Genomic DNA, 72,089 nt, shown 5'->3' on the forward strand with positions numbered 1-72,089 from the left:
GTGGAATATTATCAAAACTAATAGAAGGGTATGAAAGAGTGTATTGTAAGAACCTTCACAAACATGGCCACTGAAGCTTGGAACATTGTTTGTAAGAAGAGAAAATTATGTTTCCTTTTCCAAACATGTATGTTAGTATATTAAAGTTTAATGAATATGTTTTCTTATTATCATATATGGTTTCATACTTTAACAAAACATTCACCAAGACATCACAATGTTTTATTATTCAGTAAAAGATTTGCCAAGATCTTACAAGATTTTATAATTCAGTGAAAGATTCTCCATCACTGTATAAGATAATATAATCTGGTGAGAGATTCACCAAAAAAATTATATGTACATATTATATTATTGATAAAATCACCTCCCATTTTTCCTATGTATCATGGGGATTAGCCCATTTATTATACATATAAATTTAGGGTGGTTCTTAAAATCTTTCCTGATCTACTTGGCACTATCATTATGCATTGCTGTTTACAAAAAAGATAAATTCGAATTGAATTGCAACTCTTAGTTGATGAGGTGGCCTAACTGCCTTTGAGCATTTTCCTCCCGAAATCCTGCAAACTAGGGTCCAATCATGCCTTTGTATATCTGAATTCGAGATATTTCTGTAAAAATTGAGAGAAGTTATTGTAGATGAATATGTGAAGGAGACATCCCCCTACAATTCTTCTTCCCTATTTTCCTCGAGTTTGGCTACCATTTTCTCATAAATTCCTTGTCTTTGTCCAAAATTGTCCAAAAAATCTGCATAAAACACTCATTCGACTACATGGCAAAGTGACTAACCCAATTCACTCTATTAGCATAAATATATTCAAAAACATGCATTAAACTAATGAGAATGGTGGATTAAGTCGAAATAAGAGGCATAATGAGCCCATATAATTAGAGTAGTTGTTTCATTTCAATTCTGCAATTTCGATTCTGCAGTTTCAATTCTGCAATTTCATTTCAGCAAGTGTATATCAGGCATTTTCTGCTTTCATTTCAATTCTGCAATTTCATTTCAGCAAGCATAGATTAGGAATTTCCAGCTTTCATATCAATTCTGCAATTTCATTTCAGCAAGCATAGATTAGGAATTTCCAGCTTTCATTTCAATTCTGCAATTTCATTTCAGCAAAATAGATTAGTCATTTCTTGCTTTCATTTCAATTCTACAATTTCATTTCAACAAGCGTAGATTAGGCATTTCCTGCTTTCATTTCAATTCTGCAATTCCATTTCAGCAAAATAGATCAGTCATTTCTTGCTTTCATTTCAATTCTGCAATTTCCATTTCAACAAAATAGATTAGTCATTTCTATGCTTTCATTTCAATTCTGCAATTTCATTTCAGCAAGTTCATTTCAGTTAGTTGTAGTTTGTTGTTTAATCCATTTTAGTTTTGTAGGTACAAGTAGAAAGAAACAAAAACCACCCAAAAAGTGATTTCCTTTGATGCCTCGTAGGAACAGAGACAATTCAGGAAAATTCCTACCCAACACCCCCACCACATCACTACATCATCCCTCTTTGTTCTTTGGTGGCAGTGATCTAGAAGAACCTATAGGTGAACCTCCATAGATATACGAAGATCCTATAACAAAAGAAGAGCAAGAAGCCATTCCTCCTAAGACTATGGCTAAAAACATAAGCGTTAGAGGAAATAGAGAAAGAATAGAGGGCTCCTTTCCTATCCGAGAGACCAATGGGGAAACAAAAATGAAAAACACAAGTCCTTCAGACCTCACTTCCATGGATTGGCTATCGAAGATCCTAATACCTTCTTGTTTGAATTTTTTGTTCTCTGTCAAACCTATGACTATGCAGAAGACAAGCAGAAGTTGAAACTGTTTCCATCTACCCTCAAGGCTGCAACATTGCGCTGGTTCATGGGGTTACCTGGAAACAGTATCACAACTTGGGCTCAGATGTAGCAAGCCTTTAACAACAAATACCGGGACTACTATAAGTCAAAAGATACCAAGGAAGAAATCTTCTGAATGACCATGGGAAGTGATGAATCTTTAGAAGACTATGAAGAGAGGTTTCAGCTCAGTTATAAAAGGGCAAGGTGCACACTTGACCCAGAATCTCTGAAGTTGGTCTTGCTCAGAGGAGTCCCTGAAGACCTTCTAGATACCCTCCATTTACTGGCTAGGGGAGACATCTACCAACTACCTTATGATGACATAAAGATTGTGTTTGGAAACCATTCTAGGGCAGCTGGCAAGAGAGGTAGGGGAAGTCAACCTTTAGCCAGTACAACCTTATCCAGTTCATCCCTTAGAAACAAACTTGAGAATCGGTTGGAAGATTTCAAGAGTGAGATGAGGCAGACTCTTGCCATGCAAATGGATACCTTGCATATCAAAAGGAAACAAGAGGAATCTGAGAGGGAATTAGCCATCTTTTGTCTCAGGTGCACTAGAAAACATCCTAGGAACGAATGTCCATTGCACTCTATAGAAGTGTGTTCAATCTATGAAGAAGACCATCCTATGAATCAATGCCCTTCCTTGCCCGGAATTAAAGCTGCATATCATGGGGCTAAAGGCACCATTGAACCACTCTATTTCATGAACCAAAGGAGGCCACATGGACCCAGACCTTACCAGGAGGGAATGTAAGGGACATCCCAAACCTATTATAGCCCCAATCAATCTACTTCCATGCCTTCTTAGGGTCCCCCTGCTCATCCTTCTTGGTCCACACCCCCTCCTTGGTCATATCCATCTCAATACCATGCTCAACCAGTTGCTCCTCCGTTTCACTCTTATGCTCAGCCACAGCCTCACTAGAATGCACCTCATCAGGGGTGGAGGTCCCAGTACAATTATCCTCCCACTCTTTTGCCTCCACCACCTGCTCAACCATAACCATTGCCTCCTACTCCACCAAGGCAACCCCAAATACCAGCTCAACCAAACCCAAACCCCAATAACAGACAGGCCCAGTAGGTATATACTAGAGAAACATCATGCCCGACCTATGCTGTGGAGATTTAGGAGATTAATCTACGATCTGGGAAGGTCCTCCCAGATAGCCAACCTCCTCCTAAGGAGGATGAGGAGGAAAAATAGGAATGTGAACCGAAAGGCTTTCCACCCTTTCCTGAGAAACTAACTGGAACCACACAGTCGACCCCAGAAGAAACTGAACTTCTGGGAGAATTGAAACAGTTATCTGTAAAGATACCACTTCTCCAAGCCATAAAAGATGTGCCTATATACAACAAGATGATCAAGGAGAAGTGCTTCAAGCACCCAGGCAAGCGCAGGAGAGATGCTCCAACTATCAATGTCATAGGACAACTGTCCGACCTAATGTTTGGGCAGGTAATCTGTCCAAAATCTCTAGACCCTGGGAGTCCTGTAGTTGATGTCCATATCAATGGCACCGTAATCCCCCATACCATGATGAATCTAGGGGCTGCCATTAATGTGATGACCAAGGACACTATGCTTAAGCTCAACCTTCAGGGCTCCCTAAGAAAGACCACAACAGTACTGCAGCTAGCAGACCGCTCCACCATGACCCCTGAGGGGATTGTGGAATATGTAATGGTCTGTATTGATTCTTGGCAGTACTGTGTTGATTTCTTGGTTCTCCAGCCAAAGGCAAAGCTCACTGGGTATCCCCTCATCCTAGGAAGACCCCGGTTGGCTACTACGGATGCCTACATCAATTGTCGAGCTGGGAACGTGACAATCAAGAATGGGCATATGTCCAAATAGCTAGTCCTATATCCTCCTACCCAACCTCTGTTAGAAAATGATTTACCTCTCTGGTTGGAGGAGGAAGATGAGGATGAAGTCTATTTTGCACCATTTTGTATAGTAGAAGCTACCATGGCGGGCCCACAAACTGAGGATGATCTTATTGAAAACTTGATTGAGAATCCACCCCCCAGTGTGTTGCCATTAGAAGAGCTAGTGGAAGAAACCCAAGCCAATGCTTTAGTTGATATTTGTGTGGATGATTTGACCTCTATCCAAGTTAAGAATGTGGAATTTTGCCCAGATAGAACCTTAAAGATCAACTCATCGGAGAAAGAACTATGTAGCTTATTGAAAAACCACTTGGATGCTTTTTCTTGGAGCTATAAGGAGATGAAGGGAGCCCAGCCTTCAGTCTGCACTCATCACATTTACATTAAAGAAGATTGTAAACCATTCAGATAGCCTCAAAGAAGGATGAATCTAGCCCTTAAGGACATTGTCAAAGAAGAACTGCAAAAGTTGCTAGATGCAGGATTCATCTACCTCATCTCTGACAGCGAATGGGTCTCTCCTTTGGTGCTAGTGCCAAAGGAAAATGGGAAGTGGAAAATCTATGTTGATTATCGATAACTAAACAAGGCCACCAAGAAGGACCATTTTCCTTTACCTTTCATAGATCAGGTGTTAGATGGCCTGGCAGGGAAGAAGTTCTTCTCCTTCCTAGATGGGTTTAGCGGCTACAACCAGATCCAAATTAGCCCACAAGACCAAGATAAGACCATTTTCACTTGTCCTTGGGGTAATTTTGCATACCAGGTCCTTCCTTTCGGGTTGTGCAATGTTCCCACCGCTTTCCAGAGGGTAGTACTGAGCATATTTGCTGAATTGGTTCATGATTTAGTGGAAATCTATATGGATGACTTCACCCCTTATGGTTCTGACTTCCAAGAAGCTTTGACTAACTTGGGAAAAGTTTTAGCCAATTGCATTGAAATGAACCTGTCCCTTAGTCCTAAAAAATGCAAATTCCTAATGATTGAAGGGACCGTGCTAGGTCATACAATTTATCAGAAAGGATTACAGGTGGATCCCAATAAGATTGCCATTATCCAAAGGGTCCCACCTCCTCAAAAGCTAAGAGATGTTAGGAGTTTCCTAGGCTTAGCAGGGTATTATAGAAGATTCATTAAGGATTTTAGTAAGCTAACCTCTCCATTGTTTGGTCTTTTGGGAAAATATGCTGAGTTCATATGGACTGACAACTGTCAAGAGGCTTTGGACACCTTGAAAGGTAAACTGGTAATTGCCCCAATTTTGAGATGTCCAAACTGGGCCCTACCTTTCCACATTCATACAGATGCCTCGAACAAAGGGATAGGAGTAGCCTTAGGGCAAGTTGATGAGAAATTGCCTTATGCCATATATTTTGTAAGTAAAAACTTGTCCAAGGCAAAATTAAACTGCATTGAAACCGAAAAGGAGCTCCTAGCTGTAGTCCATTCCCTAAATAAGTTTAGACACTACATCACTGGCTACCAAACATTCATGCACATTGATCATGTTGCAATTAGGTATTTGATAAACAAACCATATGTGAATGCTTGTATTATTAGATTGTTACTTTTGTTGCAGCAATTTGATTTAACCATTGTTGATAAGCCGGGTAAGGAAAATGTTGTTCCTAATTTTCTGTCTAGACTAGATCTGCCTGCGGGTGAAAAAGGAATGGTGGATGATTAAGTGCCAGATGAGCACCTATTTTCTATCTTAGTACTCTCTCCATGGTTTGCTGATATAGAAAATTACCTGGTTTCAGCACAGTTTCCACCACACCTGTCCTCAAAAGAGAAGAGCAAGATCATGAGGAAAAGTGCCCCATTCACCTGGATTGGGGGCAATCTTTTTAAACTTGGCCCAAATAAGATTTTGAGGCGATGTGTCAGGAAGGAGGAAGTTTTTGACATTCTCCTAACATGTCATGATGGACCCTGCGGGGGCCATTTTGCAGCAAAAAGGACTACCTTCAAAATTCTACAAGCAAGTTATTGGCCCACTCTTCATCAAGATGTCAGGAGATATATCAGCCAATGTGGCCGATGTCAAAGGGTGGAGAAATCTAATCCAAGGGATGAGATGCCCCTGCAACCCCAAGTGACTTTCGAGCCATTTGAGAAGTGGGGCATGGACTTTGTAGGTCCTATCTACCCTCCTTAAAAACAAAAATCTTACATCATCATGTGTATTGATTATCTGACAACATGGGTAGAAACAAAGGCGATCAAGGTTGTAACAGAAAAAAAAGTAGCAGAGTTTTTGAGAGAGAATATCTTCTACAAGTTTGGCTATCCAAGAGAATTAGTCACAGATCAAGGGATTCAGTTTACATCCAGTCTGATTGAAGACCTGCTCACACATCACCAAATTAAGCACAAAAATTCCACCCCTTATCATCCACAAGCAAATGGACAGGTGGAAGTCACTAACAAAGCTTTGTAAGGGATTTTGACTAAGGTAGTGAGCAGAATAAGGAAAGATTGTTCATACTGACTGGTTGAGGCCACCTAGGCCTATAACACCACCTATAAAACCACCACAGGGTTCACACCCTATGAGCTGGTCTATGGGAAGAAGGCTTTGCTGTCAATAGAATTTGAATATAATACATTGACGACGACAGCTCAACTGGACCTAGATCTCAGCTATGCACAAAAGGAAAGGTTACTTCAGGTAAATGGATTGGATTAAGAGAGATTGCAGGCCCTTCTCCACTCAGAGGTAGTCCATCTTCAAAGAAAAATATGGCATGACAGACACCTCAAAGAAAAACAATTTTAGGAAGGAGATTGGGTGCTGCTGTATGATTCAAGATATAAGAATTTCAAGGGAAAAGTGAGGACAAGATGGCTAGGACGTACATAGTAGAAAAATGCAATGACAGTGGTTTAGTCCTGATCTGGACCATCGATGAAGAAGCCATCCCCATGTTCATCAATGGGCATAGGCTTAAGATCTATAGGAAGCCCCTCTCCAAGAAGGAATTCATTGAAAATATGAGTAAAACAGTGTTGGTAGTGGAGCAGGTCTCTGCCTCCACTCCACCCACACCCTCAATGAAAAGAAAAGAAAAGAAAAGAAAAGAAAAACAGAGAAAGAGAATAAAATATCCCTTGGTGAAAACCTCCTGGAGGTGCCCACGATAGGCAGTGAGGGTGAAAACCTCTTGGAGGTGCCCCAATTGTCTCATAAAAAAAAAAGAGAGAGAGGAAAAAAACAAAGTAAAAAAGCATAAAAACTAACTTCTTTTGAATGGATTGCAGATTGCAGGAGGGTCACAGAAGGAGAAAGGACATGGCCAGGCTGCATACAACCTTGATATCTCATTTCTCTATCACCATTTCCTTTTCCCAGGCCTTGGTCTCACTTGTCCTGGAAATTTTGCATCCTACAGGAAACTCTGTGCATTCTACAGGAGGCTCCTGTAGAAACCACAGAGAGCTCCAAATCAAGTTCAGAAAAGAATCTAAGGGCTAGAGAATTGTCCAGAAGGCCTGTGGACCTCCCTACCACCATTCATCCTCCTAACTCTCCATTCCATCCCTGCACCACTACATTTCCACTCGCTTTTCCTTCCCTGCACAGAAAACACAGAAATTCTATTTTTGTTGTTTTTTTAAATAATAAAAATGATGAATAAAATAGAAACATTCTTCACTTGGTTCTTACCTGATGCATTCCAGCTATTTTTCCTCTACTTCAAAACCTTGCTCAGCTATCACTTCAGTCCCTGCTCAAGCATCAACTAGAAATTTTAGAGGGAGAACCAGCTACAGGAAATCCTGCAGTATTCCTGTAACAGCTGATCCCCTTAAAAAACAAGCTCCAGAGGCAGGGACAGTGCAGTCAAGATATATGCAATGTGCAAGGAGTGGTTCTTGATCGAAAATCACCAGCATAAGGTAGTCGAGCCACCAGTTCAAAGTCCACAAGCATCAACAACAGCAACAATAAAAAAAAAATGTTCCAAAGTCTGAGCATGCAAAGCACAGTAGCGACTAAGAGGTAAGTGGCTAAACATGTTCCTCTGTTGCGTGAATATTATTTAGAGACTGCATGAACCTTTGAGATGGTCACGACTAAACGAAATTGGCAGCCAGCTAACTGGCCACCCTTGTCCAGTTCAAACAAGCCTCGTCCAATTCAAATGGCAGACAGAAGGTGCAGTCAGCATGTGTGGTTCGTCAACTTGGAAAGAAGAACTCAAGACAGGTAGTGGTGGTAGCGTATAATGCGAATGATGGAAGTGATGATGGGCAGGTGACATGAAACACCATAATGGCATTGGAGTAGGGACCAACAGTCTGGACGGGGATAACGTACCCATCCTTCCACCTCACCTCGTCGCCGCAGATCATGCCATCAGCTTAAGCACACTGCGCTAGAAGCCTCCACCACCATTTGTTTTCATTGGCATCGACGAGCTCTCGGCTGCAACAAATCACCTACCACCTTTAGAACATTGAAACAGTCACTTTCTGCTAGTTTTCAAAACCCTCCCGCTTATCGGGCTCTACAGGAGAATTATCACATTATACAGGAGCAGAAACACAGTCTACAGGAGCCTTTTCTACAGGAAGCCCAAAGAACAGCTCTGTAGAGGGAAAATTTGAAATTTTTGCCAAATTTGAGCTTGAAACAAGGTAGGCTCAGAAACCCATTCTGCATGTGATATATCTACAAAAGGTGGTGAGATTTGAAGCAAAGTATTGGGTTGAAAAAGGAAGGGAAAGTGAAAACAAAAGTCTGCCTCTGTTTTTCTGAATTACATACAGTCTCTCCATTTTACTCTGTGCAGTAAAATTCTATCTTTTTCTTCCCCGTATTCTGCTGTAAAGAAGGGATGCAACCATAGAAAATGAAGCCTGTAAAAAAAAAAGTGAATTTGCATTTGGGAAGTCTGTTAATCTTGTGAGGAAGAAAAGGAACAGGTTTATATACTCTCTATTTTTTCAAAATTTTGATTTCCTTGAAAAAGCCCGAGAAGTAAATTCAGGTTGAGAACATGGTTTGAAAGGAGGGAAATTGCAAATTGTTGCTGACAAAAAAACACGAAAAAATTCCCTCTCTGGTTTCACAAAGACAAACCTTAGTTGTTCCTCTACTTTTGGTCTTGAAAATTTGTTGCCTCCCTCCTCACCTGAGAATTTCCAGCAGTCACTAAACATCATGACAGGGGGTTTTATGAGAAAAGAGCCTATGAATTCCACCAAATTGCATGAACACCCAGAAGTGGTATCCCTCTTTACAAGGGCAAATTGGATGCCTTCCTGTGATAGAATTCATGGCTATGATGAAGAAGTGACAGAGGAATTTTTAATGTCTTTAATACCCCATTCAAAAACCCATGCTACAGTCAGTTTCAGGGGTCTAACCATAGAGCTTACACCAGAATTCATAAGAAAAATCACAAGTCTTCTGTTAGGCCCCTATACTACTAGTGTAACCCCTTATGGTTATTAGTACAACCCACTTATTATGTTGATGTACCCATGTAGTGCCCATATTGTTACTATTATGCCCCATAGTAGCCCACTATTGTTATTATTGTGCCCTTACATTATTATTGTTATGTCGGCTATGATTATGTTATGACCCCTTAGACTCCTATATATAGAAAGGAGGTCTTTTCATTTGTATCATCCAAGAATTGTTCATTTATGTAATGTAAAGGAGGTTTCCCCCTCGAAGAGGCTGAATTCTAAGGCGTTGATCTATCTTTTCTATCTTTTCTTGAGCTGGTTTCATAACATTTGGTATCAGAGCTTTGGATTCTAGGGTTTCGCTACTCCAAACATGTCGTTGTGGAATTTTTACTATAACGTTTTTTGTGCGACGTTTCAGAAGTTGGAAAAAAAACCCATTTGAGAATAAATCGCGCTGAACCTTGGGTCTGAATTTCAGAGCATTTCACGCTATATTTGCGGAGATATGATCTGAGGAAGTGGTCTTTTTGCAGACTCCTGAATTACATTCCAAACAGGTGACCTGGGGAAAATAGTCATAACTTTCTCTCTGGGGATCGGATTGAAATTTTGTAAGAAGGTACAGAAAGAGGACGGACTGTAGTTTCTTGTATGCATTTTTCAGATCCAAAGGTTGAAACAATGACTCGTGGCACGTCGTACAAGTTCGCTCTACTGAACTAGTCTATAATCAAGTCACTGTGGGAGATTTCACATAACTCTTTCTTGGAGAATCCAATTTGGATCAGACTGGTGGCATTGGAAAGAGGACATAGAGGGCTACTATAAGTCACAATTTCAGAACTTAAAGATCTGAAAGTACAAAGTTACAGTCGTTTCAAGATCGAGCTCCTAAAATCAAGAAAAAGCAAGATGAGGAAGTTTGATGGCAAGGATCCGGTAAATTGGATACTTCAAATGGAGCAATATTTTGATCTACATGGTGTACCACTGTTACAAAAGGTATGTATTGCATCTTCATATTTAGAACCTGATCAATTTTTATGGTATGAAGGGCTTTGTTCTCGTAAACGACTTGTTACGTGGTCAATTTTCACGGAGGAAATGATAGCACATTATGAGGATACAAAGAGCAACACCTTCTTTAGAGCAACACCACAACAATTGGAAAGAGTAAAAGGGATTTGTGACATAGTGGAAAGAAAAATTATGGAAACCAAGAAGCATACCCCTCACAAATATAAATGTGGAAGTGTTGTTTCTCCTAGCCTTCCACAACCTACAAGGGTTACACCACAACAATTGGAAGAAAAAAGAGAAAAAGGGCTTTGTTACAATTGTGATAGAAAATGCACTAAAGGTCATAAGTGTGCTGAGAAGAAATTATTTTACATAGAATATGAAGAGGAGGAAGAAAAGGATCAAAAAACATCAAAAGAAGAGGATCTACGCCAGGACCCCACCCCAGGGAAAGAAGAAATGAATCAGACCATATCTTGTAAAGCATTGGCAAGAATTACCACTCCTCAAACTCTCAAGATAGAAGGACATATCAAGAAGAAAAAGGTGCAAGAAGTGAAAGATCACATTGAGAAAGAAGAAATGAATCCAACCATATCTTGTAATTCATTGGTCGAAATTACCACTCCCCAAACTATCAAGATAAAAGGACATATCAAGAAGAAAAATGTTCAAAAAGGGAAAGATCACATCGAGCATCAAGAAATGAATCCGACCATATCTTGTAAAGGATTGGAAGAAATTTCCAGTCCTCAAACTCTAGAGATAGAAGGACATATCAAGAAGAAAAAGGTTCAAGCAGTGAAAGATCACATCGGGTATCAACAAGAAGTTCTCCAACTTTTAAAGGATAACACCACTTCAGTGCAAAATCAAATGAAGCAACAGCTAGATCAACATCGTAGTGAAAAATGTTTTGATGTAGGTGATTCGGTATTTTTATTGCTACATCTCAAGCAAGCTATTTATGAGAAGGAAATGTTGGAAATACTACATGCACTTAAAAAATGGCGACCTTACCGAATGGGAGGACTCTTCAAGGATGAGGATGTGGAAGCGTTGTTTTGTGATATTTCTATTATCCAACCAGATTGGATAAACGAAGCAAGGGATGAATGGAAGAAGGACGAAGAAGTATGGCCACTTATTCAAAAGTTGCAAAAGATCCCAATTCAAACAATATTGCCAGAAATTGAAGAGGAAGGAAAAAACATATTGGAACCTGGAGCAGTCACAGAAACAAAAACCCGACAGCTACGAAATCGATCAATTTCATAGTTTCTCATCAAGTGGAGGAACTTACCCGCTGAAGATTCCACAAGGGAGAACAAGAATTTTATACAGAAGCATCAAGAACTACTCAAGCGTTGAGGACAACGCTTTTTGAAGGAGAGGAGCATGTTAGGCCCCTATACTACTAGTGTAACCTCTTATGCTTATTAGTACAACCCACTTATTATATTGATGTACCCATGTAGTGCCCATATTGTTACTATTGTGCCCCATAGAAGCCCACTATTGTTATTATTGTGCCCTTACATTATTATTGTTATGTCGGCTATGATTATGTTATGACCCCTTAGACTCCTATATATAGAAAGGAGGTCCTTTCATTTGTATCATCCAAGAATTGTTCATTTATGTAATGTAAAGGAGGTTGCCCCCTCGAAGAGGCTGAATTCTAAGGCGTTGATCTATCTTTTCTATCTTTTCTTGAGCTGGTTTCATAACATCTTCCACTTGGGCTACCCTGGAGCAAAGAAGAAAAACCATTAGGACAGGTTGCTAAAAAGACATTTTTCCAACCTTATGAACAACTTGTAGAGGATAAGAATGGGCTCAGAAGGACAAGTATACCTCATCCATTGGGTGAGGTCAGCTACCAGATCATGAAATATATCTCCTGTGAAGGGAGATACAGTATAGTCTATGGTTATCATTTCAGATTATTGCATGGACTAAGATATGCGATGGACCTACCTACATATAGAAAACTCAGACTCCCATATTTCCTCCTCCAATATTTGATAGAGCGTGGCACCAAGTTGAATGCAGGGGTTCGAGACCAACTGTCCCACCTTGGGATCATTAAATTACTGGTAGAGGATGCCCTCCACACATACACCATCCCTATAGCTTGGGAAATTTTTAGGAACATGTCTAAGGAAGATGACATAAAAACTCTCACTGATGACCTTAGCCCATCTGGGAGTGAAGAGGAGGAGTAGAAAGAGCAACCTGAGCAGGAAATCCATGAGGAAACATAGAATATTGAATTGGGAGAAGACAAAGAAGAGAAATAGAGAGGAGAAGAGAAATAAGACACCACCACAGTTGAACCTAAAGTAGAGAAGAAAACAACATCAAAAATAGAGAAGAGGAAGAGGAAAAAAGCTGAGAAGAAGAAGCCCAAGATAGCTCAGAAAAAGACTACCATAGAAGAGCCTAGAACTCAGTATGAAAAGGAGAAAACAACACCAGAGATAGCAGAAACAAAATTAGGAACAACAGACACAGGAAAAACTGCAAAGGATGAAGAAGAAAAACAGCAAGAAGAAGTGTCTTTTGAGACACTAGCAAGAGAAGCAATAGTTGTTCTTGCTGCACTTAGCACCCAAGCTAAGCAATATGGGAAGAGAAAAACACAGACTTCCATGTACTTCAAGGCTCGAAAGAGCACCAGGATCAAGATAGGGAAGCCTCAACCACCCTTAAAGGACCCCATCATAATTTAGGATGCACCTACTGTGACAAAGGAGGAATCTCCCTCCAAAATCTCTATCACCTATGAGAGAGGGAGTCCTAAGACCTCCACCTGGAAGGAAAGGATCGAATTAATGGACTCTAAATCAGTCCTACAGGAGGCACAAACCTCACTACAGGAGACATTGGCTAAGCTCAAAGAAATTGAAAAACTGGAAAAGAAGGTAAAAGAACAGTCCCAAGATGAAGGTATGGAAAAAGAGATACCAGATCCTGGACCGCAACCTAACTTAGGCTCCTACTACAACCTTCTAGAAGGTGGGAAGATCATCCCATAAAAAATTGCAGTGCCTCTTTTCTTTGAACTGGAGAAGGAAAGAGTCAGGACCCACACTTGGATGCAGATTGCAAAATCCAAGGGGGTCGAAGATATAGGGCACATGGAAAACAAGTTGAGGGATATGAGCAGAGAATTGAGCATGGTAAGGCACATAGAGAACATCGAAAGAGCTCAAGTACAGGAAGAAAATGAAATGTTGAAAAAGCAGCTACAAGAAAGGGAACCTTAAGGAGGAAATAAGCTGTCAATCTTGGAAGGACAACAACAAAAATAGGGACCCCAGATAGATGGTGAGATAGTAGAGAAACAACAAGAAGAAGAAGAACCACAAACAGATAGTGAGACACTGATGAAACAACAGAAAGAAAAAGAATCCCAGGCGGAAATTGAAGTGCTGATTTTGAAAAGGCAGCTACAGGAAAAGGAAGCCTAGTTAGCTTGCATGGCCAGTTGGGCAATGGAGGCATTGCAGCGCAGCTAGCCAGCTAAATCATATGCACTATACCTCAAAGATCAGTGGTTCCAATTCCAAATTAAGACACTGGCCCAGAGGGGCACAATACCATTTCAAGATTATGGCCAATTTATGCATTTATGTGATCATAGCTCAGTTGAGGATAAAGAAAAACTAGCAGAATTTTACCTACACAACATGGCACTTCCTGACATGAATTTATGGGATCCAAATGCTGCATTGGGAGACTTGCAGCTAATGGCTATGGCTTCGTGGATGAGCCATGAAGAAAAGAGAGCAGTGGAAATTCAGAAAATGATGACAAAAGGGTTGAGTGAGCCCCTGATGATTAGAGCCAAACTAGTAGACCCATTAGCTCTCATATATTCCCACCAACACCTTCCAACTAATCCTCGAGTTCTCCCTAACTATGTGGACAGGCAAGCACAGGCTATTGGTCATTTCGAGGATATGGAGAGATTTCTTGGCGACGACTACCTTCATGCCTACATGAGACAATGGAATACATTGCCACATAGCCTAAGGATCAGGGAGTGTCACTCCCCAAACAGGATGAGAGAGGCCATGAGGAGAGTGCCTCTGTATAAGAACTCAATGCAAAAGTTGAAAGCCAATTGGATTGGTCTTAAGTTCAGTCCTCCATTGCTGCTAGGACTGTTGGAAGGAGTTAAGGAGGAAGAAGAACAAAAATAATGGGAGGAAGTGGATAGGAAAGAAAATTTCCATGATAAGGAGGAAGACATCACATCAGAGGCTTGGGATGTAAGGTAATATGTCAGAGCCCTTAAGGATGAAGATTTAGATTAGTTTCTCGGAGGATGAGCAACCCATTTAGCAAGGGGTGATGATGAACCCCAGAAATGGGTAATTATATGGGCTCATTCTGCCTCTTAGTTCGACTCAATCCACCACTCTCATTAGTTTAATGCATGTTCTTGATTATATTTATGTTAATAAAGTGAATTGGGTTAGTCACTTTGCCATATAGTCTAATGAGTGTTTTATGCAGATTTTTTGGACAATTTTGGACAAAGACAAGGAATTTATGAGCAAATGGCAGCCAAACTCGAGGAAAACAAGGAGGAGGACTTATAGGGGGGTGTACCCTTTATTAATGACCCCTCTCCTTGAATCCTCCATCAGCAACTCGGAGCACAAAGGCTTACATTGATGATTCCAAGGGGCAGCCGAGCAAGTCAAGTAAGACTGTTGTTTATCTTCATTTCTAGGAAGATGAGTTCCTTGATTTTAGGAGGACTGTTGGAAGTCCCCATTTATATAAATAATAAGGCTTCGAGCCTCAGTAGGTTAGCCAGTTCTTAGTATATTTTTTCACTTCTGTGCAGCACATTCGTCAGCTTATTTTTGAGTTCTCTTTTAGAACAATTTATGTGATGTAACTGTTATTTTTTGATAAATGAATATGAAACAATTTTTGAGCCAGCACTAATCTCTTTCAGATGACTAAAGCTCTCAGGTTAGGGCCCAACCCAATTTTCCCAGCACCTCCTTTGTGTATTTATATGTTCTCTTTCTTCCATTCATGAATTAATTTCTATTGCATAGATTCATTTTGCTTTCTTAGAATAGGTTGCTTTTGATGGTTAGCATAGTTTTTTTTGTTTCAATTGCTCAGGTAGGTTGCTACAGTAAAAAAATAAGATTCAAAAAGGCCACAACAAACCTTGATCTCCTTTCTCCCTTCTTTGGACTATGATTTGAGGTCAAGGCACTACTGCTGCCACCAAAAACACAGTTTTGCTCTTCCATGCAACTGCCAGTGTGATAACTTGATTTGGAAAAGTTGATATTGGTTCAGATTCACTTACTCAGATCATTTCCTATTCATTTACCATAGTTCTCTCACATGCTTTTCTGTTTATCATTTTCTGTTTATAGATCAGAAATTAGGTCAAGATAAAAAAGCTTTGTTTTCATGGTATAGTAGTTCTTCCTTTGATCAGTTTTTGTGCAGATCTATTGTAGGACCTTCCAGATCACCATCCATCCATGCAACAGCTAGCACTAGCTCACTCCCCATATATTTCCCAGCTCATTCACAACATTTCGCCAATCTGCCCTAATTTCTGGGTTTTTCCATAAAGTTGTTTCCTTGCCATTTGAACAAATCCAACCATCACGTTCATCCCTGATCTTCTTTGACAATTTCTAGACACCTCAACACCTTCATCCAGTCATCAGTTCCATTTTCCCATCATTTTCTCACTTTCAAAACTCCAAAAATAGTTTTGGTCTCCTCCTGTAGATCCTCTTGTAGATCCCCTGCAGCCTCCTGTAGAATTTCCTGTGAGTGATTTTTCAAAGTCTAATCGCAATGGAAGTCTTCAGAAGGGTAATAGGGGCTTCTTAGGACCTCTCCACACCTTTTTCCACCTCTACAACAACCAACATCATCTTCCTTTGCCACCAAAACTCTGCACAGTCATAACCAAATAAATCACAAGTGTAATAATTGCACATAAAAACACTCAAAAGTACAAAAAGATGATTTCTTCTCATTTCTTTCCAAAAGTAGCCTGAATAAATACAATTTACTTTTTCCATAGTCAATGGCACTCATTTCATTAGTTTCCATCTCTTTCTCTGCAACAATAGGGTTAGTTGGGAAAATTAGGGTTTGGTAGGGTTTGCTTTATAATCCAGTCTTCTTTCTCTTTCTGCAAGTAGAATCGCCTCTTTAGAGTTAGCTTTCTTTCATCACAGTTAAAAGCTTCTTCTGGAAACTCATAGAAGTTGGCTTGAGCTCCTAGAAATGAAAGCAGGAAATGCCTAATCTACACTTGCTGAAATGAAATTGCAACAGGAAATGCCTAATCTACGCCTGCTGAAATGAAATTGCAAGAATTGAAATGAAACAACTACTCTACTTTTACTGAAATAAACTACTTAGCAGAATGTTGCAGTAGAAAATAGAAGAAAAGCAGTAATCACAAAATACTTTGACACTTCCCCAACAACGACGCCAAAAATATGGTTAGCTCCAGTATTGCAGCAATAATGCTACAACTCCTGAGGCTTCCTACTTTACTTTTATCAACCCGATAGTTCGTAACAAACTTGGAAGCAACAATGCTGTATGCACAAGTACTAGTTCTTACTACAGGCTGTCACTTGGTCAGCTGGTGCAAGATCACTAGGAGCTCAAGCTAACTTCTATGAGTTTCTAGAAGAAGATTTTAGTTGTGATTAAAGAAAGCTAACTCTAAAGAGGCGATTCTACTTGCAGAAAGAGAAAGAAGACTAAATTATAAAGCAAACCCTAGAAAACCCTAACTTTTCTAGCTAACTCTACTGTTGTAGAAAAAGATATGGAAACTAATGAAATGAGTGCCATTGACTATGGAAATGGTAAATTGCATTTATTCTGGCTACTTTTGAAAAGAAATGAGAAGAAATCATCTTTTTGTACTTTTGAGTGTTTTTATGTGAAATTATTATGCTTGTGATTTATTTGGTTATGACTGTGCAGAGGCTTGGTGGCAAAGGAAAATGGAGTTGGTCGTAGCAGAGGTGGAGGAAGGTGTGGAGAGGTCCTAAGAAGCCCCTAGTACCCTTCTGAAGACTTCCTTTGCGATCAGACTTTGAAAAATCACTCACATGAAATTCTATAGGAGGTTCTACAGGAGGATCTACAAGAGGAGGCCGAAAGATGTTTTTGGAATTTTGAAAGAGGAAAATAATGGGAAAAGGGAACTGAAGGCTAGATGAAGGTGTTGAGGTTTCTAGAACTTGTCAAATAAGATCAGGGATGAACATGATGGTTGGATTTGTTCAAATGGCAAGGAAACAACTTTATGGGAAAACGCAGAAATTAGGGCAGATTGGAAAAATGTTGCGAATGAGTTGGGAAATCTATGAGGAGTGAGCTGGTGCTAGCTTTTGCATTGATAGATGGTGAGTTGGAAGGTCCTGCAATAGATCTGCACAAAAACTGATGAAAGGAAGAACTACTATACCATGAAAACAGAGATTTTTCTATCTTGACCTAATTTCTGATCTATAAATAGAAAATGCTAAACAGTACCTTGTGAATAGAAAAGCATGCGAGAGAACTATGGTAAATGAATAGGAAATGATCTAAGCAAGTGAATTTGAACCAATATCAACTTTTCCAAATCAAGTTATCACACTAGCAGTTGCATGGAAGAGCAAAAACTGTGTTTTTGGTGGCAGCAATAGTGCCTTGACCTCAAATCATAGTCCCAAGAAGGGAGAAAGGAGATCAGGGTTTGTTGTGGCCTTTTTAAATCTTATTTTGTCACTGCAGCAACCTACTTGAGCAACTGAAACAAAAACAACTATGCTAACCATCAAAAGCAACCTATTCTAACAAAGCAAAATGAATCTATGCAACATAAATTAACTCATGAATGGAAGCAAGAAAACATATAAATACACAAAGGAGGTGCTAGGCAACTTGGGTTGGTCCCTAACCCAAGAGCTTCAGCCCTCTAAAAGAGAGCAGTGCTAGCTCAAAAACTGTTTCATCTTCACTTATCAAAAAATAGCAGTTACCTCACATAAATTGTTGTAAAAAAGAACTTGAAAATAAGTTGACCAATGTGCTGCATAAAAGTGTGAAAATCTACTAAAAAATAGCTAACCTACTGAGGCTTGAAGCCTTCTTATTTATACAAATGGGGATTTCCGACAGTCCTCCTAAAATCAAGGAACTCGGCTTTATATAACTCAAGATAAACAGCAGTCCTACTTGACTTGCTTGGCTACCCCTTGGAATCATCAATGTGGGCCTTTGTGCTTTGTTAGCTACCTATACCAATAGGTTTCATATTTCATGATTGACAAAGAAAGGTCCAAATATGCTCTGCTTTGGTGATACAAAGATCCCATATTTCCAAGAGAAGACAATATGTGTGTATAGCATGATGTTCACAAAATTTTGGTGGCTGGTCCAACAGCCTAATCTGGATCATGCCATGTTTCAATTTTCTGTTATAGAATAGAGAAAGAAGTCTAGCCAAACTGTTTAATCTTGGCAGACCAGTAGCTTAGGTAGAGAAGTAAGGTTCCCAACTGTTTAATCTGGGACCTTGGAAGCAATAAGGGTAGTTCTAGATAGGAAATCAAAAGAAAAAAGCCAAACAAAAGAAAAGGCACAGAAGGGTTTGCTAGTCTAAGTGCACCCTCCATGAAGAAACAAAAAATGTTAGGCAAGTAGATGGGTAGGTAGATGGGGTTGCAGAAATGTCATTCCTTTTAATTGAGTGTTTGATAACCTAGTCACAATGGAATATCAGTGGATTGAGAAGGTTCTCTTCTCCATCATGTGCAGCAAAGCAAAGGAGCATGTCTAACCCCCCTTCTTTCCCCTTTTCACATTCATTACTAACATCCCTTCATCAGTTAAGATTCATGGAAGAATTTGAGGTTTTATGCTGCTTCTTATGCCTTTAAAAGCCACATTTCCTGTGTAAAATTCTTTTCATTTGGATCTACTCCCTAAACCAAGTGGTTTTCAAATAAACTTAGTGATATCGCTCCCCATTCATCTTTTCCATCCATATTAATTCCTAACTTCTATTATCTAAATCCCCTATGTTACCCTTTCCCTACTATTATAACACCATGGTGTATAAATCCCAACCATTGTATAAATATCCTCCCTTTTAGGCACTATAGCTAAATAAGTTTGTCTAAGGGAGACATTAGTCCACCAGGGACTATGGTCAACCCTGTCATGGGATTGCTCTAACCTCTGGTTGGAGTGATAACCTCCCCCTAAGCCCTCACCTCACCTCTGCTCAAGAATTCCACAAAAACCCCTTCCCTCTGCTTAAAACCCACTTTTTATCCCTTCTTCCCCCCTCAGATTAACCCTTGCCCCGAAAAACCCACAAAAGTCCTTAAACCTAAAGTTCTCCGCCCAAAATATTAATTCAAATATTTTAATATGCCGGCGGGCCCCCCCCCAACATGCATGATCTGTCGGGAGGCCCGCCAACCGTCCATCGTCTGCCACCCCCGATCCAACGGTGGGCGGGTATTTCCAGATTTGGATCTGCCGTCCTTTAGCATCCGGGGAACGGTGGTTTTCCGCCCCGTACATGGGACGCGTGGCAGGTGGCGGGGTTGTTCGGAGCCCCCTCCCCGATACCGCCTTTGCCCAAAGGTTGTGTGGGGAAACCGCTTACCACCCTCCCCATTACCACCTTCCCTCCTACGTCACCTACACGTCACCATGACGTCGGACCATCTCCCGCCCCGCGCCGCGTGGCCCTCCACGTAGCCCTGCCACCTTATCCGCCCGCCACCATGTCCGGCCACGCTGGCCTCCACCTCAGCGCCCACGTCACCCTCCGTACCCGGGCCCGCCATGACGTCATGCTGACGTCATCGGCAGAAAAGTGCCAATAACCCGTTTTTGCCAAAATTGTCGTTATAAACGCCCAAAATAGCCGTTTTGTGTCATTTTCGAGCGAAATACACAGAGCTCTTGTCGCTGCTTCGGCGCCAGATTGTTCCCGAACCTCCAAATTCGAATTTGCGACCACCCGAGCTTATCAACTCAGCTACATTGAGCCTTCACAGTTCGGCCCGCAGGCTTTTCAAGCGATTTTATCCAGGTATTCACCATAATTCTCCCATTTGGCCCATACATACCATTTCTCTGCAAATATACCATTAAAGCCCTTGTCAAATTCCAAATTAAACTCTGTCTGCTACCTAAAAGTGAGCTAAGGTAACCTGCATTGCCCCAACACCATAATTTAACATTAAAACAGTCAATTCGCGGACCAAAATTGTAAATTTGTCCTCGAGGTGCCCGGCATTGTTCCCTTTTGCCGGGTGTAGACCAGCTGCAGCTTTTTACCAAAGTAAATCTCACATACCCTCTGCAAACATCCTGACTAATTCACAATCCCTGTGAATTCACCAGCAAACAAAAAAAAACAAGCCTGCCTTTTCAACTTTGAGGAGAATTTCAAGTATTGTCTGTTAAGCCTGTCACTCAAATCTTTGAGGAACCTTGCAAGCCATTGTAATCACCTCAATTAAATTCAAACTACATAATGGCTGCTCCTGCACCCTCAGCCCTCAGTGTTGCTCCATTAAATCCACCAAATAAAGACCTGGAGTCCTTGCCTCTTGCTGACAAGGACTACCTCATTGAAGAATTTGTGGGTAACAGGGACTTTCTGCAGACCTTCAGGCAATTAAGAGAGGACTACCTGAATGGTCATGATACATATGGGATATGGGAGTCAAACCTGCCATACTACTGTCTCCCCTCTGTAAATTTTTTTCCTGAGATCATTTGCCTATGTGCTGAAAACTATGATGTGCAGCAAAGAGCCATTAAGTCTCCATCTGGGAGCATCCTCTTTCACATCAACCCTGAAACTATCAATAAGATGCTCCACTTTGATCAAACTGAGCTGCTGTTCCCCTTTTCCATGAATTATCTGCTGGACACTGGTGCCAAGATGACCAGTGAGGATATTCAGAAGGTCACCAGGACATTTGTGAAACCTGAATGTTAGCCTGCAGGGCCTCCTCCCTACCTGGATGTCTATTTTACTGAGGTAGGCAGAATGTTGCTAGACATGATTGCTTATGTGTTGGGATACAGAACCAGTGAGCATGTGGATGAAACAATGCTGGTATTGCTAGCTGCTTACAGCCCAGGCCAACCCCCTGCCCGCAAATATAACTTTGCCAAGTTCATAGCTAACAAGATTCATGATCAGCTGTGCAAAGTAGACAGACAGGGTGTCTTCAAGTACTCATCCTATATCTACCACCTTTTTATGTACTATCAGTCTGAGGCTTTTCCATGCTACATCAAAAAGCTGGACTATAAAGGGGAAAGAAGATCTGTTATCTTCTGGACATCTGTCTATCACAAAGTCTCAAATTCACCCTATTCATATTGTGAATTTGTTGACCAATTTGTATACCCTGTCTCTTGCCTATTGATGAGGTCCCCTCCTCCCAGAATATCAACTGAGATATAGAAAGCTCTGCAGCTTTCCAAAAAATACAAAATAGGTGATTGGTACCTATATGAGAATCATACAGTCATCAGAGTCTATGGCTGTGAGCTCTGTCCATACAGGCTCCCAAAATATGCGCCTATGAGGATATTTGCCTTGGAGTATTACAGGCAATTGATTCAGTCTGACCTCACTCACTTCCACAACTCCAAAAAGAAAGCCCACCTCAAGTTCAAACACCAGGTGGGCCCCTTCATCATGAATAAGAAAGAAGGATGGGAAGATGCCGACCTAATCCTCAAAGACAAATACAAGCTGTCATATAGTTTTCGGTGGGTCCCTTATGACCCTGAAGGCTTCATCACTGCTAGAAGAATCAAGTACAGGCTTCTAGGTTATAGGCATTGTAAATATCCACATATTGAAAGATATGCCAACCAGCAAGAATGGTAGCAGGATACTGTAATTGAAAAACTAACTGAAGAAGAGACAATGTTAAAGAATGTCAAGGAACTAGAAAAAACTCTTGACCTAGACTCTGTGCAGCAGGTACCCTTCAAACGGCCTTATTCAGCAGGAGAAGGGACCTCGGCCTCAAGGACTGCACCAGCCACACAGGCACCTTCCACAACAGCACCAGCTACAGACAAAGGGAAAGGCATAATGGGTGCTGAAGAAGAAACCGTGAAAGAAAAGTCTGCCCCTTCAAGTGAACAGCAACAAGGGCAGCAACAAGAGCAGCCACAAGGGCAGCAACCGGAGCAGCAGCAAGAGCAGACTCCCCCTCCACAAACTGAGCCACCAACAGCTCCAATTTTGCAGACCCTAGCACAAGAGGACAGGGGTACGAAAAGAGCCAGAGAAGAGTCCACTCCTGCTAGTGGATCCTCCCAGCAACCCCAGATCAAGAGGCCAAGAGCTGGTTGCCCGGAGGTAGAAGACATCACTGAAGAATTCCTTGACAGTTCAAGGAAAAACAGGGAGGGCAGCCAGCACACAGGGACAAGCTCCTTTCAGCAGGAGCAAGGATTACAACTTGGTTTGGAGGTGTCCTCCCCCTCTCAGCAGAGCAAGAAGCCCAAAGGCACTAAGGACTTCTTCAAGCAAATAAAAGCACAGAATGACCTGCTGAGGGTGGAGGTTTATAAGCAATTCCTCAATGCCACACCAGCCCAAAAGGAAAGGCTAATGTCTGTGTATGACATTCAAGAGGAGAAAATGATCCTCAGCCATTTCAAGCCTACAGTGCCCCATCCAAAATCCGCAGCAGATTATGTGAAGACAAGGGTGGAGGTCCTAGCCAAAGACATCCATCCAATGGACCAGATTGAACTCCACAAACAGACTGGAGAAATGGTCTATGCAACCTTGGTGGAGAGGGCAACCTTGGCCCATGAACTAAAAGAGTCACTCAAAAATACCAACACTCAGTTGGATTTTGAGAGAATGTCCTCCCTAGCCAAAGATAACAGAATAAAGTCACTTGAGGACATTATTGTTGACCTAGGGCATGATCCTAAGGATCCAAAGGGTGTAAGGGCCCTTATGAAGAAAAAGGAGGATGACCTCAATGCATTAAAGAAGAGGTTAAAACTGCTGCCCACAGAGCATCCTCAGACAGCAGAACTACAGAAGGAAAAGCAGGTCGATGAGCAGCTAGACCTCATAATGCAGTTAAATCAGAAAATCCTTGAGTTGGAGAAAGAGCTTGAGGGGGCATTACAAGACAAACAGGGAGAATCCACATCCCAAGCCCCCCCAACTACTTCAACCACTGCAACAACTACAGAGCCAGCAGTGGCTCCCACAACAGAAGCAGCAGCAACAGCTCCAAGTTCCAGTGCAAGTGTGGAAGAATTAACCAAGGCCATTAAGGAAATGGAGCTCCAGGAAGATGAAATAAAGAAGGCCAAAGAAAAATTGGCAGAATTAGATGCCAAGTATGACAAATCAAAGATGACAGTGGCAGAACAAGGCAGAGAAATAAAGGCCCTAAAAGAAAAGATAAAGGCCTTGGAAAAGGAGCTGAATCTGGAAAGTGCCATGGCCGAAATAAGGAGAATTCTGTGGGCCAAAATTGGCCAATCCATCACTCAAGAATGGAGGTCAATTAAGACTATACATGAGCAGATGGATTTAATTGGCCAAGCACAAACAGAAATTCAGAGGGCCAAAGCATTACTGGGAGACAAACCTAAACAAGCAAACAGAATGATAGATTTCTTGAACATGCAAGAAAAGGAGGAACTGGCAGCCATCGGCATTGTCAACAGAACAGAGGCTGTCCTCATAGCTAAAAAGGTGCTAACTCTCAGAAATTATGTACAAACTGTGGAGAGGAAGTGCCACGAGATACAAGCTGATGTGGAGGAGTATAAAGTCAAGATGGCAGTGCTGCAAGCAAAGGGACTGCCCAGCCTACTAAGCGGTGCAGGAAGACTGATCTCTCGAGATCAATTTACTAACAGGATGGCAACTTATATTGAAAATCAAATCACTGCATCTGGCAGTACATCTGAGGTAACAGGGCCTCCAACAGGACAGAGCCTATATGATAAACTTAAAGGCCTGTTTTTTATTGAAAATGAGGTAAATCACCTTTTTGAAACTCCTCCAAACTTCTACAGATATACAGAGGCCGACGAAACTTTGATAAAGATTCGAAGACATCAAATGCCTAAGGAAGATTGGTGGCAGGCAATGCTTCAAATTTTGCCACGATAGCCTCAATTGCTCGGTCACTGCCAGCTCCAACTCACTAGAAGACAAACAGTAGAATTAAGTCAGTATTAAAGGCAGCTGAAAGGTGACTAAGCACATGAACAACGACAGCTAGCCTAAAGGATAAGAAAATACGCAAATTTTGGATAGCGTACCCTCAACCGACTCCAACAGCCACCAAGTCAACAGTTTCTGACTATTTTGGACAGCTAAAGCACTGAAGAGTTATTACAGCATTAAATTTCTCAGCTACAACGCTCTAGGAGTTGGCATAACATCAATGAGCCATTAACTCATTTCCTTGATATTTTACATGTAAATTTTGTATATATACTCCCCTTAGTAACGCATGAGGGGTTGGGAATTTTCACTCTGAGGCAAATCTATTGTACACTTTCAGATTATCTAATACAAAGGGCTGGACCAGCTCAGTGATTTCCTGGAACTTTGATGTCTTGCTGATGACATACGTGCTGTTGCAGAATTCTTGTGCTGTCTGATGAAATAATAAGTTTTCCTTAATCTCTGTTCTGTCTTCTTATGTTATTAACTCATGCTCATGTTTCACTAAATCTAGCAATAGGGAAAAGGAATAGTGCAAGATATGTTTTATTACACCTTGTGCTCAATCTTTTATTGTTGTTAATGTTTTCTTCTTCAGAATTAACTATGAACATGAATTCTTAGTTGCTCATGTTGTTCCATTAATTCTGCAAATATGAATGTTATCTAGAAATTCTTCACTGCTTCTAGGCAATATTCTCACTTCTTCGCATATCAGTTTATTGGAAGATTCTTAACTGCCTTTCATGAACTGGACACATCACACTTAATCACAATTTCAAAGCATTACTTCTCAGACACTTATCCAGCTCTGCAGCATCACTACTGCATCAACACAGTACACCAAACTACTAAAGGACCACTGACTCCATGCCCAATGGCCTAGAACATACTAGTGAACACATATATATCTTGATTGAAATCATTACCCAACCAAATCCAAAAACAAACCTTAAGCATCATAGCTAGCCTAAAATTCTTCTCAAAACAGAGACACACCTTAAAGAGAGAGCCCTCTCTGATTACAGTTGGGCTAGAATCTGTAATCCAAAGATTGGTTAGTGGTTACCCCGGCCGTATTCCCTTGGGAGTCAAAGGGAACAACCTGGGTGTTAACATGCTTCAAGTTGCTAATGGAGGATTCGAGGAAATCGGTCATTAATGAAGGAGACAGCCCCCCTACAAGTCCTCTTCCGTGTTTTCCTCAAGTTTGGCTGCCATTTTCTCATAAATTCCTTGTCTTTGTCCAAAATTGTCCAAAAAATCTACATAAAACACTCATTAGACTACATGGAAAAGTGACTAACCCAATTCACTCTATTAGCGTAAATATATTCAAAAATATGCATTAAACTAATGAGAATGGTGGATTAAGTCAAAGTAAGAGGTAGAATGAGCCCATATAATTACCCATTTCTGGGTCTCATCAATATGTTATTAAGATAAACCTTTCTCAGTTTGCCAAACTTTGGCTCCCGCTGTTCAGAATACTTTCTGCAAAAAGATGTCTAAAAAGGAATTTACACAGTCTGAAAAATAGGTTGTGAAGATGTACTTGTATCTATGATTATGTAATAGCTGAGTCAAATCTGAAGTGGGTTGTTTTACTTGAGCATCTTAGTAACACAAACCTCCTTCCATTTCTCAAGGATCATCTCTGATTATCCACAATAGTTTCCGCAAAACGTTGGCTTAAACAGGACATTGCACAGTCAGAAAAATAGGCTAAACATGATGAGAGTGTATATACAAACCCCTGAAACCTGTGTGAAAAGTGAGATATGGTTTTGTATTTTGGAATCTTATGAACCAAAACCTCTTCCAGTTTTGAAATATTCATCTTTTTTTAGTCACACTATTCTCTGCAAAAAGGTGACTAAAACAGGAAATTTCTGGAAAACGTCCCTTCAAAGATGCATTTGCATCTCCCAATCCATAATAGTTGTTACAACACTGAGAGAGGTTTCTATACATGATGATGTTATAAACAAAAATCGCTTTAATTTTTTTGAAAATTCGCTCTTAGAGTTTTGTAAACCATGCTTGAATTTACTTTATTACACCATTTTAATCATGTTTAAATTCATGATTAACTAGATCAACTAGCTAATAAAACTTAAATTTACATTTTGAGGGCACATTTACTCTTGTAGACCCATTTATTATTTCTAAACTACTAAAACCTATTATATTAGCAAATTTAAATTATCAAAACTAATCATGTTACAACATCGGCTCCAATGGGGACTCCTTCCCCCTATGGGATGTAGAGAACTAGTAGACTAGTTGCCTTTAATGTTGGGCATGGAGTCATACCATAAAACCACCAACCACTGGTTTGCCATATTATGTAGAAATATAACCAATCCCCATGGATCAATGTTGTCATTTCAATACTCTGCTACTGCACACTGCAACCTACAACTGTAAAATGCAACCATATGCCTACACTGATTCAGATACTCTTTCACACTAAAATATGAAATTTGAAAACTGTTGAAGTGAAACAACTGACAATGTAAGTGGAAATAAGTACAAGAGTGCCTAATTCACAGGCTATTGATTTAATCAGTTAATCCCTTGGAAGTCATTGCACTCAACCAAACCAAACTTAATATTGCAATCTTGAAATATAACTGAAACAATTGTAGATCTACTGCACCCTAAATCTGAAAGTAGCTAATCAATCCCACACCTCTATCTAACTGAAATGAAAAACTTTACATTGTTAAGTGTAATATGCTTTCCAATGTAACCAAGTGTGGAGTGGATTTATTAACAAACGAAGTTGCCAACAGCTAATAATTTGAAGAATATATACAATATGAACATGAAATCCCATGGAAAACTTATACTCACAAGTGTACTTTAAAAGTTGCATCCTCTGTAGACATTTTAGATTCTGACCATGGTTGAGAGGGAAAGACATATACTGTTGATTGCAAGTACCAATGAACCTTGCATAGTATTAAAGGCAGCTGAAATTTCAAAATAAGAGTGGGATCAGTAATCCAGTGGAAATCACCATTCGACAAAGTGGAGTCGCCAGGTGAAAATAATGAAACCAATACAAATGCTTATTCCTTGTTCACCAACAAGAAATAGATCTAAACTTTATGGTTCCTTGGAGAAAGATTTTTGTTACTTTGCTGCCATGGAACCAGCGCCAAATGTTGTACCTATCTGCAAAAACTACACCAGGAAACCAACTCAACCAGCCTTTAGGTTCAATATGGACCTTGAACCATAGGGGGCTACCTCAGTTGTTACGAGGCTTTGTTTAACACTATTCACTTGTCACTGAAAAACAATTTTTCAAGCACAATGGTCAGATTTATGGTTTTAATTGCGGGTGGTTGGCAATCAATGACAATCCCTAATCATGATTAAAGGCCTCTCAAATAGGATTCCTTATGAAAGTGTCAGCTTCCAGCCTGACAGAATGACTTAGCTTTTTCAAGAATTATGGTAGAAGAATGTAAGGCGATTCCTAATAATTGAGCATTCAAACTAACTACTTAACAAATAGGGAAATTTGGATGCATGTAGAAGATTTCTACAGCCCAACAAAACATATTCCGAGTATTCAAGAAGGCCAAACTAAAACCAATTCTAAGAGGACTTATTTCAGACAAATAGTCCAATAAGCTAATCCCTTTTGATGGCTATCAGAACACATAAAGAAAAAACCAATCAAAGATGAGTTAGCTTGAACAAATAGTCCAGTAAGCTAATCTCTTTTTAAAGGTTATGATTTTACAGACCTTCCTAAATACACTTTTATCATGTGTAGAAATAAGATATGTAAAACTGGAAAAACATACTTGAAGCACAAAATTCTGTCAAAACTAGAGCCGTAAGGCTTTCATTAGAAAAACTACAACATAAGCCTTATTATAGAGTGAAGATTCTTGGCATCAAAAGCCAACTCTAATTACTTCAATTGATGAAGTATTTATACAAATTCTAAACTAAAATATCTTGCAAAAATATCAAGATTTGTTTAGAAATATCTTAAACTGTTTTACACAAATAGAACTGAAATATAGGACATTAAGAACTAATGTACCTACTTGGCACTATCATTATGCATTGTTGTTTACAAAAAAGAGAAATTTGAATTGAATTGCAACTCTTAGGTGATGAGGTGGCCTAACTCTGTTTGAGCATTTTCATCTCGAAATCCTACAAAATAAGGTCCAGTCATTCCTTTGTATATCTTTATCTGAGATAGTTCTGTAAAAATTGAGAGAGGTTATTGTAGATGAATATGTTCTTAATATAAACCTCTCTCAGTTTCCCAAAATTTGGCTCCAGCTGTTCACAATGCTTTCTAAAAAAAGATGTCTAAAAAGGAATTTACAAAGTCCAAATAATAGGCTGTGAAGATGTACTTGTATCTCTGATTATGTAATATCTGAGTAAAATATGAATGTTGTACTTGAATATCTTAGGAACGCAAACCTCCTTCAGTTTCTCAAGAATATCTCTGATTATCTACAATAGCTTCTGCAAAAGGGTGGCTTAAACAGGACATTCCACAGTCGGAAAAATAGGCTAAACATGATGAGAGTGTATATACCAACGCTTGAAACCTATGTGAAAAGTGAGATAGGTTTTTGTATTCTGGAATATTACAAACTAAAACCTCCTCCAGTTTCCAAATATTCATCTTTGTTTAGCCACACTATCCTCTGCAAAAAGGTGACTAAGACAGGAAATTTCTGGAAAACATCCCTTCAAAGATGTATTTGCATATCCCAATCCAGAATAGATGTTACAAAACTGAGAGAGGTTTTTGTACATGAGGATGTTATAAACAAATCTTTCACTTTTTTAAAATTCACTCTCAGAGGTTTGTAAACCATGTTTGAATTTACCTTATTGCATCATTTTAGTCATGTTTAAATGCATGATTAACTAAAGCAACTAACTAATGAAACTTAAATTTACATTTTGAGGGCGCATTTACTCTTGTAGACCCATTTATTATTTCTAAACTACTAAAACCTATTATATCAGAAAATTTAAATTATCAAAACTAATCATGTTACAACAAATAGATCAATTTCTCTATATTCGTCAATCTCTTCGCTCACAACAAGAGTGATAAGCGTCTTGTAGTTGGAATTTTCCTCTCTAATGGAGTGATGAATATCATAGATGTCATTGAGTTATGAGTTTTTTATTCTTCTTTTGAGCCTTTTATATTTTTTCTCCATGTTATACAATTATGTCTCTCTTGAATTAGTTACAAACCCCCATTCATCATTATATCTAATCATTTGGAGTACATTAGGGTTTGTTTTTTTCTTTCTTCTATAGGCTTGTTTACCTTTGATGCTTGAGTGAAGTTTTCATGATAGGCGATCCAAATAGGATCTTAGGTATCTGAAACTTGATCTTGTTGTTTGATTAGTATATTTTTCTTTTTTTTTAAGAAAGCTTAAGAAAATTTAAATTTGTTTCATAGGTTTTTTTTCTTTATAAGTTTGGGTCTTTTTTCTTTATGGAAGCATTAAGGAATTTGGATTATTTGGATACCGTCACTATATTATGAATTCCAACTTCCTTTGCCTCTTATTCTTTTACCCTTTTTTCCACATTTCTTCTCTTATTAAATCTCTAATTTTGTATTTTTGAGTGCTTATGGATGAAATTTATATTTAGTGATGCTAGATTCAAAAGAAGGAAATAGTGATTAGCCTCTTATGAATATTTGTATTCATTGAATAATTATTGAGAAAGTTTGAGATGTATTTTTCCTCTTAGAGAATAAAAATGATTTCTATTCATTTCCCTTAACTATTTTGATCGAATCAAAGAGAAAGTGCATAACTCATATAGTGTTCATTTTAGGGATTGTGTGGAGTATTAAATAGGCCATTAAAATAATACTATGTTCCCTTTCAGTATTAACAAACATCTAAAATGTAAGTGGTAATAAAAATTATTTAGACATTTTTGGTTATACCAAACCAAAACAGGGTGTAGCCTTGGAGTATGATTGAAGAGTAAATTCTTCAAGGCCACAAAATTGAAATTAGAAGATCACTAGAGAGTGAAAAAATCCACTATCATATATACTATTATTGGGAATCTTCTCTTAAGCAGAAGGTCGGATTCGGGGCAAGATTGAGAAATATACCCCATTTATTTTCATTTCTATGCTTAATGGATTATGTAGGATCCTTTGAGGGTATCATGTTCATTGACTAAAATCCCTCATAGACGTTTCAGGACTAGTTTCTCTAAATGCAAATATGGTCCCTAATATTGGAGCCCTAGTGTGATTTTGGGCACATAAGGGTGAATTCGGGTTAATTAGAAGATTAAATGTAAAATGTACATTTAATTGTAAATAAAACGATATAAAATTCAAATAGCATCAAATATGAATTTATAATGGAGGGAAAAATAGTTAAAGATAATTTCATTAAAGTATTCCCCTCTCATAATTACAAAAGATTCTAGGGTGAGGGGTTCTCAAGAGGATGTGATGAGATTTCGAGTTTGTCTCTTTGCTAGAGTACTGCTTAGGGATTTGAGGTTGTGTGAGAAAAGCTTGGAAGGTAGTTCAACCTCCATAATGTCACGGCAGGGAGGGCTACTTGGTATGTAAATTCTTGCTTCATTTAATGAAATGAGGAATCTGGATTCCAGTTATCTCTTTTATTTCCAACAATTTCTCTATGTTTACAACAACTTCTTTTGTAGTTCAATGTCCTATATGGGGGTAGTTTTTTGGTTTAATTTGTTGTGTAGTTTAGCTTATTGTTCGTAGATGATTTTATACATATATTTTTGTAGTTTTGTTCTTTTATTGGCTATCATGGCCAGAGGGTTGCTAACAATTTGTGTCAACCGGGAAAATCTTGGTTCCCCTCTTTAGCAAGGGGTCAACCGTGGTGGAGGGAAGCTCAGGTGGTTGAACTTATGGTCAGATGAAGGCTATAGGCCTAACCAACTTGTGGCTTCAGGAAGAACCCAAAACCATTGGCTTCTTGGCTAGAATTTTACTGGGTTCTTTGTGTTCGGGGTTGAAACCACACACAAGTCTAGATTTATTTTTGAAAGTGGCTCAAATGTATTCATGCGACAATGATCATCAAGGATTTATGTTATTAGAAAGAAGTCAAGCTCTTCCAAGTCTTCCATCAATAAATTCTTTACGGGACTTCGAGGTCGAGATTTCCTACGAAGATGGGATTGGTAAGTGAATCTCAGAGGAGGAAGTCGTTTTGTTCCTCCATTCCCACTCGATGAACAAATAAGACGCATGCATGCTTTGTATAACCTATTCCTCTACTCACAAATCTTACATTCACAGTCATCTGCAGAAAGTGGATTACGACCTCACATGTTTCTACATCTTGATGGTAAGAATACTTCAACCGGGTCTGAAGTTGGAATGTTATTACGTTTAAAATTAAAATCATGAACCTTCACGTTTACTTGGACTTCGATGGAGCAAAAGAGCCAGGTGTTGATATCACTGATACAAAGCACTTTATTACTGGGAATGAGGTGGAATGGATATGAGGAGCGGGGAGACAAGCATTGTGCATGGAAGAGAAGTGATTTGGTTTACGCTCGTGTCTGCTCAAGAAGATGCTGTGTAGCTGCATGGACACTCGTCCCATGAGGCTGCCCAGTGACAAGGAGTGTGACGTGCTAGCCATTCCCTCGAGTGTGACGTGTTAGCCATTCCCTCCACAGGACCGCGCAAAGGCCGGGCAGCTGGAAGGTGGAGCCAAGCATGCATGGTTTGGAGGAAATAAAAACCGCGCTAATAAGTCGACATTTCGTAAGGATTCTTCAGATCTGCGGTGGCTGTAATAATGGCGGAAAGGATGACAGGGGGTTATGTTATTAACAAAGCATGCAGAGTCTATCAAGACAGTCTTTCTAGTATTTAATCACCGTTTTAAGAGGCGGACCATATTACTAGAACATTTGTGGAATAAAGGCATTCAAAGCGTATCTAACGGGCTCACTTTTGGTTTTTCTTCTAAGCTAAATGCGAGCGTGAAGCGAGTAATTTATGGCGGAACTAATTTCTCGATTTAGCAAAGGTTTGTAAAGATAAATTTATGTGACTAAAGTTTGGGGAATACCCCATATTAGTTTTAGCTATATTTCCTTGAAAGAAAGAATGAAATGTTTGTTTGACAATTATTTTCAATTAACAACAAATTTTACAGCGAAGCATTAGGCATTTTAGATAATTTCTGCTATAATTGAGAGAGCAGTGGAGGCGGCCTTGGGTGAACAAAAGTAGTTATCTTCAGCTTGCGGTAACAATCGAATTGTGCTAGGGTAGCCACAACCAAGAACACAGAATCTAAAATTTTAGATTTGGGTAGCAACGACCTATTTTATTTCATTTCATGTAAGTTTTTTCTATTTTTCTATTGTGCCATCTTAAGGAGAACATGCAGACCCAAGGCTATAAATAAAATTGGGGCAGAGTACATGGGCAGTTTTCATTAAGGCCTCCATAGGTGTTGTTGGCTATTCTTGTGCAAATCAATTGGCACACTATAGTTTAGATGTCCTAGTAGAAGATCCAAAGAGAGACAATTTTGTAGCCAAACAATTTAACCCAACATAAACAGAGGAATCCAATACATTGATAAGTAACGAACGATAATGCAATTGAGCAGGTACGATGGACATGGATAGTGGTAAAAGGGAGAGCAATATAGAGACAAATGCAGCTTGCAGTACTTTGTGGTGAGGTCTTATGAGCAAAGTCTCAGACACCCATTGAAATAAGAATAAGTGCGCAAAGAGGCAGTGCAAAGTAGAGAAGAAGATTAGGGAACAAGCTGCAGTTCAACATTCGAAGGTGGATTGGGATCGTACAATGACAACACAAACAAGCAAAGATGTCTAACTACACCTGGCTAGGGATGAGCTAATGATTTGTGCTAAGGGCATGTTGGAGGTGAAGCATGATTTAGGGTACACAAAGGTGAATTTGGGTTAATTAGAATATTAAATGTAAAATCTACATGTAAATGTAAATGAAATTGTAACACCCTCCTCCCACATTTACCCGAGCTAACTGGTCCACCGAAGTAAACATGTTACGAAGAGTTACTATGATATGATATAACTACCCAAGTATAGTTAAGGAAGTGGAACGAATAAGACAAGACCAACCTGACCCGCCTCAGGGCCTACATAACCTTGAAGAGACAACCAACCCTTCCACGTGCCCAACCCTTAAGACAACTTGATGTTTTGTCGATCTGAACCCCTGATCGCTCCTATGACAAGCCATGCAGGCGACTGAGACCCTCCAATTGCTCCCATAGCAAGACATGAATGCAACTGCGACCTTTTTTAGGTAGTTTTGTGCCAACGACCCTAGATTATGTGCCACTTTTTTAGGGCCAAAACTCAAGCCACTACCTAGAACCTCACGAAACTTCCAGAAAAGATAATTAGCATTGAGATAAGGTCATTAATGCAAACACCTAACCAAATACATGATTTAATACCTACTAGCGATGACAAGCATTTTGTCAAACATATTGTTAACATGAAATCGATAGGTCATAACAACATATCCAAACAAAGGGATCACTTACTTATCTGAGAATCGTCAATGAGGATTGATATCTCCTCTGAATAGCTACATTGTTATCTATTAGGTCATTCATTAATTATTATTTCATATACAAACCAAAACATGATGGGAGCCGTACATCAAGATTATAGTAAAACATGCTCATAACTAGCAAATAACTAGAGATATATCAATGATGAAACAATTATTAAACCCACATAATGACAAGCACATTTTCTCATGAAAATACCAAAGGAAAAGTTCTTATTAACATATCCAAATCCAACCAAGTCAGGGACTTCCATGTACCACCTGACCATAGATTGGGCTAAACCAAATCTCTCTTTCAGCCAGTCAACCCTAGGCCATATTCCAAGCATGAATGTGGGATCTCATGGAATAAATCAAGAACACTAAGTGAGGGCTTCTAGAGGTCAAACCACCTCAACTCAGAACTAGAAATTCCACCTCACAGTCGGACATCACTAACCATCACCAGATCGGTCTATAGCCAAGATTTCCAAGGCTCCCAAGAGTTTGTTCCAACTAAGGCTTCCAGGACTAGTAACTCAATTCACAACCACTGTTAGGATCTAGAGAATTTTTGCAACTAGGGCTTCTAGGACTAGTAAATCAACCCACCAAGGAATTGAGAGCGCTTGTGCAACCAAGGCTTCTAGGAATAGTAACCCAAGTTGTTACAGGGCCTCCAGAGCATTCATCCAACCAAGGCTACAGGAACTAGTAACTCAACCCACATCCATAAGGAACATGAGCACCAACTAGCAAAAAAAGATAAAACCCACAACACAATGGTTATCCAAGAAATGACAAAGCTATGCAAAACCACTGTCAATCTAGGAATCCCTTCATGCCAATGACATATGATAGCCAAGAAACCACATGCATATGTCATGCATGCCAAAACTAGCAAGGAAATCATATATGCAACTCAGGACTTGCAAGCAAAACATATTTTCATTGTTGATCCCAATGTCCTCTTGTTCTGTCATGCTCTTCTCTTGCCTTCTTGCTCCAAATCCAAGGTATGCCACACTCCTCCAAGAGTGCTCCAATAAAACTCTAAGTGTGGAAGAATATGGGAGAGAGAGAGAATAGAGAAAGAGCTCCCAAAACTGATATCACAAAAGCTAAATCTGAAAAAAGGTTGTGAATTGATCCTCAGAAGCCTTTTCATCATTGAGGCCTTTATTTTCTTCATTCTTCATTATTTTCCTTCTATTTCAACCTCACATGCAACATGTGAACTTCCACTTTCCTTTTCTCCTATTTTCCATTATTTTCATAAATAAATGCTAATAAATGCCACTTTGCATTTCCAAAGCCTTTGTCAATTTCCATAGCCATAAATTAATCAAAAACAATCCCCATCGCTATATTTTTTTCCCAACATTCATCTCGGAATACATGTCCCATAACCTTGGTTATTATTTATCCTTTATTAACTTTATTACATGGGTTTTTTACTAGGCATGTTATAGAACCCTCCCCTTTGCAGGAACATTGTCTTTGGTGTTCAATGACACCTACAACCAAAAAGAATCTTGAAATTCATATACATATATACATATACCAAAATGGCAAGCAAAAACTTTACCAAAAACATCCCGTCAATGAGCGAATAGAGAAAGATACATAACCCGCATTTGATCAACCATATCCCATGTGGCCTCATCAGGCCCAAAGTGATTCCATTTCCATTTGACTTGCTCAATTTCTTGATTCCGAAGCATGAGCATGTTTCATTGCAATATGCATTGAGGTTCCAGCTATAATTCTCCTTCTGGAGCCACCTGCAATACAAACCAATGAATCATGTGATAAACATATTTAACATACATCTTAAGCAATGAGACATGGAAAACATCATGGACTTTCATTATCGGAGGCAATGCAAGTGGATAAGCTACTAGTCCAATCCTGTCATGACTCTTGAAAGGCCCACAAAATAGAGGTGCCAGCTTCACACATGATCCAATCCTCAAGGAGCTCCTCTTGGGCTTGATAGGCAATTACACTTGTTCCTCAACTTGAAAATCCTTAAACACTTTTTTCTGATCTACATAAATCTTTTGTCTATCATGTGCTCCCTTTAGATTATTCTTGATTACCTACATTTCCTATTCCATATTTTCCAACATGTCCGGTTCTATCAACACCCTATTCAATGGATCACTCCAACTTATGGGAATATTACAACTCCACCCATAGAGTGTCTGAAATAGACTCATCCTTAGTGACTTCTGATACCCATTGTTGTAAGTAAGCTCTACCAGTCGAAGGTACTCTTCCCACTTTTGTTGTCGATGCATGATGTAAAATCTCAACATGTATTCCAAAATCCTATTGACCTTCTCTATCTCTCCATCTGTCTGCAGATGATAAGCTATGTTGAAGGCCAACTCTATACCCAAACATGCAAATAACTATTTCCAGAACTTGGAAGTGAACTTGGTATCTTTCCTAATATGATCCTCTTTGGTACAGCGTGCAACCTCACTATATCTCTAATGAAGACCTGTGCTACATCATTAGCTAAATATGAAGACTTTACTGGAATGAAGTGCCCTACCATGGTCAACTTCTCAACCAAAACCATGATGGAATCATGCTATCGAGATGTCCTCAGCAAAACTATGATAAAATCCATGGAAATGACCTCCCATTTCCACTCTTGAATCAAAATCAGTTGTAGTAATCTAACTGGATGTTTGTACTCTACTTTTACTTGTTACAATCTTAGCATTTAGCTACAAACTCTGCCACTTCCTTCTTCAAATTTGGCCAGTAAGAGAACTTCTTCATTGCTATCAATGTCTTTTGATATCTTGGGTGACATAAATATGGCTTAATATGAAATTACCTCAAGATAAACTTCTTGAGCTCACTGTTGTTTGACACATATATCCTATCCATAAATCTTACCAAACCATATGTTATGAGACGATAACCTATGCATAAGCTCCTAATACCTATCATCGTACTCTCCTTCCTGCAAGATCTGATCCTGTAGATCTGTCTCGTATGAACTCATAGTTTTTATGTGATTTACTTATACTCTTCTCCTAAGAGCATATGCAACCCTGTTCTCTTTACCTTTAATGTACCTGATCTCGAAATCGAAGTCACTGATCATGCCAACCAAATTGCTTTCATGGAATTCGGATTTGATTGGTCAAATAGGTATCTCAATCGACTGTGATCAATTGTCAATACAAACCTCATTCCAATAAGATAGTGTCTCCATATCTTCAATTCATGGATGATCATTGTGAACTAAAGATCATGAGTTGGATAGTTATTCTCGCACTCATTGAGTTTCCTTGATTCATAGCACACTACCTATCCTTCCTGCATCATGATTCCACTAAGTCCTCTCTTGCATGAATCTATACATAACACAAATTCTTTGTCCATATATGCAATCTTTAAAACTAGAGCATTTGTCAACAATTGCTTCAACACCTCAAAATTGGCTACACATTCCTCTATTCATTCAAATTTCTTACCTTTCTTATGCAATGATGTAATGGGATAGAAAATATGAGAGGCATTCCTGATGGATCTCATGATAATAACGTTTTAACTCTATGAATGATCTTACCTCATCCACATTTCTAGGAGTTTCCCATTCCATGATAGCCCTTATCTTTCCCGGATCCACTACTATGTCTTCCTTGGAAACAACATGTCCCAAGTAATGTACCTATGTCTGAAGGAAACAATAGTTACTAAGCTTGGCATACAACTAATGCTCTCTTAGAAATCTCAATATTGTTGCTAAATGTTCGGTATGTTCTTCCTCATTCTTAGAGTATATCAATATATCCTCAATGAACATAATAACAAACTTGTGCAAATAAGGATGAAACACTTTATTCATTAAGCACATAAAAGTACCTAGAGCATTAGTTAAACCAAATGGAACTACAAAAAACTCATAATGCCCATACCTAGTCTGAAAAATAGTCTTGTAGATTTCCTCTTCTTTAATGTGTACTTGATGGTATCTTGATCTAATATCAATATTCGAGAACACTGTTGCTCCCTTCAACTCGTAAAAAAGTCATCGATCCTTGGCAATGGATACCTATTCTTGATCATCACCTTGTTCAACTTCCTGTAATCAATGCATAATCTAAGAGTACCATCCTTCTTCTTCAAAAAAAACACTAGTGCACCCCACGACAATACACTTGGCATAATGTATCCCTCAACTACAAATTCAGCTCTACTAACATTGGTGTGCTCATCCTATGTGGTTCCTTTGATGTTGGTGTTTCCCTTGGTACCAAGTCAATAGAAAATTCCACTTCCATGTGAGGTGGAAAGTTGAAATATTTTCCAAGAACACATCCTAAAACTATTGTAAAATTGGGCACGTCATCAATACATTTGCATCCTCAACTTCCTTACCTTTGTCACTAGAAATGTGTACTGCAAATAAAAAGCACCATTTCCTACAATTGTGCTTTGTCTGCATAGTTGTCACCATTCTAATTGATGTTTCCTTCTTGTTACCCTGCAAGATTCTTTGTTCCGCATTGTCATCCAAGCACTCAATAGCCTTGTCATAACAATCCACCTCAGTCCTATGAAGATATAGCCAATCCATACCCAAAAGAAGACTATATGATCCCAACAAAAGTACATTCAGATGCATTGATGTAGGCATACCATTCAACTCAAATGCATAAGCTCTTACCCAATGATGAACTCTCTTCTTAGTATGTGTAACCAACTACACTAAGCAAGACTCTGCATGCACTTCTTTATTCAAACCACACTTATCCACCAGATTAGGATTAATGTAACTATAATTAGATTCAGGGTCAATCAAAATAGAAACAACTTGATCATAAATATTACTGTCCATCTCGATAATAGACGTCTAGTGATCTGTCTTCCTATTATCGAGTGTTGCATAGATCTGGGGAGTACTCTGTCCAACATCCCCAACTGTTTTTTCCTCGTGATAACTATAGATATGCAGCCTACCACACTAATGCTTTGGAAAATGTCTCTTGTGATGCTCTCCTCAACAAATCTAACACTACAAGGGCTTCCTACGACCACCCTTGTTCAGCACCTCAGACCAAAATTCTTGTCATGTGTCAGATGCATTAAACTTCTTAGGTGATGCTACATTCTCCTTGTTACCTGTGTCTTGAGGTATTGTTCGCTTCTTATCCCATTTTCCTTTATCCTTCTCATTACCTTTCCAAACCTACTTAGTCTCAGATTTTCTTTTTGATTGCTCATAATAATCTCTTATCTTCTTAATGGCTTCCTCCAATGATATAGGCTCATCCAACTCAATCCTATCCTTGAATGCTACCAACAAGCCACTAATGAATCTCTGAATCTTTGCTTTCTCCTCCTTCAGACAAGGAACATACCTAAATAACTCCAAGAATCTTCTAATGTACTCCTCATCGGTCATGGGTCCCATCTTCATCTCATATAATTCTTTTCTCATGTGACCATAGTATCTCTCTGATAGATACTTCTTCCTAAAAAGTCTCTTGAACTCACTCCGAGTCAAATCTTCTTCATGAATATCTCTAACATTATTTACATCTTCCCACAAGATGTTTTCTTTACTTTTAAGACTAAATGTAGCTATTCTGGCCTCCATGTTCTCTGAGTAGTCGTGTGATATGAATAACTTATTTAGCCCAAGGAAACGTGCTTTTGCATCTTGTGACTTCTTCATTCCCGCCATCAAATGTAGGTGGCTATGCTTTCTTGAAATAATCTGGAAACTATCCCCTCACTCCTCCTGTAAGGATGATAATGATGATGACCATGATACCTATCTAAACGAACTAGAGTGGAGTCCATGTCCAGTTCCTCACCTATTAGTTGTATCCAAGAACCTTCCATCTCTGACCATGTCATCTCTAGCCAACCTTTGTCCACCATGTGACTAGATATCATATGCTCCATTAGTCCTATCCTCCCATCCATGAAGGATTCTAAGCGGTCTTTGTCTCTACAAGTCTTTCAAGCTTTGAAGAATCACCGAATTGACCTCTACTTGTTTGTCCTATTCCCTAGCAAGTCTCTGTTGTGATTGAATGACTCAATCATTATCTTCTTTACAACTCCTTACATTTTCCTTAAAACTTCTAAAAGTGTCTACTATGTCAGGAGAATATCCCTCGCAATGTTGCTCATCTGATCTATAGGGACAATCTTGTGAGTTGTAGACTACCATATTTCTAGTCATGTTTGATCTTCTCTTCCTGCAAGGTATATCATGTCATCTAAACCAAATTATAAACAAACCAATGTACCTAAGTTTAGCTCACGGGAGGATCTCTCGTCTGCAAAATCAACTAGATTAGCACAATACATGTATAATCATAATAATCACAATATATAGACATCATCTCAATCATCATCCTAGTTACCATGCATTATGCCACACTTACAACACCAAATAGGTACCATTCATGCATAACCAACATATGCAAAACACACATTCATAGACAATACATATAACAACTAACATGCATTCATGACAAACACATCCTGACAACAACACCATCAACTTTTGCATGACATCACAATGAAAACCATGACCACCACCATGAATACACAAAAAGAACATAGACCACAAGAATAAGGATACATATGCAACCTACATGTAAACATGACAACACATTCATTCAAGGAGAACAGAAACCAGACACCACCCAAGGAGAATAGAACCATGCTCTGATAGCACTCTGTAACAACCTCCTCCCACATTTACCCAAGTTAACTAGTTCACCAGGGTAAAAATGTGATAAATAGTTACTATTATATGATTTGAATCCCTAAATACAGTTAAGGAAGTGGAACCGACAAGACAAGACCAGTCTAACCTTCCTTAGGAGCTACAAAATTAAGGAGACAACTAACCCTTCTAGGTTCCCAACCCATGAGACAGCTTTATTTTTTGTTGATATGGACCCCCATTTTCTCAAATGAAAATCCATGCATGTGCCTAATACCCTCCACTCGCTAACACACTAAGGCATGCATGCCATTTTGGCCATTTTCAAACAGTTCTATCCCAACGACCCAATATTCGATGCCACTTTTTCAGGGGCAAGACTCAGGCCACTGCCCAGAACTTCATGAAACTTCCAAAAAATATAATTAACACTGAGATAAGATTACTAATGTAAACACTTGACCAAGGACTTTATCTGACCCCTACTATCCATGATAGACATTTTGTCAAACATATCCTAAACATGAAATCTACAGGTCATAACAACATATCTGAACATAGGGATCTCGTACTTATTTGATAATTTGCAAGCATGATTGATATCTCCTTAAAATAGTTGCATTGTTATCTATTAGGTCATTCATTCACTATTATTTCGTATACTAACAAAAACATGATGCGAGCCATACATTAATATTATCATGAAACATGCTCATAACCAGCACATAACTAGAGATATATCAATGATGAAGCAACTATTAAAGAAACATAATGACAAGCATATTTTGGCATGAAAATACCAAAGGAAAAGGAGATATTATTAACATATGAAAATCCAACCAAGTCAGGTACTTCTATGTACCACCCGAACATACATTTGATTGAACCAAATCTTTCTTTCAACAAATAAACCATGTTCCATATTCCAAGCATGAATGTGGGATCACATGGAATAAATAAAGAAAACCAAACCAAGGCTTCCAAAGGCCAAAACACCTCAACCCTCAACCAGTGATTCAACCTCACGTTCGGACATTACTAACCATCACCAGATCAATCTCTACCCAAGTTGTCCAGGGCTCGAGACTATTTTTTCCAGCCAAGGCTTCTAGGACTAGTAACTCAACCCATAGTTGTTGTCTATCTCTAGAGAATTTCTCCAACTAGGGCTTCTAGGACTAATAACTCAACCCACCAAGGGCTGCAGAGCATTTTTCCAACCAAGGGTTCTAGGACTAGTAACTCAACCCAAGCTACTATAGGGCTTGCAGAGTGTTTTTCCAACCAAGGCTCCAGGAACTAGTAACTAAACCCACTTCCATAAGGAACATGTTTACCAACAAGAAAATAAATATAAAACCCACAACACCATGGCTGTAGAATTTCCTATAGATCCAGAAGATCATGCAATGTACTAAGGCAGAGGAGAACAATCTACTTCTACTTTTAACCACCAGAAGCCAATTGATCGATGAAAACAATATGAAAATGAAGAAGATAAATCAATGGCACATAACAAAATATGTATATGGGGAAAGACACTGCTCAAAACCACACTACGTGTATTTCATATATCAGAAATATGAGTGAAGATACAAAGCTAGTTCTCATTAGAATAATTCAACTCAAGTATGCTCAACTCTCTCAGCTCACAAGAAAGCTCTTGGCCAACACTTATCCAAATTTGCAGCTCCCCAAGCCCCTATTTCCTTACGTAATTCCTATGGCTGAAAAGCCCATATTAATGTGAATCGAGTGCTTCCAAAACTGTGAAATCCAATCTAGGTTGTCTTCTTCTTTGCATGCATGACCTATGCAACTGAGTAGATCATACAACTGAGAGTACATTGTCCCTCCACTATAGTCTCAACTAGGTCTTTATCGGAATCGACACACATGATTTTCTAACGAGGGAATATTCAATTAACTAGAGTGACACTTGTGGATGCACTAGTGCACCAACTGACTATTAACTCTCTATTAGTTCCACAAACATTTTGGAACTAATTCAACTGAACATAACTCAATAAACTAAGTTATCTAATTACAACTCACAATTAAATTCATCTTAGAGCCCTAAAACTTAGGGAGAACATATACATAACTTCAGAGAGACTTACAACTTGAAATTCCTAAGATAATCAATTTAATTGAACTTAATTAACTATTTACAAGTTTCTATTAACATAGAATTCGATTTTAATTCACAATTTCAATTCAAGAACAAAATTAAACTGGAATTTCTTTTTTCCATTTCTCAACACTCCCTGTTAATGAGAAGGGGATTATTAGCTACCCTGATCCTATCTCTATGAAGCTCAAATTTAGATCTTGACAATGACTTTGTCAAAATGTCAGTATCTTGCTCCTCTATGGGAATGTATTCTAACAACCTAATCTACCTCAACACATAATATCCGAGATGATGACAACGCATACAAATATGCTTGGACTGATCATGAAAAACTAGATTTTCAAAGAGTTTGAAACAACTCTGGTTATTGTCGTAAATCACAATTGGATCCCTCTTATGATCAAATAAACCAACCAGGATCTTCCTCATCCAGATGACCCCACATGCTTCCTCACTCGCAACCATGTACAAGACCTCTGCCAAACTGAGTGCAACTAATCTATGTTTCCTATTGTACCAAGAAACTGCTACTAACCCAATATTGAAGAACCCTCCTGATGTGCTCTTCTGGTCGTATGGAATCCTTGCCCAATCTGCATTGGTGAGGCCTTGAAGTTTCACTCCCTTTATCCATCTGTACCATAATCAATACTAAGAAGTACCCTTGAGGTATCTCAACACATTCTTTGTCACCTTCTAATATAGCTTGGTAGGCCTAACCATCACTTGACTAAGTTAGTTAACTATATAACACATATCTAGTCATGTGTTCACCAAGTACATGAGTAAACCTACAAGCTATCTATAAACAATAGCTTCCACTACTTCCACGAAAGTAGCATCCTCCTTCCTCTAGTTACCAGTTAGAGGATTCCCCATGGGTTTGCTTCTCACCATGCAGAATCTCCTGAGTACCTCGTTGACATACTTTCCCTAAGACACAAATAATTTCCCATCTCCCTGCCATACCTCCATGCTAAGAAACTGATGCATGAGCCCCATGTCCTTCATCTCAAATTCTCTTGCAAGGTCCTCCTTGAAGGATTTGATGAGCTGATCATCACCTGTCAGTATGAGATCATCAACATAGAGTAAAATGATCAACAATTTACCTTCTACCACTATGTGGTACAGGTTCGCATCTGCTTCCTTCTTTGTGAAGCCCAACCTAGTGTACTATATATCTATCATCACGTACGAAGCACAGGGCGATTTCTTTAGTCCACACAACACTCTCTTGAGCTGGCACACATGCGACTCAGAGTCAAAGATGTCAAAAACTTCAGGCTGCTGTATGTACACCTCTTCATCAATCATGACATTAAGAAAGGTTGTATTCACGTCCATTTGATGTATCCTCAAACCCATCTTTGTTGATAGTGCCAATATAGATTTGATTGATGAGTACCTTCAATGAGGAGCAAAGATCTCATCATACTCAATCCCTCTACCTGGGAAAGGCCACGGGCCACAAATATGGCCTTATGCTCCTCCACATTACCATCTGTATCTTGCTTTACCTTGTAAAGCCAATGGGAGCTCACCACTGACTTGTCCTCTGGCCTTGAGCCCACATCCCAAACACTGTTACAAACTATGTAGCCATACTCCTCTACCATGGCATCAACCCAAACTAGCTGCTACATTTCTTCCTTAAAGGAAGATGGCTCTGTCCCAATGCATTTGCCCATATGAGCCATGTATCTAATGTACCTATCAGGTTACATCCTCTACCTGCAGTGAGAAGTGGGTGCTCCCACATTCTCCCATGCATCATCCAAGAATTTTTCAGCCTCTCTGGTGTGATTCTTCCCTCTTTGGAAGACTCTTCCTGAGTGGATGTATCCTTTCCCAGATCTTTTGCATGTGGTTGCTCCACATAAATTTGAGGCTCGTCAGCCTTACGAGCTAAAAGCTCCTCATCTGCATGTAGCTCAATCACCCTCTCAAGGGAAACTTGCATGGCCATCTCCTCATTGAATCTCATATCCCTGTGAACCACTGTCATCCTGCTAGTTAGCAAGTACACTCGATAGTTGTGAGGTGTATTAGTGTGCCCCACAAATATCCCCAAATCTCTTTTCGACTCAAGCTTCTTCCATGCATATTTGGTCACGTGGAAATGTATCGATGACCAAAAAATCCTAAAGTGACCAACATCTAGCCTCTTACTAGAATAAGCCTCCTATGGTGTCTTCATCTCAACTATCCGATGTGGTCTACGGTTTTGAACATAAACCACTGTGTTGCATGCCTCACCCCACAAGTGTAGTGGTACACCCTGATCATGCAACATCGCCCTCATTGCCCCTACTATGCTTTTGTTATTCCTCCTAGACACCCCATTCTGCTGAGGGTTATGGGGTGCTATCAATTGTTGTTTAATCCCTTTCACTGCACATAAGTTCTTCAACTCAGTTGAGACACACTTACCACTGTTATCACTTCATAGATATTTAACCTTGTTTCCCAACTCTTTCTCCACCAATGCTTTAAACTCATAAAACCTTGTAAAAGTTTGATCCTTTTTCTGCATGAAAAATATCCAGCATTCTCGAGAAAAGTTGTCAGTAAATATAACATAATACTTGTGTTTGGTTGTGGATGTTTTCGATAATGGTCCACACACATATGAATGGACTCACTCTAGAATAGACTTTGCTCGACTAACTCTGTTGTGAAAGGAAGACTTGGTGTATTTTCCAAAGTACACCCCTTGCATGTATCAACTTGCTCAAGTGTACCTTTGGGAATAACGATAGAGACCTTTTGCAACATCTTCAAAGCCCCATAATGCAAGTGGCCCAATTGCATGTTCCACAACTTGCCAAGGTCTCATCTCTACACTGTTTATACTTTTGTGATCAATGAATCATTCTCCTATACCTCCAAATTATAGAGATTCTTCACTCGAATCCCCATCTTCTTTAATTTACCCGTGGTTATGTGTAGAAGGAATTCCTTTCCTTTCGAGAAGATCTATCATAGCCTCTATCCTGAAGCATGGAAATAGATACCAAGTTCTTCTTCAGCACAAGCACATACCTAATATTCTTCAATGTGAGTGGAGCCCCATGCTCCCTCTGAAATGTAATCGTGCCCAATCTAGTAACAATATCCTTCTCGTCATCACCCATCTCGATATGCATGTGGAGATTTTTCTCCTCTAGGTCATGGAATAACTGTTTGTCGCCAGTCATGTGAAATGAAGCTCTATTGTCTAAGTACCATACACTTCCCATCATTGATGAAACCATGCATTCAACGAGGGAAAATTCTAATTTGAATTGAGAGGTCAAAGCCTCAACCTCCCCTCCTACTGAGGACTTGTTCCTGGACTTCTTGATGCACAATTATATCAAAATTCCCATCTCATGACAATGAAAGCACTTAACTTTTGTCATGTATTTCTTCTTACCTCCATGATAAGAATCTGATTTGAAATGTGTAGATTTCACTTTCCCCTTATTCGCCTTAATTGTTAAGGCACAATTCTATTCATCATCAGTCTTTCATGAAGATCCATCCCTGATGTTTCTCCTGATCTCCTCCCGCATCAAATACGACCACATTTGTTCCTAATCTAGTAGCTTCTACCAACGATTCCCAGAGTCTTGATAACTATGTAAACTCTTTGGAGCCCTAGAAGAGTAAGACTCACCATATCATCCTTGAAAACTTTGATTAGTCACCTCACCTTCACCAAACTCTTCTTCCATTCAGCAAAATTATGTGCATGTGATGCTACTGCCTTAGGAATTTCTTGATCAAGGAATTCCTTCAAGCCATTATATTCTAGCACAACCTCCATTCTGTCCCTCCAGGCTATCCAATTTGAGTTGACCTCCAAGGTATACTTGAGTCGCAAACCATAGAATGCCATATGTCGATCCCAAAGTATGTAATGTAGATTCAAATTTCACTTGTAACCATGTTCGAAAGAACTTTGAAATCGCTTCTAGTATATTGTTCTCTGCTATGATACCATGTAAAATTCTGTGTATATTCACAAGCTCATGCAATGCACTAAAGCACAAGACAAGAATCTACTACTTTCAAACAATGGAAGCCAATAGATTGATGAAAACAATACGAACAAGAATAATATAAATCAATGTAAAATAACATAAGATGTATCTAGTGAAAGTCGTTGCTTAAAGCCCCACTATTTGTATTGCACATATCAGAACTATGAGTGAATATGCAAAGCTTGTTCTCACTAGAACAATTCTGCACAAGTATGCTCAACTCTCTTAGCTCACAAGCAAGGTCTTGGCCAACAGTTAGCCAATTATGTAGCTCTCTAAGCCCCTATTTCCTTGTGCAATTCCTATGGATGAATAACCCATATTAATGGGAATCTAGTGCTTCCAAAACTGCACAATCTAATCTAGGTTGAATTCTTGATTGCATGCATGATCTATACAACTCGGTAAATCATAAAACTGATAGTACATTGTCCCTACACTCTAGCCTCAACTCGGTCTTTCTCAGAATCAACACGCATGAGTTTCTAATGGAGGAATCTTTAGTTAACTCGAGTTACACTTGTGGATGCACTAGTGCACCAACTAGCTGTTAACTCTCTATTAGTTCCGCAAATAGTTTGGGACTAATTTAACTGAACATAACTTAGTAAGCTGAGTTATCTAGTTACAACCCACAATTAATCTCATCTTGGATGCCTAAAACTTAGGTAGAACATATACATGACTTCAAAAAGACTTCCAACTCTAAATTCCTAAGGTAATTAAGTTAATTGAACTTAATTAACTATTTACAAGTTGCTATGAGAATAGAATTTGATTTTAATTCACACTTTAAATTCAAGGACAAATTTAAGCTAGAATTTCTAGTTGCCAATTCCCAACAATGGATACCACGGAAATGACAAGGCTAGAGAAAAACTATTATTAATGAGGAAATCCTCCATGGAAATGAAAGGTCATAACCATGAAACCACATGCATGTGCCATGCCTAGTAAAACTAGCAAGGAAATCATACATGCAACTCGGTAGCTACAAGAAAACTCCATTGTGACTACTAATCTTGATGTCCTCTTTCACCTTCTTACTCCTGTCTTTCCTTCCTTCTCCAAATCCCATGTATGCCACAGTCCTCCAAGAGTTCTCCAAGAAAACTCTAAGTGTGCAAGAGTATGAGAGAGAGATAGAATAGAGAGAGAGCTTCCAAAATGGATTTGATGAAAGCTAACATTGAAAAAAGGTTATGAAATGATCCTCTAAAGCCTTTTTATCATTGAGACCTCTAATTTCTTCATTTTTCACTATTTCCCTTCAATTTTCTCCTCACATGAAACCTGTGACCTTTCACCTTCCTTTTCTCCTATTTTCTATTAGTTTCATAAATAAATGCCAATAAATTCCAATTTCCTTTTCCAAAGCCTTTGTCAAATTCCCATAGCCATTAATTAATCATAAGTGAGACTTGCCACTATGTTTTTTTCCCAACATTCAGGTTGGAATACGTGTCCCATGACCTTGGTTATTATTTTTCCTTTATTAATTTTATTACATGGATTTTTTATCAGGCCTGTTACAAAAATGATATGAAATTTAAATTCCATCGAATGTGAATTTTTGATGGATGGAAAATTAGCTAAAGAGATTTTAATTAAACTATCCCCCCTCTCATGACTATAAAATATTCTAGGGTTGAGGGTTTTGAAGAGGACGTGGTGGGATTTTGATTTTATCTCTATTTTGGAGTATTGTGTAGGGATTTGAGACAGTGTGAGAGGTGTTTGGAACGTAGCTTAACCTCCCTCCTACCATGGCAAGGAGGATTGCGTGTGATGTAAATTATTTCTTCTATTAATGAAATGAGGAATCCATATTAGTCCATTATATTTGCAGCAATTTCTCTGGGTGTTTACAATAGTTTTTTGTATAGTTTTGTGTCTTTTTTATTGCAACAACTTCTCTTTCATGGTAGCAGTGGTGCTATGTGACATATTTTTCTGGTTTAATTTGTTGTGTAATTTAGCTTGTTTTTCATACATGCTTTTATACATGTATTTTTATAGTTTTGTTATTTTGTTAGCCCTCATTGATAAAGGGTTGCTAACCCCTACCTACAAGTATTCCCTTAGCTAGCTGATTGCAAGGTGGTACTTAGTTGCCATTCCTTACTAAACCTACCTACGTGACTATGGTGGTAAGTGATATTGTACCTCAAGCAACCATTATATCAAAAAATTAGTACTCTTTTGGGGTGATGCTCAATGTAATTTACGAGATACTACTTGATCTAGTCAAAGCTAGTATAGAAAAGTTAGCATAATTTTTTTTTATTACCTTTTTGGTTTGGATATAGGCATTGAGCATCCCATGATAATCTCCAAAATTCTACTATATTATTTCGTTTTCTTATTTTAGTCTCTTATATGTTTTATTAGGGATGTGACCTTTGGTTTGGCACTAGTTGGCCATAGGGGTGTTCTTCATTGAATAAGATAAATTTACATATTCATTGCGGCTAAAATGTGTGACCATAATTCTCAAAGACTTTATAACTTTTCTCCTAAAGAGGAAGGCGCAACACCATAAACACACATGATAACTTAAAAATCAGAGGAATTATATCAATCTAAGCACAACAGGGTCTTTTTTTGTTCAAAAGGGGAAGCAAAGGCTATCCTAGAAGTGATATATGTGAGTCCACCAAACAATATCAATCCACTTTTGATCAATCCTCTTAACCCTATATTCGTTCAAGTGGGTGAAAATTTCAATGACCCTTTTCCTTGCTGTCCCATTTGATGGCTAGTGAGAGTGGCACTTTGACCATGGGGGTGATTAGATCTTATTTGCAATCTATCTCATCAGATGTATAATGTGATATCAACTTTAGCTCTTGTTATTGTGATAATTTCCACTCCTCCAAACACTTTTACTATCCACTGTCTCTTTCAGGCATCCCACCATTTACTTCTATAATCCCGATAAGTCTCCCTAGTCTTTTATCTTTCCTTCTTATGATCAGATTCATATTCAGTATAAGGGAAATTCAAAGTTTGAAACCCAAAAAATTGTGGATCCAACTTAGTTCCTCCATTCCTTCCATTAGTATGTCATTTTTTATGTGGGGAGTTTTCCAAGGGGGTCTCTACCTATTTCTATTTATGTAGGGGTAACAGTGTTTTTGGAGGAATATATAATCCATGGGTTACTATATCATTAGGAGGAATGTCTTACATTTGAGGTCAAAATTCCTTTACGGGATGTCTAGTGTTTTGGGGAAATTTCTTTGCTATTACTACTTTCTCTATGAACATGCGTATGTACAGGGCTTATTTCACTCTAGGAAACTATCCTTCCAGAACTAGACATCATCCCATTAGAAATCATACTTTCAGAAGTTCATTTTCCCTTATGGAAAATAACCCTTTTTCCATTTTTCTTCGACTAGGGTATCAAAATACTAAGAGTATTAATCCCTTGGACCACATTCCTTCTTTTAGAAACTATGTTATGTAGGGATCACAAGGTCTATATATAGGATCATCACTAGTTCTAGACCTATTCGATCATAACCAACTTCCATTTATTATTTCACTTGATTTTCCATACTTGGAAGAACTCACTAAGGAACACATATGCCACGACCCTTGGTGGCCATCTATGCTCATTAAGTTACCCTCATACATAATCTAATTCAATGGAAACTTGAGAGGGAACACAACTATGCATATTACTACATATTACCTTTAGTGTACATCCAACTCCTTCGTCGATGATAACATTTAGTTTCATCAATTCTAGTGAACCCTGAATGATGATGTTGCAAAATGGCACATTACACTAGGCCACACATCTTATAAAAATTATGCCACCTTGAGGAAAATGTTCCTGAAGAACATTATGTTACCTTCATAACAAGATATTGGTATTAATCTCATGCCTACATTTAGGTACGACACTTCCACCCACATTTTTATTACACTCATTAGTGTAGTGGATGTAAGTAGTTGATTAGGACCAAAATACTTGATTGATTATTTAAATATTAGTTCAGCTAATCCTTCTTACCTTAAATTCCCAAATATTTTGATCTAGATCTTTGGGGTAAGACCTAGGAGGCTTTAATTCAAAGAAAGGAGGAAAGAAAACATACATATTTGACATAAGACTAATCACAAAAACATTTGAAAAAATGCAAGAAATGAATTACACCACAAAAATATGAAGAGAGAAAGAGAGGGAATTGGGGAGGAAGAGTTCGATTACAAATAATCATTGCATGCAATGAGACCAATTTTGGGACCTCCCCTTCTCAACCTTCACCCTCTTCCTATTTTCTTCTTAAAAGCTATTTTTTATTTTATTCAACCTTAATTACGGTTTTCTCCCTCAATTACATATCCATCATGTTTCATTTTACATAAAAATATGACTTCATGACTTATACATATGATCTTAGACAATCATTGTTATAGACATATCTGAGCACTGCAACCCCAATCTTATATGTCAATAAACCAAGGGCTCTTTAACACCTAAAAGTGTTGTTTCATACCCTAAAGGATCATGGTCAACTCATTACATCATTCCCTAAAAGTTCCAGCTAAGAAACCACTCAGAACTGGCCAAAACTGGACCATACTGACTGCTCCACTTTGAGGGTGTGATGCATAGTGATTTCTACACTAGCTAGGCATGATGCATACTGAAGAGGCCTTCTGTGGGGTGTGATCAGTGAGGATGGACAAATGTCCAAGACAATTTTCTAAGTGGATGCTCATGGAATCTTCCAGAAACTTCTCCTATGACACTTGCCTCTATGAATTCGCCCAGGGATGAGTAAGAGATCCAAAAAATCTCCAAGTGGAAACAAGAACAACAAGTGGAATGATACTAATCAAAAACCTAGAGATGACTCACACCCTTGTAGACATCTATAAATGGATCCCTCATCTAAGAGATCTAGAGGTTGGAATTTGGTAATTTGTAAGGAATTGTTGATAGTTTGTCTTTGACAAAGGGCATTGTATTGTTGGGTGATCTTGCTTTTCATGAGGTGAAGAGGGCTTTGATGCTGGGAGGATGATGCTGGATCAGACAACTGGGTTGTAATTCTCCCTTCTATTATTAATAAATTTCTTTGAGTTTTCCTCCATACAATTGTGTATTTGTGAATGTTGTTATTTTTTGAATGCCATTGTATGTTCAATGTATTTCTGATTCTGCATTACTTATGATATAATAGATGAAGATTCTTTGATGGTGTTTTGTAACTTTGTCTCTATAGGTATTCCCTGAGCGAGATAAGTAGGAGAAGAGGCGCAAGCTCTATCAAGGGAGAGAGAAATCAAGCAAGGAGTCAAGCGGAAGATCTAGGTTGGTCCCTTTGCTTCTCCCTTATCTATCATACATAAAGGAAATCACAAATTGCTTTGATTGTTTGTTTCTAAGATAGCTGCCAATCCTAGTGGGACTAATAGATCGAAAAGACACTACCTTTCCTAGAAAAAAAATGGCAACTCTGCTGGCGAGTGAATAGTTTGTTTGTTTGTTGTTGATCATTTGTTTTATAAAATATAGACGGAGCTTGAAGTTAGCCAGATAGCCTTCGAACTACTCTTGCTCTGCAATTGCAAAGTAGATGAATGCTACTTCAGTCAATCTCCGGTTTAGTTTATGATTTGAACATCTAAATTACAAGCATTCTAGATGCCTTGTTGGTAGCTCAATAACCTTCCAAGATCATACCCCTATACTTTGTTCTTTACTGTCCATAATATCTCAGCTTAACTCACAGAATTCAGTTGCAAATTTGAGCCAAAACCCACATTAGTTGTGCTCGCTGGCCCATTGCACTATCTGTCATGGGAAGCTAGTATGCATTACACTTCTTCAGTGTAGCAAGTGAGATGCATCCCTGTTTCTGTGAAGCATAGGTGCGATGACTGAGTAGTCCTATTTCTCACCTTGAAATTTGGGTTTTTTGTGCTTGTTTTCAGCTCTGTTCAATTGTTTTGCTACTTATGAACAATATCTCATCACTGAAGCCTCCTTGCTTTACTTAATTCAGCCTCCATTGATTAGGATTAGTAAATGTTTTTATGTATTTGTCCATCATTTGCAATCCTTTGTCGAAAAGTTGCTTAAATCAAACTGTCGTTTTGGTGCAAAAAAGTGTCGTAACTGTCATTTTGTATCAAAAAGAGAAGTGTCGTTGAGTCTTCCTTCCATGGATAGTCGATTGAAATTTTTGTCATGTATTTGATTTGATTTGTTGATATTTTGAAGTGTCAAAAGCATTCTCTATTCGAAATCGAAAAGTGTCGTTTAGTCTTCCTTTCTATTTTGAAAAAGAAATTGTCAAAATGTCGCTTTGAAGAAAATATTTCAGATCTATACTTAGTTTTCCCTTTTGGCATTCTTCACATTAAGGGGGATGAAAAACAAATACATGCATTTGCATTTGCATTTATACCGTGTGTGAAAAATGATTTAGGAAAAGTTCATTTAGTGTGTGTTGTTTGTTCTCTGTTTGGAAGAATCGTAATCTTCTTTCCTTATTAGCTAGGATTTTCATTGTTAAAAATAAACAACGATTGTTTATCATTTTAGATTGCACATTTAGGAATTTTACATCTACATCACAAGGTGAAACATTGAAAGGAAAACTTAGAGGCAAGATCAACTCTAAAATAAATTTCAATGAACTTAACAACACTTTGGAACCTAATGCAACACATCTAGGGGTCTAGGCTAGAGATGTGTTCCCGCGTCGTAAAATCTAGTAACTATCGTTTTCATCAAAGTTTGGGTGATTCCTTCTCTTTGATACGACAAGTGCTAGCACAAACTTGTGCTCCCCGTACCGTTGAGTATATATTGGGAGACCATAATAGGCTTATATTCTTTATCCATAGGAAGTCATATCTGTCACCGTATCGATCACAATGCACTGAACACAACATTCGGAAAGATTGACTGTCGTACATAAGTCCTTGGTAATTTCTCTTTAATTTATCACCAAGGTGTATTTTTCAGTTTTGCAATTGGTTTGGTAATCCCCCTATCTAGATTTCCAGAGTAGTCACTTTCATTCATTTTCGACTCCTTAAAAGAAAAGGTCGGTATGAGCACTTGTCACTTCAGGCTCATTAAAAATCGAAGGGGACTAGAGTCATGTTTAGCTTTTTCTCAACTCTTAAAAATTGAAAAAGCAAAGTTGTGTCAAAGCGTCATTAAAATTTGTTAATTCAGAATAACATCCATGTTCCTTCATTGATCTTAGGTTGAGATAATGGAGTCCACCAATCATGGAATCCCTCTTGAGGGGAATCCTAGTCCATTTTTTCTTGCGGAAATATTGGTGCTCCTCATATGGCCACATTGTCTCTGTCAAGTCTAACTGTTTGCCTGCCAGTGTGGCTATTCTTGACCTCTGTGGTTCAAAATAACGTGATTCCTCAGTAATCAAATCAGCAACCAGTTGATACTGAAGTTGGACCTTTTCCTCCTTCTTCGTTTGTTTCTCCCTCCCCTTCTCCCTCTTTGCTTGGTGAAAATAGTGATACTAGTAACCAAGTAGATGAGAAGAAAAAGAAAGGAAAGGAGAAGAAGAAGAAGAAGTCAGTTAAGCAAGGGGGCAACCATGAATCATTTGGGGAAAATCCGCACACCAAATCGCCTAGATATCCTTGTGTAATTTTCAGAGGAAACCATTTTCATCGAGATTATCCTTTCCTTCAGCGAATCTTGATAGAATGGTCTCCCTGTTGGCATCATCCAGTGTCATCAACCTCTGGTGATCTTGTTGATAGCACACCATCAACTAGTGAAAATGAAGTTCATGGACATAAAGGAAAGGTCAAAATTTCATGTGGATTATGTGAAGGGGACCATCACCTTGCCCGCTGTCCCTTTTTAGATGAGGCCAAAAGATTCTTGCGTAACCATCCTACTTCACCGCAGTGACTTCCATATGGATACAAAAATCTCACCTCAAATCCTTTACTAGTTGAAAATCCGACTGAAATAACTCAACCGTCGGTCGAAACACCTATCATTGAAAGTGAATCTTCTGAGTCCATACCGGACCAAAGTCAGCAGGCCGAGATAGCAGTCGACCCAGTCTTGCCTTCAGAAGGTCCACCTTGAGATGATATCATTCTCAAAGAGAGTGAGAATGATACTGTTCAAATTCTTTTTGTCACTTCAGAGTCCGATGAACTTGGGGGAAATCCAACCGATCCTTCACAACAGGAAGAGAATCCCCTAGTTCCTGCGACTTAAGGGGTTAATTCAACCATTTATTCAATACCCCGTCCAAGCAGTCTAGTTACTTCTTTTGATTGGAATCGACTAGCAAGATCCCGCCTTCCTTCTAATGTACCATTCTGGATCATAGTACAAGTTTACAAAATGATCGTGTCTGGAATTATCATAGATGAAGGGGCTTCAGTGAGTATCCTTTCCTCAACGGCTTGGAAAGCGCTTGGTTCATCATCATTTATGCCTATTACATAGAATTTGTTAGGCTTCAACAAAGGAACCAGCCAACCGATAGGGATCCTTTCTAAGTTACTAACAATTTTGGGAAGGAAAACCATTCACTTGAACGTGATGGTAGTCCAAGGACCGTTATATTACAATCTACTCCTCGGACGTGACCATGTATACAACATGGAGGCTACTGTTTCAACACTCTTGTGAGTGATGTGTTTCCCGCATGAAGGAAAAATTGTCATTGTTGACCAGCTTTCATTTCCCATTTCAAACACAGCTTCAAGTCAAACATCATCTTTAAAAGGTCCTTTTGCATCAAGAGTGTCTCTTCAACCTTCATTCCATCCACCTAATTACCGCAAGTAGTCTGGTGAATGTAACGAAGATTAGGTGGCATGCACCCTTGTCTATTTTGAGACGGACCCAACTAAAAAGATAGGTTTCCCTATAGGTTATGTGATTGGAAGTGTTATCTCACACCATTCACCTTTGTCTATTTGACGGACAAAGCTAAGGGAGTGTTTAATCGACTCCATTGACAAAACAATCTTGCTTAACCACAGTGACTTCCACATGGTTACCTGGAGACAATCCTTTCCTCAATGCCTAGGGGCATGCAAACCTTTTTATGCAAGCTAAAAATGACCAATTTAATTTTTTAGTTTTTAGTTTTTTTTAGCTTTTTAGCTTTTTATTTTTTAACGGCTTAGGTTAGGTGATTGGTCCGACAATGTCTGCGCCATAGACGGAGCGAAGGAAGGGTTTTGTCTAAACTGCTGATGAAACCATCCTACCTAACCTTAGTAGTTCCTTATCTTTTTAATGTTTTTTAGATTTGTAGTTTGGTCGTTTCTAGCCTACATAAAAAGGTAATGAGAAATGTTTCTGCAAGGTTCAAGCTCGTTAAAAAATGAACCTGCTAACTGAGCATATGCTCCCCCAGAGTTCAAGCTCATTAAAAAATGAACCCACCTTCAGTAAATAAACTTTGTGATTGCCATTATATCAGCCTTTTGAACCTTGGTTGTGTTCCTTCCATCACCTCCATCCATTTGGCCGATCATACGCTTCCACTTGATTGTTTACCATTTTGAGGAACAACTGTGATGAGTGGTCCTATTAGCCACCCTCTTCACATCACCATGTTTTGAGGAGTTTCAAGATTACCCAGAACCAGTTGCTACCCTAAATGCCACTCATTCCTCAAAAAACGAGTCTCCTTTAAACTCTTTTCAGACTTGCTAAATATGAAAATATTGTCGAGCTATTGGCCTTTCCAGCTTGCTAAAGTGATTGGAAGTGCCATCCCTCCTGTATATTTTAAAATTTTCAGACCTGAGGGATTATATCATGAAAAGTTTTGAGCACTTGTGTTTTTCGGCTTGCTAAAGTGATCGGAAAAGTCATCCCTTTTGTATTATTTTAATATTTTTTGGGCCTAAGGGATTATGCTACAAAAAAGAACTATTGGAGTTTTCTTTTCATCCCTTTTCAAACTCTTTAAACATGAAAAGGAACGAGTTATCTTTGTCATTAAACTCATTAAAACAATAGCGACAAACTTGTCCACCTAGAAACAAGAACGAGTTTCACTGTCGCTAGACTCGCTAAAACATAGTGACAGCTTTGCTCGAAGGGAAAATTATAAACAAGCATATGTTATGCTCCTCAAGCTTGACAAAAATAAAGAGGTATTGGTTAGCAATGACTGGGGAAAAAGGGAAGAAAACTTGAAGAATTTTATTGGTAGCAGGTCGCTTTTGAACATGACACTTTCACTCCATCACCATGATTGAGTCGGGTTGGGTTATTCCGTTCACCGGTCATATCACCATTGGTCCTCCATACCATCCATATTTTGGGGTTAACACTACCAATCCATCTTAGTGTTTGTCGATATGTTCAAGAGAAGTCATTCAGAGAATTCACCATCCAGTTGATGCCTCATCCACTACAATACCTTCACCCTCCATTTTTCATGACCACCATTCCTGAGCCTTATATCATCAGATCATTTTCACCTCCAGAAAATTATTTGCTTTGTTTCGTGTTGTAGATGTGGGATACATTAAGGCCCTCCTACGACGGGTCACTTCCTGTCGACATCAGCTCATTATCTAAGAAGTTGACTTAGAAACAACCCTTTCAGTACTTGAAGCTTGCATGCCTCAATGCCAAGTTTCTCACTTCTAGCGATAGGTTTACGTCAATGGCCTTCGACAGAAAGATTTTTCATGGTGTTCGACATCAGATCATATATTCACACCATGTGAATTGTAATGTAGTAACTTGACAGTCATTATCATTATCAGTGATTCCTCTCGTGTTTGTTAACAGCTTACACTATTGGTTGCTAATCAGGCGATGCCTTTCCATGTTCGACTTCAGGACATCTTTTCACATGGATCAACTTCTAGATTGGGCGAATATTGAACGAATTTGAAGACCCTAGATCTAGTTTCATCCATCTGGGCTACGATATATTCAGGGATATAAAGACATCAAATGTACACAGAAGCTGCACAGATAGTCATCTAAGCCAGGGAAGATGACTCTTCATATGAAGAATCACCAGTCTGCAACTGGAGACGATTATCTATCCTATGTACATGAAAATGAATTTATAAAGCTAAGCATGGGAATGCCCGCCTCAGCTAGATCATGAAAATAATATGGTGATGATGTATTGTATTGTATCTTATATAGGTCACCTTCCAGATCGAATGCCTCGGATCCTCATGATAAAGCATTTCACCCGACATCAAGAGATTTATGACTTCATGCTTTAGGGGGCAGCTGCTATAGACATATTTGGGCACTGCAACCCCAATCTTATATGTCGATAAACCAAGGGCTCTCTAACCCATAAAAGTGTTGTTTCATACCCTAAAGGCTCATGGTAAACTGATTACATCATTCCCCAAAACTTCCACCTGAAAAACCACTCAGAACTGGCCAAAACAGGACCATACTGACTGCTCCATTGTTAGGGTGCAATGCAGGCTAACTTCCACACTAGCCAGGTGCGATGCATACTGAAGAGGCCTTCTGTGGGGTGCAATGATAGAGCATGGACAAATGTGCGAGACAGTTTGATAAGTGGACACTCATGGAATCTTCCAAAAACTTCCCCTATGACACTTGCCTCTCTGAATTCACCCAGGGATGAGTAAGAGATCCAAAAAATATCTAAGTGGAACCAAGAAAAACAAGTGGAATGACACTAATCAAAAACCCAGAGATGACTCACACCCTTGCAGACATATATAAATGGATCCCTCATCTGAGAGATCTAGAGGCTGGAACTTGGTAATTTGTAAGGAAGTGCTGATAGTTTGTCTTTGACAAAGGGCATTGTATTGTTGGGTGATCTTGCTTTTTATGAGGTTAAAAGGGCTTTGATGATGGGAGGATGATGATGTATCAGATAGCTGGGTTGTAATTCTCCCTTCTATTATTAATAAAGTTCTTTGAGTTTTCCTCCATACAATCGTGTATTTGTGAATGTTGTTATTTGTGAATGCCATTGTATGTTCAATGTATTTCTGATTCTGCATTTCTTATGATATAATAGATCAAGATGCTTTGATGGTGTTTTGTTACTTTGTCTCTACAGGTATTCACTGAGTGGGATAAGTAGGAGAAGAGGCACAAGCTCTATCAAGGGAGAGAGAAATCAAGCAAGGAGTCAAGCGGAAGATCCAGGTTGGTCCCTTTTCTTCTCTCATATCTTTCATACATAGAGGAAATCGCAAATTGCTTTGATTGTTTGTTTCTAGGATAGCTACCAATCCTAGTGGGACTAGCAAATCGAAAAGACACTAGTTTTCCTGGAAACAATCATTCCACCAAATATTTCTATCAATCCTCACCATTTACAAAATGATGGTCCCCACTAGTCACCCATGCTAAAAAAGAGGACCCCATTATGTTTAATTAACTACTATCATGCTTAGAAGGAGATAATTAGGAGAAGCATTTTGTGTGGTTAACACATAATCGTGGGTTTCTCAATCACCCATAACCCTGTTAGAAATGGAAAATAAAACACATAAAATGAGAAATATATATGATATTACAACAATATGGTTAAATCCCAACTTGTATTAAATAAATGAAATGATAAAATATTGTAGAACAAAAACTCGCTAGAATGGTGTTATCTATCTTTGAGTAGATAGATATGGAATCTGTTTGAATTCACATAAGATATTACAAGAGGCCAAAAAAATGGTTTTTAAACATACATTAATAACCCTAGAGTTCCAAAAGAATAAGCCTAGAATATTAAACTCCAAAAGACTTGCAAGTATTGAGGCGGTCAGTTGGTACATCAAATTCCTGGGGGAAAAACTTTTGCATGCAATATCAATTTTGGGTACAGGATAGCTAGTTTGAAAGAAATTTCAAGGGAAAACATTATTATACCAGGGCCAAGGTATCCCATGGTAAACCCTCTCCCATTAGATTTCTAGGAAAATAATTTAGGGCCTCAAAACAAACCTAAAAGTTTGGAACCCAAATATGAAAGAAAACTACTAAGAAGATAGATAATCGTTGAGATGGTGGAAAATATAGGTGGAAAAAAATATACACCTGCATCATCCCTCCCTATTTAGGAGGAAATGTTCTCCATTGCATCAATTTCCCTCATCATATGGGGGAAATTATGATAAACTTGGCTCCTTGTGAGACACTTGAGTTGGTGAAGAAGTTGCCCTACTTTGACAACTCTATAAAGTTGTATGTGTTGGTGGTAGGTATCCTTTTTCTAGTTCTCCATGATTTGATCCATTGTATCCTATTCAATAAAGTCAATATTAGTTTTTCTTGGGGCCAATTTCTTTGCTTCATTTAAGGTGTCCAACAAAGGTGAATAATATGGTCAAATCAACTCCACATTAAATATTGGTTACAGGGCAAGGAAATGGGGGATGGTCAATTCAAAATAATTTTCACCCACATTATTTATGATTGTGTAAGGGCCATATCAGAGTGGTATGAGCTTCCTAGGGAGGCCTTTTTGTTATATAATTTGCATCAATAAAACCCAACTTTCGACCCCAGGTTGGCAAAAAAAAGCTCTATCGTAGTCTAGAACGATGCCAACATTTTCACTCCTCCGTAAGGAATAAGTGGCTCACCTAAGGCATGCCAAGGCAATCAAATATAAAAGTGATCATATGTAGTGGCCAAGAGTTTCTTAAAAATTAGATCATTCATCATATGGAAATTATATTCATTGGTGCAAATAAATTCAGATCTTATTAGAATAGAAACATTCTATTATAGTAACTACTAAAAGTTGAACATAAACACGATTTCTAAGTATTTAATAGGCTACTCAAGCAATATTAATTCCAACACCAATTCATAGGATTATTTCCTGCAACACCTCATTTTACTATCATCCAAATCCATTTCATTACATATCCACTCAAGGATGTGATATATTTCATAGTGTATCAGAGTTGGACTAAAACATAGAATTACAGTGAAAATAAGCTAGGGAATCTTGACTCCAACACGATAACACTTTCGCATAACCTGGAACTTCCCTCCTGAGTTTATTTCTAATAATATTTTATATATATTTTATCCTTTATCCCATTTGCTTGATCTGGTCCACTTTTTCCATTTCATCTGGTCCTCTTTGACAAAATCTGGGTGTCTTGATCCTTATCATCTTTTGATATTTTCAAACTCCAATGTGTGCATCCTCCTTTCACAACTTCTGCAAATCCCAAGGTAACTTCATTTTTATTTTCTCTACTTCCAGTTGAGCTGATAATCTATCTTTTCGCTACTATTAATCTTCTCTTCAACCACTTTCTCGCCAAAATTTAACCAAAATTTGCCAAAAATATTAAAAAAATTGAAGGAACCAACATGCCTTGACCACAATGCATGGACTCAATCTCAATTCAATCTATTGCTGGTACATATGACTCTTCTTGTTCTTGCAGAGTCTATATTATTGCTTCTATGTGTTTTTTTGTTGGTTCAACTTCAAACAAAGGACCCATATTTGGTACTGATTGTAATACATCAACTTTGTAAGTAGTATAACCATCCATAATGACACTTTAAGTATCCAGAACAATAATAACCTAATTTAAAAACTAAGTAGTAGTTTCGGTGGTACGTTGTTCCAGCTCAGAAAAAATGACTTTTTGCCATTGGGAATAAACTTCAAAATTTAGTGTGTTCAATTGAACAAAAGTATTTTGCATTGGAGGTCGAAGATCCCTCAACACTTTTTTAGATGCATGTGAATCTTCTTCCAACTGATGAATCTGTGTAGCCAGGGCATCTACTTGAGCCAAAAGAACCTTATCTAGAATTAAACTCATGATTGCCATAACTTAATTAAAGAGCTACTATGTTTGTTCCTGAAGTTGATATATAGGTTTACTTTACGTAGCGATCATGCTCACCTAATTCTTGACTTGGTGAAAAATTTCTTGGGAATCGTCAGTCAACTATTTAAGGGTGTGATGGAAAGAAGAACCATGAACAATTGTTTCATCAACTTGTGCTCTATATTGACTGGTAGTATCTCGGTGTGATTTTCACAGATTTGAAACAATACCACACAACTCTCGATTGGTCGGGATAAGCTCTATACATGTAGAGGCAACTTCAATATATTCACAACACTCATTGCGATGGGACATAGAGAAATCATGGCAGGCATAGAGAATGAATTCAAAAACCGTAGGCTACATCTACTGGAAGCAGGAACTTATATCATCAATTTTCTTCTCCAATTGCTTATTTTCTTCTTGAAGTTGGTCACGCTTGATGGTAACAATGATAAGTTGTTGCTACTATTATTCATAGTTGTTATCGGGAAATCCAATGTCTATGTAGAGCTGCTAGTCCCACTAAGGCTGGTAGCTACCTTAGAAACAAACAAACTAAAACCACTTTCGTTTTCCTTTATGAGAAGTAGATAAGAGGGGAAGAAAGGAGACCAACCTCTGTCTTGCGCTCGGTTCCTTGCTTGATTCCTCTCCCTTCTGATAGGTCTTTCCCACTCGCTTCCTCATCTACCCAGCTTCAAAGAGCACTTGTGGAATCAAAGCAGCATAACACTGTACAAGAACAAAGATCTACTATCATAAACAATATAGGACAAGATATATATTGACCACACAAATGCATATATCATCAATCATACAAGAATGTGGAGGAAAAATTGAATAGCTTTATTAATAATCAAGAATAGCAAAGAGGATTACAACCAATTGTTTTGACACAACGTCATCCTCTTAGCAAGAAAGCCCTTCTTCACCTCATGAAAAGCTTAGATCACCCAACACTATGATGTTGCACCAAGAAACCAGCAACACTTCCTTACAAGATACAAAATTCCAGCCCCTGGATCTCTGGGATGAGGGATCCATATATACATGTTTGCAAGGGGGGTGAGTCAGCGTTTGAGATTTGATTAGTGTCCTTTCTCTGATAGTTCTTGATTCCACTTAGAGATTGATGATCTCTTACTCATCCCTGGGCGAATGCAGAGAGGCAAGTGTCACAGGAGAAGTTTCTGGAAGATTCCATGATCCTCCACCTCACAGATTGACCCTACCATTTGTCCACTCTCTCCCATCGCACCCCATAGAAGGGCTTTTCAGGATGCATCGCACCTCTCGTGTGCATTTAGGTGGGATGCAGCGCACTTTGACCATGGATCAGGTGAGATGGTCCAATTTTGACCATTTCTGAGTAGTTTTTCATGGAGAACTTCTGGGAGATGCTGTAATCAGTTGACCTTGTTCTTTGAGGGGTTGGAACAACACTTTTAGGGACTTAGGAGCCCTTGGTTTATGGACATTTATAATTGGGGTTGCAATGCCCAAAAATGTCTATAACAGTTGCCCCCTAAAGCATGAGGTTGTTAATCTTTTGATGTCGGGTGAAATGCTTTATCATGAGGATCCAAAGTTTTTTCAGGCTGGAAGGTGACCTGTAATAAGATACAATACAATACATTATCTTCATAATATTTTCATGATCTAGCTGAGGTGGGCATTCCCATGCTCAACTTTATAAATTCATTTTCATGTACGTAAGATAGACAATCGTCTGAGTGCATACTGATGATTCTGGTAGAACCATCATCCCTTGGATTCGATGATTATCTATGCAACAATGATGTACATTTGATGTCTTTATTTTCCTGAATATATATCGCAGCCCGAATGGATGAAAGTAGATCCGGGGTCTTCAATCTCGTTCGATCTTCACTCAAAGTATAAGTCGATCCATGTGAGAGATGTTTTGTAGTCGAACATGGAAAGATATCGCCTGATTACCAGCCAATGATGTAAGCTGTTAACAGGTGCAAGAGAAATCACCGATAATGATGATGACCCTTAAGGTACTACAATACAATTCACGTGGTGTGAATAAGGGACTTGGCGTTGAACACCACACAAAATCTTTCGGTCAAAGGCCATTGATGTAAACCTATTGCCGAAAGTGAGAAACTTGCCATTAAGGCATGCAAGCTTCAAAGTACTGAAAGGGTTGTTCCTAGATCGACTTCCTGGATAATGAGCTGATGTCGACAAGAAGCGATCCATCATAGGAGGGCCTTAATGAATCCCACATCAATGCAATGGAACGGAGCAAATGATTTTAATGGAGGTGAAAGCGATCTGATGACATAAGGTTCAGGGTGGCGGTCATGAAAGAATGGAGCGTAAATGTATTGCAGTGGATGAGACATAGGTGAATTCTCTGAGCGACTTCTCTTGAACATATCGCTGACACTGACATGATGGATTGGTAGCATTAACCCCAAATATGGATGGTGTGATGGACCAATGGTGATATGACCAGTGAACGGAACAACCCAACCCAACTCGGATGACTAGTGAAAGTGTCGTGTTCAAGAGCAACTTGCTACCAACAAAGTTTCTTCAAGTTTCTTCCTAATTTTTCCCCAGTCATTGCTGACCAGTACCTCTTTATTTTTTTCAAGCCTGAGGAGGATAACATATGCTTGTTCTATAATTTGCCCTTCGGGCAAACCCATCGCTATGTTTTAACGAGCCTACCTATAGTGAAACTCGTCTTTGTCTGTATGGACAAGTTTGTCGCTATTCGGTTTTAACTAGTTTAACGACAAAGATAACTCGGTCCTTTTCAATTTTAGAGAGTCTGAAAGGGACGTAAAGAAAACTACAACAATCCTTTTTCTTCATATAATCCCTTGAGTCTGAAAAAGTATAAAATAATACAAAAGGGATGGATTTTCGGTAATTTTAATGAGCCAAACAAAACAAGCGCTCGATCTTTTTGTGTAATAATCCCTCAGGTCCAAAAAGATTAAAATATGAAGGAGGGATGACACTTCTGGTCACTTTAACGAGCTGGAGAGGCTAATTTCTCAGCAATATTTTCATATTTTACGAGTCAGATGAAAAGAGCTTAAAGGAGAATTGTTTTTTGAGGAACGAGTGATAAAATCGGGTAGCAACTAATTCCAGGTAAGGTTTGGAATTTTCCAATCATGGCAGTGTCATAAGGATGGCTAACAGGATCACTCTTTGCAACTGTTCCTCAAAAGGGTAAACAATCAAATGGAGGTGAATGATCGGCCAATACAGAGTGGAGGTGATGATGAGAACACGGCCAAGGCTTAAAAGGCTGATGATAATGCATTGACAATGTCTATTTACCAGAAATTGGTTCATTTTTTAATGAGCTTAAACTCTGGGGGAACATTTTCTCATTGCTTATGTTTATTTTTTAATGAGCTTGAATTCCGTGTTAAAACTGCTCAATATAATGGTCATTGATTACTTTGATTCTACCATTGACAACTTTGTTCCTTCAAAGGTTGTATTGCCTATTCAATTGCTTCATCAAACTAGTTAGAAACGAATAATATATGCTTGAAAAATGAGTCAAAACACTAATATTTTACCTGAATTACGTGAAAAGTAATTTAAAAGTGGTTTTTTACCTCTCATTTTACCATTTCATTTGAACTTTGGTTTGTTGGATCTTTGGAGGTGTTTTCCCCCTTGATTTTCACCAACTTATTGTGGGGGATTCTATGGATGATTCTTGGCGCAGTCTGGACCAGGTAGGAGCTAAACCTGAGCTCTTAAGTTTCATTCTCTCCTTTTTGAATTTTGAGCATGTTTTCTGGTTTTTCTGAGCCTCTGGGGTTTGAAAAACTTGCCCTGGCTCCATCGCACCTCTTCTTGTTGGCATTATGATGCATGTGTTGTACTTGATGGCAACTCTCTCATAGAAGAATATCTCACTTATGTATAACTGGATGAATCTTCAGAAGAGATGTCAGATGTGACTGATGGAGAACAGCTCAAAGGAATCAGATGATAGTTCTAAGTGTAACAAGTTAGCTTTGCCATCAAGTCCAAAGGGGGAGATTGTTGGCGTTATGAGACAAGTGTTGTCCTTGATGGCAAATCACACTGATGACAAATCATAGTGCAGAAGGATAGCAGCAAGGAATTAATGATCAGACTACAAGTATGAAGAGAAAATATATACACGCTAGTTCACTATATACCAAGTTGCGTATACAAGCAGGTTCACTATATACCAAGTCGCGTATACGTAGGTTCTCTATATACCAAGTCGCGTGTACATGCAGGTTGGCTTCAGTAAAAGAGCGTGTATGTGGAAAACTTATCTTTGGTCAGTGGCGGTTATTCCTTGGAAGTTGTGCCTATGGTTTTGGACCATGGTGTCTCGACAGACGTGTTGATCCCTAGTTTTGAAGTTGATGGTATTGTGTTACTATGGTTTTGGACCATGGTATTGTAAAGGGCCTAAGGCTATATAAGGAGAAGATCATTAGGCAAATGTATGCAAGCAAGGAGTGAGAGTGTGTGAGTAACGAATATCTGATGAGGTGAGAGATCCAAATGCTGGTTATGGGTTGGTGATCTGAACCAAGGTTTCACTCATGTGGAGGATGATGATGAACGATGGAGCGGGATCTCAAGGCTTGGAATGATTATCTTCATATGGTTTGACTGTGAATAGACTAGATCTATTGACGCATGTTTATGATCTGGGTATGTTTTGATGTCTGATATAGCTGCGGAGTTTTAAGTTTGAATTTACAGATCTGTACGCGGGTTGTATTTGGTAAAAGAGCGTATACACGCGGGTTTGATTCATCGAAGTAGCGTATACATTGTAAAGCTTGATATTTGAAGTTGCAGATGGGTCTGTTGGTTATTGCAGAGTTCTGTGTCTGCTCTGTGTTCTGGTGACTGTGTTGTTGACAGAGTTTCAGTGTTTCAGTGATTGATGATCCAGGTTGTACTACAATGTGATTGTCTTATGGATCCAGTATGAAAATGTATGAAACGTGGTCCCGGGTAGATCGTAGGCTGGCACCTACGTACTGGTAAACATATCAGCCAGTACAAGAGCAAAGGGGGTTGTAGCCCCCTTCCAAGAGCAGCTGGAAAACGAGGAAAGGTTGGAGCATTCTGTAGGTAGGCACCTACGTACTAGTAAATGGATCGGCTAGTACAAGAGCTAAGAGGGTTGTATCCCTCTGCAGGTTGTAGCCTGCGTGCTGGTATAAGACTACACCAGTACAAATATTGTAAAAGGATTTTCTTATTAAGAAGAAGATTGAGATGACTTGCAGCAGGTGGTTTTCACCCACAGTGGGTTTCCACCTTATATCTTGGTGTTCATGTGTGTGATGATGTGTTCTGTTATATTGCACCTATTTACTGTTAATATGGTTAATAATGTTCTGATGCATTTACTGAAGATAAGCTAACTGAATCATAAGATTTCTGGAAATACGCTAGTTGCTTTAGACACAGCAACGTGTACACGCGGGTTCACTTAATTGAAGTAGCGTATATGTTTCTGAGTATGAAATTGAAAAAGTTTTATTGATCTGATAATACTGATTCACCCCCCCTCTCAGTATTATTTCCAACACTTCTATATCGAAAGGTGCGATGCATGCTGGCTTGGCCATTGGCCAGTCAGCATGCATCCCACCCAAAACACTACTGGGGGTGCGATGGGCGCAAGGAGGGAAATTTGTGCACAGTTTTTCATGGAAAATTTTGCCTGCTTTTCACCAAATCAGGATCCTGACTCTCCTCTTGTTTGTTTTCAGAGATTCATTGGAGCAAAATGCCTGTTACATGGCGAGAACGTGAGCATGAAGAAGAGGACATGCTTCCTCTACATGATCCGGTTATGGTAAATGCACTGCGGAACTGTGGCCTATTCAAATTTCTCCGCATCTCTAGCATGAGGCAACAAATCAACTTGTTGCAATATTTTCTCGGTGCATGGGATCCTACCAGCCAGGTGTTCTAGATTAGGGGCAAATCTATCCCTTTGACTCTCATGGACATCTATTTTTTGACCGGCTTATCGAGGCGGGGTGCCCCTATCTCATTATTAGGTTCGGCCCATGGGGGTGAATCCGTGAGAGATTACATTTGCAGGTATTGCAGAGAGGGATCTCAGCTAAGTAAGGATGGCAAGATCAATATCCGAGATGTCACTGATAGGTCCTTGAGGACCATTCTATTCACTTTTGCTAGACTGGCTGGTAGTGCAGCTCTTCATGTGGCCAACAGGTCTTATATGTAGTATCCCCTGGAATGCCTTGAACCAAAGGTGTTCAACTGGTGTGATGCGTTACTCTCTGTGATGAAAGAACAACTAACCAAGGTGAAAAATGGAATATTGAAGAACTTTGGATATGGTTCTATTTTGATCGCTTTTTCCTTGGAAAAGATCCCGCTAATGCAGCCGCAATATGTTTCCCTCGGTTTACCTCCACCAAGTAAGCCACGGATGCAGAGATGGGTCGACCTTATGGCCAAACATGCTGGTCAGTCCCAGGATTCCTTTTTTGATACCTTCTTCAAGTGGTTCAGCTGTCAGGAGATGGTTTTTTTTCGAGTATCCATATGCTGGTATGGATTTTCGAGGTGACCCAGATTTGGTACTGTCGGCTGGTGAGCAGTGGGGTGTCATCGGTAAATTATTTGACCATATCTCTGTTTATCATTTATTTTATAATGGTCTTGTGCTCTCTTCTATCAGGACTAATAAAAACTCATGTGCTCATGCAGATTTCAGACTAGTTCGGCAAGTAGTATGCCTAAGAGTGCCAGCTGCCGCTCCGGCAGGAGAGACTGTGGGAAGGGCTATCCTTCGCGACCTTGAGGTGGCCGAGACTCTTTCAACATTGTAGGATCAAGCCGAAGGCCTCACTCTTGGTATTCCGGATGTGAGGACTGACGAGCTGCCTCTGAGGTTGCAGCAGCATAGTACTGGTGTGCCGAGTCGATGGACTAGGCTTTTACGCATGATTACACAGGCGGTGACTTCTTATCACCAACATCATTAGACTAGGGTGCCCCCTAGCATTTTGAGTTTTGGGTCATTTGACCAATTTTGTCTTGGTTACAGAACATTATGTGTAAACCATAAACAATTATATATATATATTTTTTATTTTTGGAGTTTTATTTTGGTTAAGTTACATGATCCTGACGCAAATATTAATAAAATGCTTCTTTTTATAAATGTTGCAAATGTCTATCTAACACATAATTTTCCAATGAGTGCATTAATGTGTTTAAGTTTCTGGAAATATGCTGATATTGAATAAAATCAATTTGCTTTCCAAAATCTTGACCCTTAGGAACATGAGATAGATAGATGGATTTCGGACAGAGTAGATACCATTGAGTTGTAGGATGACGAGTTGTGAGTCTAGCCTGACGACAAGTCGACTTATGATGTGTGAGATGGAATCAGAGAGAAGTTCTATCAACGTGCTATATTCAGTGATGTTATTTGTTGACCGACCAATACATACCTCTCTGAAACTTACTAACTCGCCGCTTGGATCAAAAATGGCCCAGGCCGCAGAAGATAGATTCCACGAACTATGACTCGCTCCGTCGGCATATCCAACAAATGATTCCAATAGGTTCAACATCTACAACAAATGTAAAAATTGGATTACTTGACCAAAACAATTACCCTTAGCGAAAACAAAAATGTAACAAAAGCATAGGGGTTTCTACACTGAATCATGCGTAGTAACGCTTAAGGTACAACTCGTTACAGGGTTGCACCAGTTGAATCCCATCATAGTCCATTAACTCGTAGGCTCCTTTTGCTAATACACATTTAACAATATAGGGGCCCATCCACAAAGATTTGAATTTACCTGCTCCCAATTTATTGGATTCTTGGTCGTAAAGTAAGACCAAGTCACCTTCTGAGAAGACATGGGGTTTGACATTCTTGTCGAACTGCGCCTTGACTCGTTTCTTATGGGCTTCGTTAGCCAAAGTGGCATCACGACGGGTTTCATCCAATTGGATTAGTTCCAAGAAACGAGCCTCCTCTTCTAAAGTTCTGGGGAGAAGGTCGACTGCGAGTTTGAGGGATGAGATTTCACACTGAACTGGTAAGATTTCTTCTAGGCCATACACCATTTGAAAGGGTTTAAACCCAGTTGCATTCCTTACTAATGTTCGGTATGCCAACAAGGCTGAGTACAGGATCAGGAGCCAACTCCTTTTATGGACTCCAATCATCCTTTGCAGCATTTGCTTCAGGACCTTGTTGATTGCTTCAACTTGTCCATTGGCCTGCGGGTAGTATGGAATGGAGCTGTCGTGGGACAACCCCAATTTGGTAGCTAATTCAACCATCATGTGATTGATAAAATGCGATCCATCATATGTGACTATGGCCTGTGGAACGCCAAATCTGGCGACTACATGATTGAAAAAGAAAAGGGCAGCCGTTTTGCCAGTGTTGTTTAATGTAGGAATCACCTTGGCCCATTTGGTAAAATAGTCTACCGCAAGAATGATATACCCATGCCCCCCGGTCAAGGTGGGGTTACATGTCATGAAATCTATGCCCCATTTGGCGAATGGCCCAACAACAACTATGGGCTGCAGGGGTGCAGGTGGTCTTCTGGTTTTGCTATCGAAAATTTGACATGCATGGAAACTTCTGACTGCGGTTATGCAATCTTTTAACATTGTTGGCCAGAAGTATCCTGCTCATAAAATATTTTGCACCATAGCGTAACCAGATTGATGCCCCCTAGACGCACCTGAATGGACATCATTCAGGACTTTTTCGGCCTCCTCATGGGTGAGGCATCTCCTCAGAACTGTATCAACACCACAACGGTAAAGTGTATCACCGACGATCATGTAGTCTTTTGATTGGTATCGAATACATTTTTGTTCCAAGCGAGAGGTATTAGACCTATATTTTTCGGTTTGGAGATAGATGATTATATCTCCATACCACGGATTGCTTGAAGATATCAGAAACAAAGACTCATCCACGATGGTTTCTTCGGATGTTTCATCGTTGGACGACGATGGGAGATCGTATAATAATTCCGCAAAAACCAGGGGTTTCTTTGATTTGGATTTTACAAATTCCATATCAAACTCTTGAAGAATTGCTATCCATTTTGAATATTTGCCCCCCAGCAACTGTCGCGACAATATATAAGTCATGGGGTTGCAATCTGACAAAATGGTAGTTTTTTGAAAGAGGATATAGTGTCGAAATCTCTGTATCACTTGAACAGCTGCGAGAGCCAGCTTTTCAATGTAGGAATACTTTCTTTTTGTATCATTTAAGTTTCTACTCAAATAATATATAGGATGTTCAATTCTGTTGTCTTGTTGAACTAAAACCATTGCGATGGTTGTATCCACTGCAGCCAGATACAGGTTAAAGTCTTTTTGATAATTAGGAGCATACATTAATGATGCTTTCATTAGCGATTCCTTTAAAGCATCAAAGGAAGCTTGCACGACTTGATCCCAGACGAAGGGTACTTCTTTTTTCAATAGACGTGTATAACCTTTAGCAAGTTCGGTGTAATTTGGAATGAACCTCCTCAGAAAGTTTGCTTTCCCTTAGAGTTTTTGAATCTGAAGAAAATTTGAAGGTGGAGATGGATTTATGATTGCCTGAACCTTACATGGGTCGAGACGAATCCCGTCCTTTGAGACTAGAAAGCCAAGCGAACGACCAGAACTGACAAGAACAGACATTTGTGCTGATTGAGTCGTATGTTGTAGTGTCGGCAACATAGAAATATTGCTCTTAAATGCTGCGGATGATCGGTCTGCTTTCACAAATGAACTAGAAGATCATCGAGATATGGTTGAACGATGCTTTTGATGTCATGGAAGGCATAATTCATTGCCCTCTGAAATTTTTCCCCTGCGTTCTTTAAACAAAACGGTAACTTGCAATATGCAAATGTGCCCCACGGATAAATAAATGTAGTCTTTGATTGGTCTTGTGGGCAGATATTTATTTGATTATACCCGGAGAATCCATCCATAAATGAAAAGATTTGACATCGGGCGCATTCGTAAATTATCTGGTCAATAAAGGGTGTAGGGTAGTTGTCTTTTGGACAAGCTTGATTTACATCCCTATAATCGACGCACACTCTAATCGTTCCTTGTTTTTCATTACAGGAACAATGTTCGATACCCAATTGGTTAGAGGAACCGAGTAAATAAAACCAGCATGGATAAGTTTTTCAACTTTTGCCTTGATCGACTTTCTTTGGGTGCAACTTTCGTAGCCATTGTCGTACTGGTT

Source organism: Pinus tabuliformis, chromosome 6, assembly GCF_031772625.1.
Source record: "Pinus tabuliformis cultivar Carrire ecotype Pingquan chromosome 6, CPIR1, whole genome shotgun sequence".
Lineage (NCBI taxonomy): Eukaryota > Viridiplantae > Streptophyta > Pinopsida > Pinales > Pinaceae > Pinus > Pinus tabuliformis.